This window comes from Triticum aestivum, chromosome 3A (genome assembly GCF_018294505.1).
Source record: "Triticum aestivum cultivar Chinese Spring chromosome 3A, IWGSC CS RefSeq v2.1, whole genome shotgun sequence".
NCBI lineage: Eukaryota > Viridiplantae > Streptophyta > Magnoliopsida > Poales > Poaceae > Triticum > Triticum aestivum.
Window position 1 is genome coordinate 717,215,326 of NC_057800.1, and position 71,789 is coordinate 717,287,114.

The 71,789-nt window shown below is 47.7% G+C and overlaps 3 protein-coding genes, 1 long non-coding RNA gene and 1 pseudogene across 5 annotated transcripts in view; 3 read left to right on the plus strand and 2 right to left on the minus strand.

Annotated features, from left to right (window-relative positions):
* The window catches only part of LOC123063457 (probable calcium-binding protein CML35), a 1,132-nt gene extending 91 nt beyond the window's left edge, over positions 1–1,041 (minus strand). The window contains exon 1 of the mRNA XM_044487249.1: positions 1–1,041. This exon is cut by the window's left edge and continues 91 nt beyond it. Coding sequence (XP_044343184.1) covers positions 318–896 — 579 coding nt within the window. The 5' untranslated portion in view covers positions 897–1,041 and the 3' untranslated portion in view covers positions 1–317.
* Positions 1,042–35,481: 34,440 nt separating this feature from the next.
* LOC123063459 (protein OSB2, chloroplastic) lies at positions 35,482–39,812 on the plus strand. Of its 2 annotated transcripts, none has more exons than XM_044487251.1 (8): positions 35,482–35,954; positions 36,516–36,654; positions 37,198–37,351; positions 38,021–38,121; positions 38,223–38,355; positions 38,457–38,525; positions 39,277–39,338; positions 39,426–39,812. In XM_044487251.1, exons 1-8 carry the CDS (start codon positions 35,557–35,559, stop codon positions 39,576–39,578), a joined length of 1,209 nt encoding a protein of 402 aa, XP_044343186.1. In that variant the 5' UTR covers positions 35,482–35,556; the 3' UTR covers positions 39,579–39,812. The 2 variants fall into 2 exon arrangements, with proteins under 2 accessions (XP_044343186.1, XP_044343185.1); XM_044487250.1 differs by having other exon boundaries at positions 35,483–35,954; positions 38,223–38,385.
* A 613-nt stretch (positions 39,813–40,425) lies between these two features.
* Positions 40,426–44,506, plus strand: LOC123063458 (L-type lectin-domain containing receptor kinase IX.1-like; annotated as a pseudogene).
* Positions 43,039–47,021, minus strand: LOC123063460 (uncharacterized). The gene is made up of 2 exons (XR_006430339.1): positions 46,025–47,021; positions 43,039–43,239 (listed from the first exon to the last, which is right to left on the minus strand). It is a non-coding gene; the product is annotated as an uncharacterized lncRNA (long non-coding RNA).
* A 16,624-nt stretch (positions 47,022–63,645) lies between these two features.
* LOC123057244 (L-type lectin-domain containing receptor kinase IX.1-like) lies at positions 63,646–65,699 on the plus strand. The gene is made up of 2 exons (XM_044480324.1): positions 63,646–65,009; positions 65,108–65,699. Exons 1-2 carry the CDS (start codon positions 63,646–63,648, stop codon positions 65,697–65,699), a joined length of 1,956 nt encoding a protein of 651 aa, XP_044336259.1.
* The last annotated feature ends 6,090 nt before the right edge of the window (positions 65,700–71,789 follow it).

Sequence of the window (71,789 nt, forward strand, 5' to 3'; positions counted from 1 at the left end):
CATTGCCAACACAACACACGCACACACTCTCGATCGATCCAGCTCTCGGACAAATTTTACAGGTCGATATTTAATAACTAGCACGTAGTAGACTACTGGTCGTAGCATAGTGATCCTGATTATACTTGAGCTAGCTGCCGCATGGCATTCCTCATCACGGTGCGCGCCAAAAAGAAGAAGAAGCTGAAACGAAACGAGCATCGCACATCTGAGCGCATGCATCGCGGCCGATCGAGATTTCGCGGGAACGTGGGCGTGGGGGCGAGCAGAACAGAGCGTGAACAGAGGAGTCTGGCGTCGCGGGTCGACGGGTTGGTTCACAGGAACCTCGGGCCGGCCGAGGTGGTGGCCGCCGCCGTGGACACCATCATCATGCGCGCGAAGTCCTGGAAGCCGACGAAGCCGTCGCCGTCGGCGTCGACGCCGCCGATCATGCGGCGGCAGTCGTCGAGGCTGCACCCGTCGGCCTCGCCGCCGAGGATGGCGAGCAGCACGCCGCGGAGCTCCTCGGCAGTGATGCGGCCGTCGCCGTCGGCGTCGAACACGTTGAACGCCTCCATCAGCTCGTCCTCGGGGCCGGCCTCCCCGGCGGCCGCGATGGCCGCCACGGCGTCCAGCTCGTCGTCCGACGGCTCCTCGTGGCCCAGCCGCCGGAGCACGGCCTCCAGCTCCCGCCGCGAGATCTCCACGGGGAGCACCGACCGCGGCGTGGACGCCCGCGGCAGCGCGTCCTCGGAGGACGACGAGGTGGACGAGGACGAGGCGGACGCGAACGACGGCGCCTCGCTCCGGGAGATGCCGCGCTTGCCGCTGCCGTCCTGCTGCTGCTGCTTCTTGCCCCGCTTGGGCGACGGGATGGAGAGCTTCCGGGCCAGCGACTGCATGGAGAGCTTCATCTTCGAGCAGAGGAAACAATCGGGAGGAGAGAAGCTACTCAAAGGAGATGAATGCGGATGGGATTGTAGCAGGAAAGATGGATGGATTGATGGGGATGTGTGGGGTGGGTGGAGGCGGAGGGGGGAGGCGGCGATAAATAGGGGAGGCGGAGGGGGGAGGCGGCGATAAATAGGGGAGGCGGAGGGCGGGGGAGCGGGGAGGGGAGTGAGCTTCGCGGAAGCTTCCTCCTTGCCGGGGTTGCCGATTTTTCAGTCGTCGAGCTCGCGTCCGGTACGCTTGGTTGGTTGCTTCTGCATGGGTATTTTAGCCCCGCCCGCCCGGCCTTTTCTTTTCCGAGGATTGCTACACACACGATGGATTGTGGCCGATCTGTGGACGACAAGCTATAGCAGCCATCGATCAGTTGAGGTCACGTGGGGCGCAGCCATCGATCACCAGGTCGTCTGAGAATCGTCCACCACATTGTCGTCTGCATAGTAATTTCGCGATCTTTTCCTGGGGTGTGCTGCGCTGCGGATTTATCGAACGTTGCTATACACACGATGGATCCTAGCCGATTTACGCACGACGTTGTTAATCAAACCGTCGCTGGGAAGAAGCAAAGTACAGGACACCATCCGATGTCACATCGTGCAAGAATCGTCCACGCCGTGTCGTGCGCAAAGTAGTTTCGGGATTTATCCTGCCTTGCGACGGATGGAGGGGGCCGTTTCAGGCAGGGGCCTCCCCTCCGGGATTTGCTGCGGCAGCTGGCTCGAGCTGGTTCCTTGTGCCTTCTCTTCTCTGTTCTGGGGTGCCTATCCAGCCGTCCAATTTGGATGGAAATGGAAATGTCTTTCTTCAAGATATACAAAGGGCCTGACAGTAGGCTAGATCACTGTAGCTTGGTATCTTTCATTTTTCTTTTTCTCGAATTTCTTTCAATCTATTCATTTTTAATTATGACAATACAGCGAACGCTATAAATAATAAAAATTACATTCAGATTCGTATACCACCTAGCGAGGAATACAAGCACTGAAGCGAGCCGAAGGACCACCGCCCTCATCGCCCCTCCCTCGCCGGAGCGAGACAAAAACTTATTGTCACAGATTGATTTTGTTTGCTTATAATGAGAACCGGTTCCAAAACAGAATTGATTTTTTTTTTGAAACACACGTCTACGTTACCAACAACTTAAAATTGTCGGAACACACCTCAACACATCGGGCTGCCTCCGCACCGGAACATGGTGGCGCCAAATGCGACACGCACCAATTGATTTTGTGGAGCCTATATGGGAATGTTTTGGTTGTCTGCATACTCCTCGCCCAGGCCCCGAGAATGCGATTGTGTCCTGTTTAGTTACCTGCTCGTGTGTGTGGGCCTGCATAGCACGAAACTCAAAGCAATCCAGAGTTTATCTCTGGAGGAACGACCGAATCGGCAGTTTTCAGCGATCCAGGCCAGGGCTAGGTTGTTTCAAGCGAACCAGGCCTGCGCGAGCACAAGGAGCCACGTGTCTGCAACGGCTACACGCGCGAGGACGATAAGGGGAGGTACGTTGTTTCCTAAACCAATGGCGCAAATCCCCTCACTCCTCTTTAACCGCTCACACTCACCTCTCTCCACTGACACACTCTCTCGCCGATGGGGGCAAGCATTGGCGACGACAAGATCTGGACGACGAGCACTGGCTTCATCAATGCTTCATCACCCCTTCGTCCATGGCAAATAAGCCCCTGTCTCCTCAATTTAGGGATCAATGTAGGCATTGATTTATACTTCAAGCATTTGATTTAGGGATTGATTTACGGTTTGATACAGCTAGATTTAGGGTTTGGTTTAGGGTCTGATTTAGTTTTTGGTTTACGGTCCGTTTAGGGATTCATACGGCTCAAATTGGGTGTGGACTAAGGTTCGATTAAGGGTTTAACACGGCTCGATTTGGGTGTCTAAGTATAGTCATATTAGGGGGGTTAGATTTGGGTGTAGATATAGGGGTTAGATTTGCGGTTAAGGGTTTGATGGGCATTGAATTGGGCATGAAAACTCCTGATCTTGTTGTACGGTTTACTAATGGCAAGATCAAGATTTTGCTTCTATGGCAGTATGATAGTTTCAATGTTTTCCATGTCCATGCAACTTGGCTACATGTGTGTGTGTGTTGATCTTCATGGTGAGGCCATGCTACATGTACATCCATTGATCATGTTCAGTTCATCACTATAGTGCTCTATCGGGAAGCTTGCGCTAGAAATGCTGCTAAGGGCAATTGGTCAAAGGGCATGGAGGTGGCAGAGGGGAGCACATCGAAGAGGTGTCAGGTCAAGGCGTTGAATTTTGGCCATTTTCATGAGGATGCAAGTTTAGCGCACTTCAACAAGGTGATCTTAGCACTTGCATCGGAGTTACTGTCGATCCCAATGGTTTCTATAAACACATGACCAACATACCACCAGAAGTCGTTTCCAAGGAGGAACACCGGCTGCAACTGGAGGGGCACGCTCCGAGAGGTCAACCGTATGCTAGCCCTGATAAAGGGTGGTCTGGCTTCACCGTAGCTCACCAGCTGAAGATTGGTTACCTTCTCACCTGCAGTGTGGTGATTGCGGACACTTTCAAGATGCATATCTTCGACCTTTTCTGCGCATAGGTGGTGGCCAAGTGCAAGAAGCACAATAAAGCACTCGCCTTGACCTAGAAAATTTAATATATTTTCTCTAGTGCGTTTGTCTGTGTGGTTAATATGACTGTCTGCTTAAGACTATTATTATTATGACCATGGTTGTTATTGTAGTACCTAATCTAGTGTGAATGATTGTTCAAATTGCTCTATTTACACTATGAGTGTGTGTGTGTGCGCGCGCGCACTTGTAACCTCATCACTGAAACAATAGGTTACCACATCGCATGTCTTGCATGTAGCCAAACAACAACACGTTGCATGTGAATAGAACATACTTGCAACCAAACGACGTGCTAGTGGCTCGTTTCTAATGCATGTTGGGGCTTTGTGAACAACCAAATTAGGTGCAGAACATGGTTTTCAGTCCGTGTTAGTCATAGCTGAATCGGGCCACAGATGCAAGGACGCCTAAAATGATGCATGCAACCTAGCAGGCCCCATGCGAATATATGTACGGTGCCACAGAATTAAGAAATTTCTTTGCCCGAGACTCTTTGCTTCACAATGTTGTAAGCCTAGCACATTCCTACTAGCTATACGTCACAAATACGTAACGTTTTGGGCATTAACACAATCTTCAAGAAGCAGTTTTGGCCACTGGTTTCTGTTACAATATCTCTCTAAGTAAAACTTATAAGATAGCACTAATATATTTTTGAGGCAAATTTAGACATGTAAAATTTAAATTCCAATATAAATAACCGAGATAAGTTTTGAAACTTTGGTCGAATCGATGGACCCAAAACTCCATTTATTTTGTGATATGGACGGTGTAGTACACGGTACCCACAAGGATATCATGCCACAGAGGATCTGCCGAATTTATTCTGGAATGAACAGAGCCTGGTCTTCGTAGGAGCATGTTGGCCTGGCTGATCTCCGTATTTTTATTAGCTAGTTGCATGTTTGTTTATTTCTGCCACGAAAAAGTCTCTCGCTTTATGTTAGCCTGTTCCTGGGTTGGCTGGCTATTCGTTCGGTTTTAGCTGCCGCCGAGATGCTTGATCAAAAATTCCCCTTAGTCTATGACCTCAACCCTGTCAAACAAACAGAGCAAACACCACAGCCCAAGACAAAAACAATACTTATGTAAATCAAATATAAGCACTTTGGTCATGTCTTCTTCCCATGGCACACTGTTTTTGCCCTTGTATAGTTTTCCTTTTGTGTAAACACTAGACAGTACAACTACTCGAGCAGGGTTACCGTTTAGTACGATGCATGCATCTTCTTTGGCTGCAGAAATGAAGGACACCAACCATTGCTGAACTGAAAATGACTCTTAACCGCATCCGTTGCACCCTACACATACTCCCACCGGTTTGTTTGCAGGGTGGTAGTAGGTTAGTAGGTTAGTATGTCTGAAGATCTGTGTGTGTTTCTTGCTTTGGTTGTTGGCCCAACGAGAAGCCTGTGATTAGGGTGTTTTATTATAGCATGTTGATTCTTTTTTTGGTTGGGAGGGCAAATTCATTCGCCCCTCGGTGATTAGGCATGGTCGGATTCGCGGCCACCGCCGACCAGCCTTCGCCGCGAAAACGACGGCGGGTACGAGCTTTGCTACGTTGAGCAAAAAGGAAATCGCCAGTCGCCGATCGACGTCGTTTCACTTTCAGTCGTGCTGTTCATGTGCACAGCACCGGCGAGCGCACGTTGGGGAAGCTCACACCAACGTGCAGCAACAGTGCGCCGGGCGCCACTGTACGTCGATCGGCACGCCACCCCCGATAATTTATGTGTGTTTCTCTGCGTAGCAAGCGTGTAGGGAACGCGTACGCCTACGTAACGTACGTACGTACGTGTATGAGCGGGGAAACCCAGATCGGCGGAGCATGTAGTACATATTGGTTCTTGGTGTCTGGTCAGAGTATAAAGAATTTTGCAACTTGTGGCGCCAAGGCGAATGAGTGGCCCAACCAACGGTCAAATCTTTGATTGGACGCTAATTTTCGTGCAAACAACATCTTGATCATGATTAGGGTACGGGCCGCTGTCCCTGATTGGGTAGATCGTGGGGTGATTGCGTTGGAAGTAGCTGTCTCAGGTAGGTGGAGCGATGAGCATGACGTGCTAGTTGGGTCGACAGCGCTCATCATAGCACAAGCCGTCTATGATTAGCTCTTCCGGTCCGAATGCCAGACGTCTGTGGTTTGGGCGTAATATTATGGTAGAAATATTCCTAAAATCAACTGTGTTTCTCTTCTTCTTCTTCTTCTTCTTCTTCTTCTTCTTCTTCTTCTTCTTCTTCTTCTTCTTCTTCTTCTTCTTCTTCTTCTTCTTCTTCTTCTTCTTCTTCTTCTTGCTGGGTTTGCAAGTTAGCGCCATTTCGAATCTCACCCGCGCGAATCCTGCCATGATCGTTTTCGGATGCTGCCCTCTTGTGTCATGTACAGCTCTCTTCAGTTCAGTTCAGTTGACTTCTCCTCACGCGACGAAGCTTCCCGGCTAGCCGTCATCTCGCCTGTCTCCACCGGCCGAGTCGACGTAAGGGCGCCGCTCGTGATCGACTTGTGTACCACCACCACCGGCACTGCCCACCCAACTGCGTACAGCACGGCACGAAAGCGTATCAAAATATTTTGCAGCTTGACTTTCGAGTCGACACGACACGCACCGGCCCAAAACCGCGTTGAAACTCGAGAACACGTACAGCCATACACAAGCGGTGCTACCTGTACAGGCTGCACTGTGTACATCCATTAGCTTAGCTAGTCATGAGTTAACTTGCCGGCTGCCTACCAATGGCAATGGTTGGTGGTGTATTTGTTTGGCTCGTTCGCACTGCCATGCATGCATCTCATCCTCACGTCTGATAAGGAAGAAAGAAGCAATGCGTGCTTCTTTCTTCCTTTTTTTTCACTCGCAAAAAAAAAGGGAAGAAAAAAGCACGCATTGGTGGAACGTACGTAATCCACGGCCCATCCACGTGATGTGTTTTCGGTCGATGATGCGCTGACCGTCGCTGTTGGTCAGTAATAATCAATCCATCCCTCTCAGCCACTGAAACAAGTTACTACGAAATTTGTACGTGTCGACCGAGGTGTAGCGATCCAAATCGATCTCGACTTGTTTCACAAGAAACCGATCTCGACTTGTTCCCTCTGAAATCTGAATTCAGTGGGCAGCTACAGCACGCACATGTTACAAGTCCATGAGTAGGATCAAGATCGCCGTTGGTTTTGCCAAGTCGGCATCACGGCGCCTTTTGCGAGGAACTTTCAGCGCGATTTACACGTGCTGGCGACCCGTGGACCAGGCCTCGTCTCGTCACTAGACTCGCCGGACGATCTCACCTCATGACGACGTGGCCGGCCTCTCCGCCGGCCGCCGGTCTCGACGACCGGGTCCGCCCAAGAACTTACTTGGACAGTGAAGGCCTGCTCGTTTGTTTCCATGATCGATCCAAACGACAAAACTGTCGTTGACATACAGTATTTGTTTGCTGTGGCACGCGTACAGTTACCATCAACATTCCGAGCTGATCCATCCGTTCCGGTGGCACTGGCAGTGGCAGAACCGGTATGCCGTTGCGCAAGTTGGCAGGAGATAAGGCCTCGCAGCTAGCTACGCCAGAGTACGTACCTTTTCAACCCTTTGGATTTGGATTGAAGCACGTACGAGCGTCCAAAAACTTTGGACGGAGACGAGTTCTACGAATCTATGGTCTGAACAGATTACGGCAAAATCCGGCGGTGACGGGCCTGTACTTCAAACTCCCATCCCATGCATGCATCTCATCCTCACGTCTGATAAAGAAGAAACAAGCACGTATTGGTGGGGGCATGTGACGTGTTTTCGGTCGATGATGCGCTGACCGTCGCCTGTTGGTCAGTAATAATCAATCGATCCCTCTCAGCCATTGAAACAAGTTACTACGAAAATTGTACGTGTCGAGCGAGGTGTAGCGAGTACAGGAGCGATCCAAATCCATCTCGACTTGTTTCAGAAGAAACCGATTCTTTTTTGTTTCCTCTGAAATCTGAATTAAGTGGGATTGCAGCTTCGCTGCTGTCCTTGATCGACTTCAGTTTGCTCGTGTATGAATGCGGTGCATCAATGCACATAAATAGACCGATGGATGCACGGATGCTATCAAAGCATCTACAACCGGACTTGGTAAATCCGGTCCATCAAAGGTCCGTGGTCGTGCTCACTCACAGGGCATGTCTTAAATTAGCCATTTTGCATCTATCTCTCTTATATTTCATCCCCTAAACTCATACAATGCATGCAAAAAAAAAATCCTACATACTACCCTAGTTAATCTTCATCGTCGGAGATGTTCATGACGACGGTGCCAGGCGCCGGTTGGACGGGTGGGTAGGAGGGCTCCGGCTCATCCTCCTTCTGCTCGACCTCATCCATGTAGGCGAATATCTCCGCCTCCTCCGCGGCCTCTGGCGCCTCCATCTCCTGCCGGCGATGACGTCTTGCCTTCACAACCGACTCCGATCAGAGGGAATCGAGGATGACCTGCTGCTCCGCCTGCAGATCCCCGTGGCCAGCATCCCCCACCCTCCTCCTCATCGTCGTCGTCGTCCTCCGGATCCACTGCATTCGAAGGTAGCCCTGCGACGATCCGAGCTTCGGCTTAGCTCGGATCTACTCAAGGAGCTCTAGCCGACGCTCCGCCGTCAGAAAGGGCTCACTCCTCACCCGACGACGGGAGGGGGGGGCATGGCTACTAGCCGGACGGGTGAAGTGGAAAGTTGCAGCGGCGACGGACAGGAGAAGGAAAATATGGATGGACGGCAGGGTTTCGGCGCCGCCGGTCGACTTGAATAGCCGGGCAATGCACTATGCGGCCCCTTCATATCCGCATCATATTTGAACTAGATATATAAGGGGTGCCGGTCAGTCCGGACGTTTGAGGCCCGTTTGAGGTATCCGTCTGGGTCCAAAAGACAGCGATCAGTGACCGGACAGCCCACCCAGACGTATGAGTCGGATTTGAAAGGTCCGGCCGTATATGCTCTTATATAGCCCTAACAAATGTGCGTGGACTGGACTGTGGCATGGATGGATGCATGTACCGATCAATATCATGGACAAAAGACAGCAAAGGACTGCTTAATAAAGAGCGGCCGCAAATTATGCAGCAGCGGTAGTACATGTACATACACAGACACGGGGAGGGAACATGGCCTGCTGCGTAGCCTAGTCAGATAGCCTGAAATTGAATGGTAATCTGACACTACCTTCCTCTAAGCCTGTTTTTCACGGCCGCAACCATTATTAACTAGTGTACTACAACTACAAGCCCATCACCGCCGGATTTGCCGTAATCTGTTCAGACCAAAGAAGTCGTCGTCTCCGTCCAACTTTTTGGAAGCTCGTACCACGTACCAGTACGTGCTCCAATCCAAAGAATCATTCTGGCGTACTAGCTGCGAAGCCTTATCTGCAGCCAACTTGCGGAACGGCATACGGGTTCTGCCACTGCCACTGCCACCGCCACCGGAACGGATCAGCACGGAATGTTGATAACTGTGTGCCGGGCAAACAAACACATATCTCATCGACAGTTTCGTCGTTTGGATCGAGCATGAAACCAAGCAAGCAGGCCTTCACTGTCTGCGACGACTTGCTTTCAAGTAAGTTTCTTGGGCGGACCCGGTCGTCGAGCGAGCAAGCACGGGACCGGCGGCCGGCCACGTCGTCTCTAGATCGATACGGCGGGTCTAGTGACGGGGCCTGGCCCACGGTTCGCGACCACGTGTAAATCGCGCTGAAAGTTCCTCGCAAAAGGCTCGTCAGTGATGCCGACTTGGCAAAACCAGCAATGCTTTCAGGCACCGTGTCCGTCGTATGGACATGTAACATGTGCGAGCTGTAGCTCGCTGGCGACCCGCACGCGCTAGCTGCTTGCCGGCCGATGCACGGCGGCTGAGCCGAATTCCTCCGGTCGCGCTGCCGCTCTACATAGGTGCAGTCGTCACCGTCGCCGTCAACGGGCGGCGGCGCTCTCCCGGCTTCTTGGAACTGCGTTTGCGTCCACTACAACACTGGAAGCTGATTTTATTTTACTAGTTCAAAATCCCAACTCTTTGTGTGCACAGTGTTAGGTTGATCTGGCTCAACGTCTTATTGGGCCCTTGACCCACGCCCTGATCAGGGGCGTCCAGCCCAAGCAAGGCTGGTGGGCCCCTATCGCACAGTGCTATAAAGAGGAGGTGGGGACCAGGGGCACAGGGTACGAGGTTCGTCACCGTCACTGTTCCCTACTCCTAACCCTATCCGATCCAGAGGGAGGCACTAAAGCGATGGGAAGCTCCGCCGCCGCCACTGCCCATACATCTCAGCCGCATCCACCCCACTACTCTCTGCCATCACCGGCACCATGGTCGGCACCAGGAGCTCGAGAAGGTAGAGCTACTGCTAATCCTTAAGCCTATACAATCCACAGTTCTATCAATGGTATCAGACAAGGTTTGGTTTAGGATTTTCAATAGAAAAGAACACAAAAGAAAATCTTTCCCCCTCCCAAAGAACCCTAGACAGGGCAAAGAAGATCACCGGAGCAGGGCCTTGGGCCCGCCGGCAAAGAGTGCCGCCGTCTTGGCCGCGCCGTTCCTCTCGATCTCGATGCGCATCGGCAAGCCGAGGCATCGAAAAGAAGAACACCACCCCCTTTTGGGGGCAAAGAGATCACACGGTCGCCGAAACATGGCGCCGCCGCTGAACCGCTTGACGGCGGTGCGCCCATCTACGGGTGCACGCACACGCCGGCAAGGGGGCCAGAGGGGCGCCGTTCTTCCCTGAATCTCCACTGCTCGAAGCCTTATATGGTGGTGGAGGGAGAAATAACAGAAAAGAAAGGGAAATCGGAAGGGGATCGCGCGCCACGGTGGTTTGCTGTCCACGCCGGCGGCCGGCGCAGCCGTGCCCAACCGCTACTCCAACAAAGATGGAGGCGCCGTCGAGGCGCAAGTGCAGTAGAGGAGGGCGCAAGCCCGACCCTCTCTCTCTGCCACAGGAAAGGAAGGGAGGCGCGGTGGCGCTCGTCGCCGTTGCCGGTGACCGGAGCAGCGCGATGCCCCGGCGTGCGGGACAGAGCAACAAATCAGAGGAGGGGCTCGCGCCTAGTCCTCTCTGCGAAAGAGAAACGGGAAGGGAAAGGAGGCGCGCGCGGCACGATGGCTTCCTCCGCCGCCGCCGGCGGCCGGGGCGCAACCCCGTGGTTCCGCCGTCACGAGAGAGAGATCGAGAGGGGCGAGGGAAACAGAATGGGCTAGGGTTGCGGTCGGGGCTTCCTATCCTCATAGTTTGTTCAAGCGAAAATCGCTCTGGATCGTCCGATCAAGATCAATGGCCAGAAAGAAACCCCTAGCTCTGCCCTGGGCTTTTGGGCCAAAATCTTATTTGGGCCAGTGGACTGCGGACCAGGCCAGAGTGGCTGGCGCCCGCGTGGGACTTTTGGGCCGAAAGGAGAGCAGGCGCAGCCGCGGTTGCCCAGCGCGCGCAGCTGACATTTTTTCTTTTTTCTTTTCCTATTTTTTGTCCAGTTTTGGGCTAATTACAGTACAATTTTTCTATTCAAAGTAATTCAAAAAAAATTGTTTAGAAAATAGAAAAGTAAAAGAAAATGTTCTGAAAAGTAAACAGAAAAAGTCTTTGAAAATGAAAATAGAAAATTTTCAGAAAAAAAATGTTCATGAATTTTATAAAGAAAGTAATAAAGTTCATGAATTTTTCTTTGGTAAAAGAAAAGTTTCTGTAAAGAATAAAAAGTTCATGAATTTTTATTCATGTTTTTCCGCTGCGTAAATAATTAATAGTACTCTTTCACAAAGAAAGAAAAAGTATTATCCTCAAATTAAATTGGAACCTACGGAAAAATTTAATTGGATGAACAGTTTTTTGAGAGAAGTTTTTTCACTTGTGGGTGAAATCAGATTCAGATAACTTCGGCTATGACAGTAGAAAGATATTTGATTAAAGTTTAATTATGCTATTGTTATTTTCTGACCAACGTCGATGATGACAATATTATAATTCAATGAGTCTTGTAGTTAAAAGTTCAAATCTCTGATAATTTTTGTATCAAAGTGACCAATTTCCAGAGCATTTGATAAAGATTGAGAAATGTATATTAAAAGTTTTCCGCTGCAATAAGTTGATAATGATGATTATTTCTGAGCAAAGTTGTTTAATAGAAATACTATCATCACATTATTTATGAGTTATATGCATTATTTCCATTTCCGCCCAATGGTGATATGGAATTAATGTAGAAGAATGTGTTTTATTCTAATTCTACCACAACGATGATTTAGAGTATAAAAAGGAAGTTTTGCAAAAGTTTAATGTGCATATTTTTTTTAACCAGACCAACGTAGGGTTATTTTTATGCTCATTATTGTTGATTATTGGCTAAGTTTTCTCAGACTAAAAGTTTTCCATGCTTTCATTCATGAAAGCGAATGGTTGGGTACTTGTGACCCGAAAGATGACCAAGAAAGGTCATAACGTGAGATAGCATGTTCTCTCTAAAGAATGATTTCAAAAGAAAAGAGATAGATCATTGAGAGTCTTGGTTGACGAATGTCTTTCATGTACTCTCTATTATTTGAGATAAAACAAGCAACATGCGTGTTTAATTTGACCAACGTCGGATCAAGCATGTGTGTCAAAGAGCATTCAGATTTATTTATAAATTTGATGATTGAATATGCAGTCAAAAGAGCCAATTCTGGCATTTATGTCCCTTACAGGGAATTACCCGCATGGCGGGAAAAGATGATTATGATAAAACCCGCATGGCAGGATAAGTCTGGGAAAATCCCTGCGTAACCCGTATGGCGGCAGAAATTTTCTCAAACTTATGCTGTATGACAGGAGAAAGACATGATGACTCATGTACTTTTAATGTGTCCCACTCTGGGAGAAAAGTATGGAGTAGCTATTATGCTTTCCTAGTATCAATCGTACATCTTATGTGTAACGGTCATTAAGCACTCAATAAATTCAAAGAGAATAAATGTTACAGACGAACCTAAAGATAAGAATGATATGCAAGTGTGACTTGCAAAAGTACTAATGATAAAGAACTCTGTTGAGTTTCTGAAATGAAATGAGGAAAAAGTACTCCAGATAAATGAAGTAGATAATCGAAGTTTCCTCATTCAGAAGAGTTATGGATGGTTTTTCGAAATTATGGCAGAAAAGTTCTTGCCACATTTTGAGGGGGAGAAAGATATATGAGATAAATTAAGAATGATGGAACTTCCCTATACTTTAGATAATGTGATGAAGAATGTGATCATCTGGGAGAGTATGACGGTCATATTAATATCCCTAAAGAAAAAAAATAGTTGTATTTCTGGATCTTTTACAGTTCCGAAAGCAGAGTAAGGAATACTAAGACGGTGCTTAAAGTGCCATAAAGAAGAAAGTTTTAACAGAATAAACCCAAATTATAAAATTTAAAGATACGCCATTTTTAGTAAAGATGGAGTAATCTGGGAGAGCATGTTGTATGACCTATACAACACCTGATGTTAGCTCTATAAAGGATGAATGAGTACACATGGATCTTGTGACACAGGTCCCTGTAAAACTTGTTGCCTCTTGGAAATGAAAGACTATATTTGCCTCTTGGCAATGACAGAGCAACAACAGCCCCATATGAAAGAAGTGCCAGTACCTGAGACACTGATGGTCTCAAGGAATGAGAAAATCAGATACTTCTGATTACTATAAAGTCTATGTTAGTGAAATTCAAATGGAGGTTGATCCCACCTCATTTAAAGTGCTCATTCGAGTTTTGAGAAGTGTCTGCTTATCTAAATGATAATAGACTATGTGAGATGAAATGAAATTAGTGAATCCCGACGATGTTTGGGACTGATGAGTAATTTCTAATGGAGCCAAAACAGTAGGCTGTAAAGAGTCTACAAGCTCAATCTGACTCCAAAGGAAATACGTAAAGGTGTAAAACACGACTTAAATTGAAACGTTTTTGCGCGTTTTGCACTGAATAGATTACAATGAGTGTTGGTAGCACATCATGATCTGAGTTACATCAGATGAAAGATATTATGATCTGAGTTACATCAGATGAAAGTAAAGAACACAGGGGATACTATCTGAAGAAGTCTTTTATGGACTAAAGCAATCAAATGTTGTTTTGGGTTAAAGAAATGCGAGGACAATTGTGTTTGTATAAAGTTATAGAATGGGAAATTCATTTCATAATCCTGTACATGTGGATGATGTCCTACTTGCTAGTGGTCATGTCAATCTACTGCAGGAGAAGAAAAGAAGTTTTTGTTCTCAAAGTTCAAAAGAATGTTCTCAGTAGAGTGTCTCTCATTATAATTATCGAGTTTCACCAAGAAAAGAATAAAAGGGGTATTAGTAATGTCGCATGGACATGCTTAGAAAGGTCTCTAAAGTATGCATGCGAGAAAACCTACGCCTGTTCTTATCGTCAAGGGTAATAGAACTGGAAACTATGGTGTTCCAAAAGTTGATGAGAAAAGATTGAAAATGGATATGGTGCCGAATGCTTTAGCTGTTGGAAGCTCAATACATTACCCTGATACAGTCCACGTATCCGGGTTGTTTTGGCAATGTCTAGTCCATATATAGATCACTGGAATGGAGTCAAAGATATCAGCCTCATGCTGAAAGAAATAAGTGCTCTCAAAAGATTGTTAGTACAAATACATGACTTGTGAAATGTATAGCGAAATCCACAATTGTCGCTAACTTTCATACTTGGAGGTTTTTGTGTGGAAAAGCTCCAAAGAATGAAACAATTATCATCAATGTGATGCAAAGATATTTTATAGCTTGATATGAGGCTGAGGGACAGGCAAAATGGTTAAGGAGACCTGTACCCGGAGTTGATAATGGTTGACAACAACGATAACTATTTTAAGTCTTTCGCTCCTATGACAACGAGTCAAGTGTTGATGCCAAACACATTGACACAAAGTTATACGTTGTTAAGGAGAACGTCCGGAATTATGTTGAAATGCTTGGAGCATGAAAGCAACAGACAAGTATTTGCAGATCTGCTTATTAAAGGCTTACCGCCTAGTGTGTTCGGAGAACACACAGTCGACATGGGTTTTATGGTATAGTCTAACATTTCTGGACAATAAAAGGGCCCAAGGTTAAAGAATCCGTTTCAAAACAGAGGAGTGTGTTGTAGGTGTTGATTCTATCAGAAATGAACTGTGATGATGAGACATGCTCTACATGCAAATCTGTGATGGAACGAGTACTTTGAAAAGAGTTATTTCAAAGTATAAAAGTTAAAAGTATATGATGAGATCAAGGGGGAGAATGTTAGGTCGATCTCTCCACCAATGGGCCCAACGGCTCATTGGGCCCTTGACCCACGCCCTGATCGGGGGCGTCCAGCCCAAGCAAGGCTGGTGGGCCCCTATCGCACAGTGCTATAAAGAGAAGGAGGGGACCAGGGGCATAGGGTACGAGGTTCGTCACCGCCACTGTTCCCTACTCCTAACCCTATCCGATCTAGAGGGAGGCACTGAAGCGATGGGAAGCTCCGCCGCCGCCACTGCCCATACATCTCAGCCGCATCCACCCCACTACTCTCTGCCATCACCGGCACCATGGTCGGCACCAGGAGCTCGAGAAGGTAGAGCTACTGCTAATCCTTAAGCCTATACGATCCACAGTTCTATCACACAGGTCCTAGCTACAAAATACTTCCTGGATGGCAACATCTTCAAAGCAAAACTAAAACCAGGGATATATCATATACATGGAGGAGTGTGCTGAACTGAAAGTAGTAAAATTACTAAAGGATGGAATGATTTGGTGTGTCGGAGAAACGGTGAAAAGATTAATATATGGGAGGATCCCTGGATTCCATCAAATATGTCTAGAAAACCGATCAAGCCAAGAGGGGGAAATCTGCTCTGTAAAGTGTTAGAACTCATTGATCCTTGCACAGGAGATTGGGGATACAACGTTGATCAATCAAACCTTTTGCAGAGAGGACACATCCAGTATTTTAAAAATCCACTTATCAGAGGATATGGAGGATCAGGTTGCATGGCACTTTGATAAGAAGAGACGATTTTCAACATTTTCTATGTCGTCCCACTCATCATAGTTTTCCCTTTAGACCAAAACAGGCAAGAAGAGGATTTGATATCAGTACTATGTGCCCTGTTTGCTTGAAAACAGAAGAAGATGGAGGCCATTGCTTCTTTAAGTGCACACAAGTCAAATAGTTATGGAGGATGACAATGTTGGAAGAGGTCAAGCTTGATCTGATGAAATGTGTAGACCCTATGGAAATTGTGTCTGCTTTATTACGAATGGCGAATGAAAACTGCATAAAAGTCTGCACCTTGTTATGGCTATGGTGGCATGAAAAGAACAAAGCAAATGCTGGAGATCAAAGAAGAAATATTGCAGCAATAGCACATTCAGTGGAAGTGCAAAGCCAGGAATTCCAAAATCATTATAAAAAGGAGAAAGCTCAATACTTGGTGCAAGCTAAACTTTTGCAATTGTGCCCACCTCAACCTTCGACTCTCAAAATTAATATTGGTGGTGCCTTCAAGGAAGGCGCCACAAAAGGAGGGTGGGGCTTCATCATAAGAAATGAGGATGTAGGAGTAGAAGCAGCTGGAGCCTGGCAATCTGAACATGGTCACAGATGCACTTTAATCTGAAACTTGGGCACTAATGAAGGCAATTGAAGAGCCATCAAGCTTGGCATGGGGCGCATTATCATTGAAACATATTGTTTGGTTCTAAAACAGGCTATAACGAGCAATGCTTATGATCTAGTGGGTCACGGGGTTTTATTTCAAGAACTTAAGTAGATGCTCAGGTTAAATTTTAGCTCGTGGAACATTGTGTGGTGTCCAAGGACATGTAACAATGTGGCTCATGTATTAGCATCCCATGGTTCTTATATGGGTGATGGAGAATCAGTGCAATGATTTTCTCAAGTGTCAGACTTTGTATCTAAACTTGTCACCAGCGATAATGCTGGGCAGGTTGTATAATGGAATGAACTAGTGGTCATTCCGTCTCAAAAAAACCGGGTTTGGCAAAGCAAACCGTCTCAGAACGAAATCTACCTCGTAGTAAGAGTTGAGGGAGGCAGATTGCACCCAAAAAAAGTTCAAGGGAAAAAACCATGCTATACAGTAAGTAGAGGGACTAAAAATGTACTTTACACAACGAACTATACCAATATACAACAATCAGAAGAAATTGTTGTACAAAACTGTTGCTGGCCTCGTTTGCCTGAAAGCCATGCAACTTGTTTACATCATTGACGACCACTTTCAGGCAGCCTCCAAGGCTTTTGCTAATCAATTCAAGTCAAGCTTTGTAACGTCTCAAAAAAAGTAAGATACATAAAAAAAGTTGATGTGTGCTAGCACTTCAGAACATGTATTGAATGCATAGGCTTCACAACTAAAAATTATGTAACCTGAAGAAATTGAGACACAGAAATAAAGGTTTTGCAGACTGCCTTAAAACAGTACGTGTCCAGCTCTCATTCAATGGCTTAGTGAATTGTTTTGAAAAAAAATCAACTGCTAATTTATTTTCATTTTTGAGGGGGGGTCAACTAGTGATTGCTCCATGTGCCAATTGCATTACATTTCACACGAGCGTGTTTAGTTGCATCTTCTCAGTAAACAAAAATTCATCTGCACACCTGGAGCATACATAATGTTTCTTGCTACTTAAATATTGAATATCCTTTCACCCGAGATATGCCCTCTTTAACAAGTTTAATACAACTCCTTATTCGTCGAAAATTATCCGTGGTGAGAATATGCCACCTCGAATTCGTCTAACTACCATTTCTTGCTCATCCTTCTTAGGAAATTTCAGAGCACGAGGTGTATCAAGAGCATCGCAGTACTCACATCGCTCATCTCCTTTCAGAATTACCATCTGCAAATTCGGAGCTCGCTCCAGCATGGATCTTATAAATGTAAATTGTTGTTCTAGTGACCTAAAGCCAGAAAATTCTAGTTCTTTCAAAAACCTGTTCTTAGGGCCGTCAAATTGTATTTCCCACTGAGGGCTCCTTCTTTCGGTATGCAGCTATCTGGACTTATCATCAACATCACATATATGTTCCCAAACCTGTGTTTGTGTGACCAATTCATTACATATGTAAGTTTTAAACATCTTTCTCCCAAAATATATAAAGAACTACAATAAGCTCTAATTGTTTGAGTACGAAAGAAAGGCATCACAACTATTAAGGAGAACAATATTGACAAAGACATCACCTCAATATGCAATATTTCAATGCATGGTGCCGCCAAAAGAAATGCTGTCGTCCATAAAAGGTCGAATTCAACCAATATACCACGCACGGATAGCTTCCTTAGCTTACAGAAAGCGGGGTGGAGTTGCCTCATTTCAGGTTGCATCCAAAGCTGATCACAGGATAAATAAATTCCAAAAAAAGAATGTATAGTTCGCAATCACATTGATGAGAATATCAAATAAATATATGTGGATTCTTTATCATGCATAAACATATGTACAATGTATTTCAGAAAGTTGTCACAACATAGTGAATACAAAAAGGGAACAAAAAAGGGAAAAAGAATGTGAATACTTGGCGGAAATGAAGCACAATTTACGTTTTCTCCTTTGAAACCCAATGTGAGAGTATGTATACAAGTCATTCCTTGTAGAAGCTCACTTAGTTTAAATTCACTTCGACTATGTATTGCATCGCATGAGAGTTCTAGTTCCCCAAGAGACAGGACCAAAATAAAGGCCAAAGGAGCATGGCGAGATACCCAAGTGTTACATCCGAGCTTCTCCAATTTTGGAAGGCAGACCAACTCAAGTATCTCAAAACAACAATAGGTGAGTTCTAGAACAAGGAGTTTTGAATTGGGTGCATCAATCTTAAATAGAGAGTGAGCGCCAACATCACAATGAAAAAGGGCTAGATGCTTCAGTTGCTTGCAGCAGTCAAACAAGACATGGTGCATGTCCAATTTCTCAAAGCGTACAGTGTATAGAGAAAGCCTTGTGAGGCAATGGAGCACAACAGGATAGTCATTGAAAAAACCATCTATTGGTTGGCCTCGCTGTAGCATACCCTCCTCACTACAAGCCCAGATATCTCTCTTGTAAAGAATGGCAGGGTCCAAATCTTTCAGCAAACCACTCTCCACCGCATCACCTATTAGTGGGCCAGCTTCGCACAAGGAATCGTTGACCAGGTACTCCCTCCGTCCGAAAATACTTGTCATCAAAATGAACAAAAAAGGATGTATCTAGAACTAAAATACATCTAGATACATCCCCTTTTATTCATTTTGATGACAAGTATTTCCGGACGGAGGGAATAGATCTTAAGGTGCAGAGTTGAGATGCTGGATTCGCCATGTCGGTTAACCAAGAAACTCCTAGTTGCCTTGGTTAGAGAAGATGCCATTGCTTTGTCCATATCCATCGCCTCAATAGGGTTGGGGCGTAGAATTGGTAAGAAATCTTTGACATCAATATTGAGCTCGGGCAGCAACCAAGGAAGGCGCCTCTACCATGTAGACAAAACGCTCATCCTTGCAGCTGTTCTTAGATCGAGTCTCCCAAGATGGAGAGTAAAATGTCATCCATCAGCATGCTGAATCTACCTTCCTCTTCTGGCTGCTGCGAAATTGTGGATATATTTAGTTACTGAATGTCTATATTCATCAATTCGGAAGTAGTTCAAAACACCAATTGCGAAAACAAAGAACAGGTTGTCCACGTGACAAGAATTCTTTGTATCTTTGTGCGTTCCTAAGAAATTCTACAGAGGATAAATCTAGTACGGGAGTTGGACAACAAATTTTGAACAAAGAGGCTCGGCAAATAGCCGGAAAGAAGAAGGGGCCATGATTATATTCTTACCTTGGAGAATCCAGTGCGCCCGTTGCACCTCATAATCTTAGGAATGACTCCCCCAGAAACCATCTTCCAGAACCAAGTTGAACAGTAGAACGATCCAAGCACGATGGATCAGGGGAAGCAGAGAAATCTCATCCAAAGCAGTCGTGATGGTGTGGAGAAGGTTGAGCGCGCTCTAAGGTTTAGGGTTTGGGCGAGGAGGGGAGTAATCGCTGGACGAGGGGCGGTGCGTGGGTGGAGGAGGACGCCTTGAGCGCTGAAGCAGAGTGGAGAAGAGGAGGGGAACGAGAAGCGAGGTGGGCCCAAATTGTTCAACTATCTTCCCTTTTTTTATCTTGCGAGGAGTGTAATAAATATGAAAAGCTTGTTTTTTTAACATCAGTACAGACACAAGGCTGAGCCAGTATATCATCTTGAAATTTACGAAGTCACCGTAAGCACCTCGTCGTCGACGGGAACGTCTCCTCCTACTGAATACGCATCGCCGGAAATTCTGAAATAAATCTAGGAATAAATGCGAGCACCAGTATTTGAAGCCTGGTGGGTTGGGGATACCACAGTCCCTCTAACCTTCCAACCACAGGTTGGTTCGCTAGAAAAGCTTGTTTGTGCTTGTAGTTCCATATATACATGATTGATTTGGATATCCGACCTTGTATGGTTATGTAATTCAAAAGAAAACGTTTTTTCTGAATATAGATTTCAATTCAAATAGCCTAGGTACTTTTCAACTGCATAACGTACATAACCTAGATTTTGGCATCATCTGCGTCCATCCGGGGATGTGTCCTGTCTGGATCGCGGCGGAGGTGGGCCCTTGGCTGACGGGCAGTGCTTTTTCCAGTGAGATTGCTGTCGGTGATGTACTTCGTCATCGGTAATTGACCACTCCAGCCTGCAACGGCGACCTTGTTGCGGATTGTAGTGCCACCGAAAGGTCTTCCTTGAGGGTTCATCTCTCTAGATACGGTAGTTGTCTCGGTGGTGTGATACAATCTATGAGCGACGGCTTGACGTAGAGGATATGGTTGTGCAACAACGGCGGTTGGTTTTCTAACCCATTGCATGCAACTGCTAGGATCGCGAAAAAGTGGTGGCCACAACACATGATTGACTTTGATGACGGTGCTTCTCCAATACCCTATCTTGAACTCTGGTAAAAAGCTTTGGTCTAACCTGAGTTGGTTATACCTGGCAATGACGATGTTTTTGCGTCGTTACCTTGAAGGCATTGCTCGGATTAGTTTTTCAGGATGAAAAACTTAGAGTCTGCCCTTTGATGTTGGATGTGGTGATGGCGACGCTTGAGCATCACTCTCTTCCTGAAAGCGTTGTTGTTGAAGGATCTCGTTGTCTTTCTGGTGTCATGAGATGGTTGATACGGTCACTGATGTAGTTTGTCGATCACAAGTTTGAACGCTTCGGGGGTTTTCTTTTCCTCACTTAGGCATAGCTTTGGTCTATATGGCTTTTCTATTTGCCGGTGTTTTTGTGTGTGTCTGTCGGCGTTCGCTGTGTGCATTTTAACTATGCAAAGAGCGGGTGTGTGCTCATTTGTGTTTGTCTTCAGTTGATGCTTCACTTTGAGTTAATAAAATCCACCCCTTGTCGAAAACACAACCTAGATTTCGGTATTGTTTGGGAAATATGCGAAGACCATGTAATAGTATATACTAGTAGAACATCCGTGCGTTGCCATGGGCCTTTGATTTATTTTTTCTGATTACATGTATGAATACAATGCATATCAGATTTCATATGAATAGTTTTTTTCCTGGCTTTGCATAATGTATATCATATTTCACATGTATGAAAAAGATAGCTCGCAACAATTAGAAAAATAATTGACTTCGCCTGCAATGTAACTCCATGATGTATACATAGAGAGCAACGATCCAAATAATTATATGCTACAAATTGACAGATACCTTGGGATCCTCATGCACATCACATGGGTTTGTCATGGTCATCCTCTCCCATGGTGGTAATCATATTTTCTCCTCCCATGGTGGTGTCCTTCTCATCCTTGTTAAATAGCTCGGTCAGCAGCACATTCTTCTTTAGAGCGAACCCTCGCCCCGGTGCTCCATCAGATGCCTTGCGAGAGGGTCCATGTTGTTAATCAACATTTCTCATCTTCCTCCCAAGCACATTGTAAATAAATTAATCTCAATCTGGTATCTGATTTCTTACTAATTTAGTTTCCCTTCACTGACATATACTCTACAATTTGCTTCAATAGGGTACATCATGTGTGGCGTTAAGCCTTCCCCAATGTAAAGATACTTGCATAGATGCTTATACCGTAAAAATAAAGCGCTTCCCAAAGAAACCTAGATTCTAGCACAAACTATCAATAAACTTGCATGTGCAACACAATTCACAACTAATGCATGTGGAATTCGTGTGAGTATAAATGAATTTGTATTCTGAATTTTTTGAAAATAAAAGAACATATTTTCTAATGATCCATCTCCCCCACCCCACCCCCTAGGAAAGGAGAAAAGGTCGCAATGAATTATCTTTTGCGGGACAAAATATACAAGGGGTCCCATCGTCTCGTTTAACACGAGACATAGGGGCGCCCGTAGGTTGGTGTTGGCGAGCGAATAGAAGGCCAGACTAAGGGGATGTTCCAGCGAATGTTTTTGTTCGCTGACTTTCCCCCTCCCTGGGAACGTTTCGATTGCCAGGACCACCCTCCCGGGTGTTCGGTCGCAAGTTATTGGCATACACAACTAAACTCATGGCCTATCCAAACAACCACTTAATACTCTAGCCATCTGAGTACCTTTGCATGATCAGTACACATAAAACAACCTTTCATATAATTAATATAAAACACAACATACTTGCAGGGGAAAAAAGAGCATTGCACTGGATGCGAACTCGGAGCACTCGGCGGCGCACACCTCCGAAATCTCGGCTGCCCCATTGCTTTATTGGGATCCATGCCACTTTGGTGTAAATGATTGTTGGGTTTGCATACGTGGCCAGTGGCGTATGAGGCAACAATTGGTACCTGTTTTGAGTCATTTATTATATCTTCGCGTGAACTAAACTATGTCCACGAGCACCCATCAAGGAGACATCTCTGAGGGAGTCCTGGATTAGGGGATCTCCGGACAGCCGGACTATATCCTTTGGCCGGACTGTTGGACTATGAAGATACAAGATTCAAGACTTCGTCCCATGTCCGGATGGGACTCTACTTGGCGTGGAAGGCAAGCTAGGCAATACGAATATGGATATCTCCCCCTTTGTAACCGACCTTGTGTAAACCCTAGCCCCCCTCCGATGTCTATATAAACCGGAGGGTTTTAGTCCGTAGGACAACATATAATCATACCATAGGCTAGCTTCTAGGGTTTAGCCTCTCTGATCTCGTGGTAGATCAACTCTTGTAATACTCATATCATCAAGAATAATCAAGCAGGACGTAGGGTATTACCTCCATCGAGAGGGCCCAAACCTGGGTAAGACATCGTGTCTCCTGCCTCCTGTTACCATCCGCCTTAGACGCACAGTTCGGGACCCCCTACCCGAGATCCGCTGGTTTTGACACCGACATTGGTGCTTTCATTGAGAGTTCCACTGTGTCGTCACCATAAGGCTCGATGGCTCCTCCGATCATTGCTAGCGATGCGGTCCAGGGTGAGGCTTTCCTCCCCGGATAGATCTTCATATTCGGCGGCTTTGCACTGCGGGCCAATTCGCTTGGCCATCTGGAGCAGATTGAGAGCTACGCCCGTGGTCATCAGGTCAGATTTGGAAACTTGAACTACACGGCCGATATCCGCGGAGACTTGATCTTCGACGGATTCGAGCCCATGCCGGACGCGCCGCACAGTCACGACGAGCAAGACGTAACTCCACCGTCGGACAGTGTTCGAGAGATCGCACCCGCAGCTACTCTGGCCTTTAATCTGGAGCAAGTCGCACCATTCGAGAGCGGAGGGATGGACCCCGCCATGGAGGTCGCACTCTCAGCGGTGATAGAGCCGGATACTGACTTCACCCCTTACGAGAGCCGTGTTGCCAAACCACTGGATTCATCCTCGGCCACGGACTCCGAGCCGCTCGTATCCGTGCCCGTCGAGTCCGACTGGGCGCCGATCATGGAGTTCACCTCCGCGGATATCTTTCAGCACTCACCTTTTGGAGATGTGCTAAATTTATTAAGGTCTCTCTCCCTGTCAGGAGAACCCTGGCCGAACTATGTCCGGCCAGAATGGATGCGGACGACGAAGAAATTCGCCGCCCACCCACCACCCACTTAGTAGCCACTGTCGACGACTTAACCGACATGCTCGACTTCGGCTCCGAGGACTTCGACGGTATGGACGACGAAGCCGGAGATGAACCGGAACAACCGCCCATAGGGGCTGGACCGCTACTTCATCACATGACATGTACATGGTGGACACCCCCAACGAAGCCAATGGCGACGAGAAAGCAGAGGATGACCCCTCCAAGAAGCAACCCAAGCGCCAATGTCAGCGGCGCCGCCCTAAGTCCCGCCATAGCAAAAATAGTGATAACAATAGTCCACGCGATTCTGGAAAAGACGACAACTGCACCACCCCGGTGGCAGAAAACGATCAAGATGCAAACAACAAACATAGTACGGATCCGACATCCGAACACGATGACGCCAAAGATAAGCATCATCAATTCCCATCTAGGGAAAAAAACAGTCCGGATGATGATGCACCCATCATCCCGGCAACACACTTGGAGCAAGAGAACCTCTGCAGAAGGCTTACTGCCACAACGAGAAGCCTGAAGAAACAGAAGCAAAGGCTCAAGGTCGCACAAGATACACTCAACAGCAAGTGGAACAAAGTAACAAAGTAAGGTAGAAGCTACCACCCAAATAGCTATCCAAAGCGCAAGCTATTACCAGAATTCGACGACGAGGCCTTAGAGCCCATGCAGCCGATAAGTGATATGGCCAATCGACCAGATCCACCACCCTGTGAACACGATAGAGCGGCTAACAAAGTCACGCATCAGTCAACACACGTTCTACGTGAGAACTTGCGTCAAAAATCCGGCGCGACCAGATCTATCTATGGATCTAGGAAGCGCGCTAAGGTACACAACCAGCACCGGATACTACAACCGTCCGAACACTATGGCGCATCCCAATATAGGGGTGCCGCACACCCACTATGTTTCACTGATGAGGTGCTGGATCACGAATTCCCAGAAGGATTCAAATCAGTGAACATAGAGGCGTACGACGGAACCACAGACCCTGGAGTCTGGATAGAGGACTTCATCCTCCATATTCATATGGCTCGTGGAGACGATCTCCATGCCATTAAATACTTGCCCCTTAAGCTTAAAGGGCCAGCTAGGCACTGGCTGAAAAGCCTCCCCGAAAACTCAATAGGAAGTTGGGAGGAGCTCGAGGACGCTTTCCGGGCCAATTTTCAAGGAACTTATGTCCGACCTCCGGATGCAGACGATTTAAGTCACATAATCCAACAATCCGGAGAGTCCGCCCGAAAGCTTTGGAACAGGTTCCTCACAAAGAAGAACCAAATAGTCGACTGTCCGGACGCTGAAGCCTTAGCAGCTTTTAAACACAGTGTCCGAGACGAATGGCTCGCCAGACACCTCGGTCAAGAAAAACCAAGAACAATGGCAGCCCTAACAAGCCTCATGACCCGCTTTTGTGCGGGCGAGGACAGCTGGTTGGCCCGTAGCAGCACCAGCGACCCAAGCACATCCGAAGTAAGGGATGGCAATGGTAAACCACGACGCAACAAAAACAAGCGTCGAAATAAAGAAGGTAGCCCAGATAATACGGCGGTAAACGCCGGATTCAGGGGCTCCCGACTAGGTCAGCGGAAAAAGGCTTTTAAAGGCAGCAGAGATGGACAATCTGGCCTAAACAAAATTCTTGACAAGCTCTGTCAGATTCACGGCACCCTGATACGTCTCCAACGTATCTATAATTTTTTATTGCTCCATGCTATATTATCTACTGTTTTGGGCAATATTGGGCTTTATTATCCACTTTTTTATTATTTTTGGGACTAACCTATTAACCGGAGGCCCAACCCAGATTTGCTGTTTTTTGCCTATTTCAGTGTTTCAAAGAAAAGGAATATCAAACGGAGTCGAAACGGAACGAAATCAACTGGAGAAGTTACTTTTGAAAGGAAAGCTACCAGAAAAGCTTGGAGTGCACGTCAGGAAAGAAGGAAGGTGCCCACGAGGGTGGGGCGCACCCACCCTCCTGGGGCACGCCCCCTGCCTCGTGCCCCCCCACTTCGGTCTCCCGACGTATCTCTTTCACCCATATATACCTATGTATCCTAAAACTTCCAGAACAGATGATAGATCGGGAGTTCCGCCGCCAGAAGCCTCCGTAGCCACGGAAAACCAATCTAGACCCGTTCCGGCACGCTGTCGGAGGGGGCAATCCTTCTCCGGTGTCCATCTTCATCATCCCGATGCTCTCCATGACGAGGAGGGAGTAGTTCTCCCTCGGGGCTGAGGGTATGTACCAGTAGCTATGTGTTTGATCTCTCTCTCTTTCTCTATCTCTCTCTCTCTCTTGTTCTTGAGGTGATACGATCTTGATGTATCGCGAGCTTTCCTATTATAGTTGGATCCTATGATGTTTCTTCCCCCCTCTACTCTCTTGTAATGAATTGAGTTTCCCCTTTGAAGTTATCTTATCAGATTGACTCTTTAAAGATTTGAGAACACTTGATGTATGTCTTGCCGTGCGTATCTGTGGTGACAATGGGATACCACGTGATTCACTTGATGTATGTTTTTGTGATCAACTTGCGGGTTCCGCCCATGAACCTATGCATAGGGGTTGGCACACGTTTTCGTCGTGATTCTCCGGCAGAACTTTGGGGCACTCTTTGAGGTCCTTTGTGTTGGTTGAATAGATAAATCTGAGATTGTGTGATGCATATCGTATAATCATACCCACAGATACTTGAGGTGACATTGGAGTATCTAGGTGACATTAGGGTTTTGGTGATTTGTCTCTTAAGGTGTTATTCTAGTACGAACTCTAGGGCTGTTTGTGACACTTATAGGAATAGCCCAACGGATTGATTGGAAAGAATAACTTTGAGGTGGTTTCGTACCCTATCATAATCTCTTCGTTGGTTCTCTGCTATTAGTGACTTTGGAGTGACTCTTTGTTGCATGTTGAGGGATAGTTATGTGATCCAATTATGTTAGTATTGTTGAGGGAACTTACACTAGCGAAAGTATGAACCCTAGGCCTTGTTTCCTATCATTGCAATACCGTTTACGCTCACTTTTATCACTTGCTACCTTGCTGTTTTTATTATTTCAGATTACAAATACCTTTATCTACTATCCATATACCACTTGTATCACCATCTCTTCGCGGAACTAGCGCACCTATACAATTTACCATTGTATTGGGTGTGTTGGGGACACAAGAGACTCTTTGTTATTTGGTTGCAGGGTTGCTTGAGAGAGACCATCTTCATCCTACGCCTTCCACGGATTGATAAACCTTAGGTCATCCACTTGAGGGAAATTTGCTACTGTCCTACAAACCTCTGCACTTGGAGGCCCAACAACGTCTGCAAGAAGAAGGTTGTGTAGTAGACATCACACCCCAGACAAACCTGCAAATCATACCCACAGAGAATGTTGGGTCTTCAAGTAGGCCGGTAAGCTAAACGTCGAACACAAAGGGGAGGAGACACCAAGCGAAGACGAGGATGAACCTTGCCAGCAAAGCGCCGGAGGACAGAAAAAATTCCCACCGGAGGTTAAAACAGTAAACGTGATCAAGGTGACAAGGAGGAGAAGCAATCACGCACTCCGATGCACACGCGCCATCGAGCCCGTCACCCCTAGGTCCAACCCTTGGTTGGCCTGTCCGATCACTTTTGATTGTAGGGATCACAATACACATATCCGGCGCGAAGGACTGACGACCTTGGTGTTAGACCCAATAATAAATGGGTACCATTTCACAAGGGTCCTCATGGACGGCGGCAGTGATCTCAATCTGATATATCAAGACACGGTCCGCAAAATGGGGATAGACCCGACACAAATAAGCCACAGTAATACTGCCTTTAAGGGAGTAATACCAGGCCAAGAGGCCCACTGTATGGGCTCTCTACTACTGGTGGTGGCATTCGGTTCTCCTGATAACTTCCGAAGTGAAACGTTAACTTTTCACATTGCTCCATTCCGAAGTAATTTTCAATCACTACTCGGAAGGGCGGCTTTCGCTCGTTTTAATGCAATACCGCATTATTCTTTTCTCAAGCTCAAGATGCCCGGTCCACGAGGCATCATTACAGTTAGCGGAAATACCAACCGTTCTTCACGTACGGAAGAGGACGCGGCGGCTCTAACAGCCGCACACTAGACGGCCTCACCAACCAAAAAAAGGCAGGTCGTCAAGACCACGGACACGGTTAGACGAGTCCGGCGTTCCATCATACATGTATAAGATTGGTTTTCAAACCCTCATAAAGTGATACCAGGGGCTTCCCGCGTGTAATCAGGGCCAGCTCGGCTCAACTAGGCTTCTCTGGAATTCTGATAACTCATTCTTCTTTTCGGCACGACAACCTTCATATAAGTTCTTTCCTTTTTGCAGGTTACAATCGTGCTACACCCGTCCAGGACACGGCACAACGGAGACACAGGCGCAGACGTGCAGCAGGGACCCGCCAAAAGGTTTCTTTTTAGATTAAGGCCCCGCGTAAACCTTTTTTACTGTCTCTTGTTGCTCACATCCTCCGGATACTCCACACAACCGAGAAGGATGCCGGCGTTATTGGCATGTGGCCACGCCGGGATTTTGCACGTACCTGGACACATGGGGTTTCTTATAAAGGGCATTGTTTAGCCCGGTATATGTTATAAAGACCAAACACCTTAGGGAGTGTTCGGCGTCGCGAGTTTGGCCCTATATGCATCAGCTCCGAATCATGTCTTTGGTCGAATGTTGGGTTTGCCCAGCTCCCACGTTTTGGTACCTTACGTTCCGTTATATCGGCTAAGGTAGCACTGGGAGAATTACTGCGATTGTGCCCTGATTCGTCCGGATGAGCACATCAGTAGAGAAAGCCAAAAACTGACTGTCATGATATAGCGAGAGACTGGTCAACCATTCGATCCACTTGATGACTAATCGGAATCTTCGGGATTCCTCCGCATTAACGAAGGGCCGTTTCCCGGTCATGTACGTACGCGCACCGTATTCGGACGAGCACAGAAGTACTAGGGGCTATATAGTAGCCCCACTGTCAAACTCCTATGGCTAAGTGAAAGTGTTAAAGCAATATAGTTCGATTGCCTTGTTCGCTACGCTATCACCTCCTTAACGGACCAAGACGTTGGATCAAGTGTGGATATGCATTTTATGCGAACACCCCTGCATTATATGCGTGGGGGCGGAAGCCGACGACTGCAAACTTTCAGGTTATATACATATATACATAAACGTCCGCACAGGAGGCATCATAGTACTTTCAGGCAAAAGTATAAATACAACCTTGATTAATTCAGAAAAACATTGTTTGTACAAGAGGACTACATGTCACTGGAAAATAATATTCTTCGAGCACTAAGCCTCTATCAAGCGAGCGCCTTCAAGGACTTCTTCAAAGTAGTGCTCGGCAGCCACTCGGCCTATGGTCGGACCCTGTGCCACAATAGTGGTGGCCTCCATCTCTGCCCAGTATGTTTTGACACGGGCTAGGGCCATCCGCACACCTTCTATGCACGCTGATCTCTTTACAGCATCGATGCGTGGCATAGCTTCAAGGAATTGTTGCACTAAGCTAAAGTAGCCACTCGGCCTTGGCCCTCCCGGCCATAGGTGATCCACAACGGACCTCATGGCAAGTCCGGACAACCTATGGAGCTCGGCCCAACCAGACAATCGCTCATTCAACAACAACGGACAGACTGAAGCGTGAAACTGTGACCAGAACAGCTTCTCCATTTCGGGACCTTTCTGATCCTTGAAGTACTCGGCTGCATCAGCAGCACTTGTAGCCAAATCCATGTACTCGTCCGCAGAACTCCATAGCCGGTCCAGAGGAGCATACTTCTGATCTCCGAACTTAGTCCGCAACAAGAAGGCCTTCCCAGACACGATATCTGCAGCTTGATTCAGCTCCTCCTTCGTCGCTCTAATTTTGGAGCGGGCTTTCTTGGTAGCCACCCGGGCCTTCTCCAGGTCCGTCGCTTTCGCCCGGTCTTCTTCTTCAAGAAGCCGGTAACGGTCAGTAGCATCTTTTAATTCTAGAGCCATCTTGGCTATTTTTTCCTTGCTCTCGCAATGCACGGCTTGTTCGGCCCTTAACTCTTTGACCACCTTTAAAGTGGCCACATTGCTACTCCTCGCTTGCTCCTTGGCTCGGGCAAGTTCCGCCCGAAGCGTCTCCACGGTGGCAGCTCCATCTGCAGTCACAACATATTAAAAATACTGGCATCATGCTACTCTTACTATGTGACGATCACCAGAAAAATCACTCACCTTGTGACTCGTCAAGCTGCTTGTTGACAAGCACAATGTCGGCATCTACCACATCCAACTACCGCTTTAGTTCGGCAAACCCATCAGTCCGGCTAGCCACCGAAGCTTCAACCACCTGCACATAAAGGCGGTCTGGTTATTACCTGGGACTATGATCCTCTGTTTGCCGCCGTTCTCGACGACAACCAGAGTCTCAGGGGCTACTATATGCATGGGCATACCTAACGTATGCGGTACTGTTAAAGGCATACATTATTTCACGTACCTCAAAGCCTTTCAACAGACTCATAAAAGCTTCATGCAAACCGCTTTCGGCGGATGAATCCTTTCAATTACCGTACCCATTAGCGTACGATGTGCTTCCGAGACGGCAGCTTGCCCCAGAAGATCCTTCAGCGCGTCCGACCGCACACTGTACGAACCCTTGCTGTCGCTCCCCTCGGGAGCCGGATATTGGGGATGCCGGCAGTCAAAGGGTTATTCTCTGGCCCTAGTGGATCTGGAGATACCCTCTGCGATGACACTTCAAGGTCGTCCGCTTCTTGAGTTGGGGAATCCAGGGAAGGCGTTTCGCTCTCCATCATCTCTGGAAGAAGATCCCCCGAAGATGAACTCTGTCGAGAAGGGCTGCGATCCGGACTACAATTTATAAGCATCGATTATTGTCTTCGGAAGTAAGATAGGATATCTTCACTATTAAGTACTTTTTGATTACTTACAGCTCGGTAGAGGGCTGATCCCCGCGCGGACATTGTGCGGCCAGAATACCCTCCGAGGCAGGACCCTTTAGCGGAGACTTCTTCTCCCGTTTGGAAACCTTAGCTTCTGGATCTTCAGAGGTAGTCCTCTTCCTTCCCCGGGGAGAGAGAATGTTAGATTCTTCCCCTTGGTTATCCTCCCTCGCAGAGGCGCTCATTCCCTCTATTGGAATAGATAGCGATGGAGGCCCACTTTCGCCCTCTTTATTCCCCCCTTCGTCTTCCTTTGAGGGCACTAGACAAGGCGCTGGCTCGAGCATCTTTTCCAGCACCGGATTGTCCAACCCCTCAGGAAGGGGAGCCGAACACCGGATCAGCTTCGCCTTTGTTATCTAGTCCTGGTCAAAGAGCGATTTCTTCAAAATGATGTCATGATAGATAAAAGGACAGTGTGTTCGGCCATGGGATTACTTACTTGGGCAGCGGGGCGGTTGCAGCTTAGGCCCACGTCCTTGGTGGTGTCCGGACACTCTATTTGGGGTCCGAAGAACGATTTGTACATCTCCTCGTGCGTCATGCCGAGGAAATGTTGAATAGCACGCGGTCCTTCCGGGTTGAATTCCCACATATGGAGGGGTCGGCGTTTGCAAGGCTGGACTCGACGAACCAGCATAACTTGCATTACCATAACCAGATTGAAATCTCCCTCGAAGAGATCTCGGATACGGCTCTGCAGTATGGGCACGTCCTTGGCTGGACCCCAGCTCATCCCCCTGCTGATCCATGACATCAGTTGTGGTGGGGGCCCGAGCGAAAGGCAGGGGCAGCTACCCATTTGGCACTTCGGGAAGCTGTGATGTAGAACCACTCCCGCTGCCACAATCCGGACACCTCTGGAAAGGAACCCTTTGGCCATGGAGCGTCAACAATTTTTCTTACTAAAGCACCTCCGCACGCTGTGTACTGCCCCTCGACCATCTTCAGCTTCACATCGAAGGTCTTGAGCCACATGCCGAAGTGAGGGGTAATGCCGAGGAAGGCCTCACACACGACAATAAATGATGAGATGTGAAGAAGGGAATCTGGGCCCAGATCGTGAAAATCCAGCCCGTAATAGAACATAAGACCCCTAACAAATAGATCCAGAGCGAGGCCTAGTCCTCGGAGGAAATGGGAGACGAATACAACGCTCTCGTTGGGTACGGGAGTAGGGACGACCTGCCCTCGGGCGGGCAGCCTATGCGAAATTTCAGCGGTCAGATATCTGGCCTCCCTCAACTTCTTGATGTCCTCCTCCGTGACGAAGGAAGGCACCCACCGGCCTTGAAGGCTGGATCCGGACATGATTGAAGGTCCGAAGCACCTGACCTGAGTTTTGGGTGTTAGAACTCGAGGCGGGGGAAGGATTCGATTGAGCACAGGAGGGAAAAAGAAAAAGGCCTGTCCCTTTATAAAGGGGATGAATATCAGGCGTCGTCCTCGTGGCCGTTCGAGACTTACCTGAGATCTAGGAGTCATACCAACAGGCACGGTTGGGTTACCCACGTTTGTATTGATGAGAATCCCGTGATAAGGGGAACACGATCTCTGCTTTGACAAGACGTGTCAAGAAACCGCCTCGCGTTATGTGCGGGGCTGGTTAAAGAAAAAACAGTTCTAATAATTATCGGGCCGTGGCGTGATGTCATGCTGCCAAAATGCGTCAGCATATTAGATTTGTGGAAATATTATTCTCCCTACGGTGGTATGTGGAACTTATTTTGCAGGGTCGGACACTATCCTTGTATTCAAACTCTTCCGTGGTGTGTTGGGAGGAGGAACCCGCCTTGCAATGCCGAAGACAACACTGCGCGCCAGACTCATCGTCATTGAAGCCTGGTTCAGGGGCTACTAAGGAGTCCTGGATTAGGGGGTCTCCGGATAGCCGGACTATATCCTTTGGCCGGACTGTTGGACTATGAAGATACAAGATTGAAGACTTCGTCCCGTGTCCGGATGGGACTCTACTTGGCGTGGAAGGCAAGCTAGGCGATACAAATATGGATATCTCCCCCTTTGTAGGCGACCTTGTGTAAACCCTAGCCCCCCTCCGATGTCTATATAAACCGGAGGGTTTTAGTCCGTAGGACAACATACAATCATACCATAGGCTAGCTTCTAGGGTTTAGCCTCTCTGATCTCGTGGTAGATCAACTCTTGTAATACTCATATCATCAAGAATAATCAAGCAGGACGTAGGGTATTACCTCCATCGAGAGGGTCCGAACCTGGGTAAAACATCGTGTCCGCTGCCTCCTGTTACCATCCACCTTAGACGCACAGTTCGGGACCCCTACCCGAGATCCGTCGGTTTTGACACCGACAATCTCCTAGTCCCCATCCACCCCCGAGATGTTTGCTACTGCCACCGTCCTGGTTTATTGGCCCTCATTGTATTTTGTGACAAATTTTGACAATAAATTTAACTAACAAAATGACATGCATGAGCATTTTGTTAGTCAAATATTTGATCAAATCTTGACACAAATTACAAAGAAGACCAATAAATCAGGATGGAAGTACTAGAGTATAACAACTCGCCATTGTTGTGCTATCAGAACAAAAAAAAAACAAATCAATGCATAAAAGCGAAAGCAAACTAAACAGTCGAACCAAACATTAACAACTGCCAAATAGTTTGGATTAAATTATTCCGGCTAACCTTCTTGCCCGTTGTTGGAATGTTTGTACTGGATCTGATCTTCTCAAGCATATGAGCTCAACCTCTCGAGCAAAGAGTTACAACCCCGGAAACACCTCTTCTCTACATAGGTAGCTTTACTAGCAGGCCGGTGTCCATTGAAGTGAAGGAAACTTTTTGCGAATTTCAATTTACAATGAATTAAAAAAATCGAATGCACCGTTTGAACCTACCTTGCCAGTCTATTAAAAGCTGCATTTACTACTGTCTAACTATGTATTAATCAACTTCACTATTCACCTACGCTTTTTTACGTTGCCTCGTTCATGCATCGTGTTATTGTTTTTAATTTATATGTTTTAAAAACGAGCTGACAAAAAAACCATAGGCTGGCACAATTACTACTAGTCATTGTTTCTTTGTACGACAACAGACTTTTGTGGCACCATGCATCCGGCTGCTGTCACACGCCTACTTTGTAAGCGCATCTCTAACAGACCTCGTATAATGCTGACCAGGCATTTATAGTTCGACGAAGATATGTTTTGCGGATCGAAATCATGCGCGGCAGAGCAGACCCCGTATATGAAATTGCATTATTTAAAAAAAGAACTTTCACGGGAGAAATTGCAACCACACTAGTTCATCACATACTACATGATCTACATACTACATTCTACTACTACTACTAGAGGGGGGGTGGGGGATCTCATGGCGGCGAGCTCGCAGCCGAGGACAACGCGGTGGAGGAGCTCAGTCCTCCTCGTCGGAGTTGACGAGATCGGTGCTCCTTGCGGATGCGCCGCCACTCGTCGTCCTTGTAGCGACAAGGTTCGCCGCGATCGCCTGCTTGAGCATGAGGTCTTCGAGTTGCTCATCATGGCGCTGGCGCTCCGCCTCCTCGCGCAAGCTCCGTTTGGCATGCTATATACTTGTGGAACCATTCTTCATCAAATTGCCATGCTATATACTTGTCTCTTCCTATTTCTTTGAAGTTCCCGCTATTGGGCCGGGCCTTTTTCTCTTCCTATTTCTTTGAAGTGCCTGCTATCTGGGCCGGGGCCTTTATTGTAGCGTTTGACGCGATGAATCCTTTTGTCTTGCTTAATGCGAAATATAGCATCAAACTACCACCAGGCTGAAAAACACAGCATCAACCCAAAAAGACACCTCACATCAAAACAAGACCAGGCCATACAATAAAAATGCCATGGTGAATACAATGAATTTGCCATGGAACCAGTCTTCATCAAATAGCCATGTTCTATATGAAATATTTTTAGTAAACACAAAATTTTGCAAATTGCCAAGTCATTTTGATCACCCGGTCGATCCAGCGCGGGGCGTTTGCCGCCTCTAGCATTTGACGTGTGTCCCTTGTGGACACCCCACACCGCTCCATCCTTCTCATCCGTATCTCCAGCAGCAGAGACAACAAACGACATGCTATATCTTTTCCAATTTATTCTGGCCCTTCTTCCCCAACTCCCCATGACCTCCTATTGCAATTCGTGGCGTCGTTTCCAGTTACTCCCTACCTCCTGCCCCTTCTCTTCTAGCACAATGGTTGTAACTCTGGCAAACCAGTGATGCGACCGAAACATGAGATACACAGCTGGTTGCTGCCATCTGACGCCAATGTCAACCTCGCCCGTGGCATGGCCGCCGCCACCACCTCAACCTCCTGCAGCTACCTACACCATCTCCTTCGCACCACATGTAGGTGGCTCTATTGCAGAAAAGAAAAACTTACCAACAGAGCCTCCGTTGCAAAAGTTTCCGCAAGACGGCCTTTGTTTCAAAAGGGTTCTGCAACACGACCTCTGATGGAAAAGAAAACGGTTTGAATTGCGTTGCAGAGATCGAAAAAAGAAGGAAAGATTGAACAAGGCTGCCGTTGCAGAGAGTCGAGCGCAACACTGAATTTGTTGCAAGATCTGACGGTTATCACTACCTCCATCCGGTTGAGTTTCCTTCCCCTGTACAAGCGAGAATGAGCCGGCCCTACGAACCTCTGGACCACACCGGCCGGCCCGACGGGTCCGGTCCACTTCACTCCACCCACCGGCCCACTTCTACAAGCGACGCCCCCTCCGCAAGACTCGGAGGTTTGACCTTCCCCTTGCTTCCTCCGCCTCCGGTCCAACTCCAAACCCCCGCCCCCTCTCCCCTCCCCATCTCATTCTAGGGTTTAGGGTTTAACCGCCGACGCGCCACCATGCGCCACCTCGCCCGCCTCCTGAACCACCGCCTCCTCCTCCCCTCCACCGCCACCGCCTCCTCCTCCGCCGCCGCGGCCTTCTCCACCTCCAAGCGCGCCTACCCCAGCCGAGCCAAGCCGCGCCCGCCGCCGCCCAGCGAGAGCCCCGCGGAGGACGCGGCCGGAGACGACGGGGACGCGCCCCCGCCGGCCGACCCCGCGGCGTGGCAGAGGGAGAAGGTCCCCAGCGAGCTGCCCCGCCCGCCCACCATCCCCTTCCAGCCAAGTGTCGCCAACGCCGTCCGCCTCGTCGGCACCGTCGGCGCGCCCGTGCAGCTCCAGCGCCTCCCCGACGGCCGCTTCTCCGCCGTCTCCGTGCTCGTGCAGGACCGCCGCACCGACTTCCCCAAGTTCTGGTGCGTGCGATCACCGATTTCCGCTCCTCCTCTGTACTGTACTCGCTGATCGCTTGCTAGTGTTTGGGTTCCAAGAGGGTGGATTAGCACTGCCACGTTTAATTGCGCTGAAATGAAATGAAATGAATTACGGGTAGAACGGAGAAGCGACGTTAGAACCAGTATGGGCAGGCTTATATAGATACGAAAGGAACACATGACTTAAGTGAGATATCCCTGCTCTGTTTCAGATATCTCTGTTCTGTTTCAAGTTGAAGTTAGCCCTGCTATCGGATCAAATTAAGTGTCTAGTGGAAGGATTTGTGATTTGACACTGTAAACTCTGACCACTAAATTGAATCCAAAATTGGTAGGGATCACTACATGTTCCAAAATTGCTAGGGATCACTACATTAGTAGCGTTTTATAGTTCCAGTAATTAAAGTCTTTGATAGACAATTTTATTTTGTCTGGTTTTATGTTGTCGTGTCCTAGAGAACTTATGTGCCTGAGTATCCATCCGTATTTCGAGTGCATCGCTCCATTTTCTCATTGTGGAGTTTGCCACTTTTTTACCTGCAGGATCCCTGTAATATTTCAAGACGACTTGGCACAAATAGCTGCTTCTCACTTGCAAGAAAAGGACCTTGTCTATGTGTCTGGGCAATTAACTGGAGATGTTCCGCCATTCAAACATACTGATGGCCAAGCAAATATTCAGGTATACATCTATTCTATTTACTTTACTGCTGTGTTCTGCTTTCCCCTATTATATGTAGAAGGTTAAGCATAAAGAAAGGGTAATCTTATTATCCTGCACACCGAGTGTGTGTGGAGCCCAGCAGCCCCCTACCTTTTACATACCTTATTTATTGCTGATAAAATGACAAAATCCTGGGTAATTGTACTACAATCACTTGTGAGAATGAATCACATGATGCTATCAAACGCACCTGACTGAATATGCAATCTGAGCTATGTAAGATTCGGCATTTGGTGAACTGATGCTTATGTTTACTTCATGACATGACTTAGCAGGCCTTTGTTGATCTGATATTCTGTTCCTTGTGACTTTTGAAGACTTCCGCTAATCGAACGAAGTAAAAAAAGTGCTGCTCATTCTGCTGTACTAGTGAAACTTTCTTACTTTTGATTCAAAATTTGGTTCTTCTTTCCTAAAGAAAATTGGCTGCTTGTTTCTCTTGCATCACATTATAGTTTAGTTTCTGAAACTAACTAACTGAATTTGCTATTTATATTCCAGGTTGTAGCACATTTGCTGTCATTTGTTGATAGTAAAGCTGTGGAAACGGATCTCATGGTGGATGAAGAGGAAGGGTTTATGGAGATTGCTGAGGCTGAAAAGAAAGTTGAACAAACCAAACCTGTCTCTAAATATCCAGCACGCACATTTTCAGGTGCTGGTTTGCTGCTCAGCTGTATCCAACCAAGCCCCAGTCTTATAGGCGATAATATTACATTGTTTGTGCTATGCCTGTGAGAAATTTACATTCCATTAGAAAAGAAAAGAAAGTTGCACCCAATGTTTTTTTCCTTAGCTTATCTTTTTTAATTTAAGATATAGTTTAGTTGCAGTAAAATAGTAATCTTTCATGGAGTTCCATGCCTATCAGCAATGGACATACACTATCTAACAAGGACACCTTTCTGACAGCTTTATTGGCATGTCCATCATTTCGTAACTGTCTGATAGTTCGGATGTTTTCCTGATGATGAAACCTTACAATTTTTCTGCATTAAGTTACAACTTCACTTAATACATGCTGTCTACCGAATTAATAAGTTCAATTAAACTGGAAACCTCTTTATCTATACGCCTATACCTTGGTGTCAAAGTACTGCAGTAAGATATTTCTATGCAGAAGTATTAAAAGCTGATATACCAGAATGAACTATTAAAATGTGCCTTTTTGGGCAGTCATATATGCTGCTTTCAATGGACAACACGGGAGGTTTAGTGCTTACTTAACTACAGTAAACCCTTTTTTTTATTCAGTAGTCCAATCCCAGTTATGTATGAAAATATCCTTGTATTTTTTCTTGATGGTGTTATGTTTTATTCTCAGATTATAAAGCCAAACAGGACAAGTACAGAACGCTCTGGAATGATGTTCTTGCCAATCCACTTAATTGGACTGATAACCGAGCTGAGAAGGCGAATGGATCTGTGAGCATGTTGTTTATACATATGTGTTTACTGCCTTAAAAGTAAGAAGCAAAGCTTGTGAGGCACTAACACTTGCAGCCGTTTTTATTCGAATTGGGCAGAAAAATCCAAAGTATCCTGATTTTAAGAACAAGACAGCAGATGAGGCACTCTGGCTTGACTCAGCACCACATTATGTGATAGAGAAGTTGGATGGTTTGACCTTTAATAGTGGCTACAATGCAGCTAAAACATATAAGCCTTTTAATTCTAGCATTGGGAAAGGTAAAACTTTAAACATAATATTCTCCCTTTTCGTGTTAATTTTTGATACTAATATTCAGTATAAACAACAGGTACGAATACAGGTTGGAGTAAATTCAAGACAAGCCAAGCTGCCTCTCCTGAGAAACAGAAAAAGGAAGGTAGGTATAAATTTGTTTTTATTTCCTGTGTGTTCATTTTACTTTACCATCAATAGTCAAGTGGCTTGTGGAATACACCTTCCTTATCTCTACTCGTAATCTAAGCTTGTGTACCTGGTAGTTGCACAAGTGGCTTAAATACCATCTTTGTCTGGCTTGTGGATTACATCCCATTATCTCTACTTGCTTCAATATCATCTTTGTCTGTTTGCCTTCCTCTTTTTGCAATGGGATCATTTGTGCCTGAGGATCTACTATCTTTTCTTCTATAAATCATGTTTTTGTGATCTGTCATCTTTAAGTTGTAAATACCCTCATGTATCTCTTGGTTCTTTAACCACACATAGGTTTTCCAAAGTTTTTTTGGAGGATTCTAATCTGTACAAACTTTTCCTACAAGGCCTGTTTGATTAATAGAATTGCAAGTAATAGGGATATTCCTTGGCATTTATTTGCACTGAATTTCATAGGAAATCTTCATCCAATCCAATCTGTTGGAAATAATCCTAAGTTTTTCCTATGCACAATCAAACATCTTTCGACCATGTAGTATTCAAGATGACATGACACTCTAATCATGGGTTTTGGAATTCATGTGAATCAAGGAGGTTATATGGCTTACAATGTCCATGTTTCTTGATGTGTCTTGGTCAAACTTTCTACCGAAACCTACATATTCTTCTTTTCGGTAGTTTGGCTTTACAACCCGTGATCATCTCTTTGCTGATGACTCCCATATTATTGCTTTCAGCGGAATTGTGGCAGAGTCTGGTGGACAGTCCTCAAAGCTGGTGGGACAACCGAGCAGACAAGGTAAGTCTCGGGACATTTCGTCATGATTTATCCATCTTTCCCCCCTTGGCTGGTCCTAATGATTGTTCTGTCTCGTCTGAAATTCAGAGGTCACCTAAAGCCCCCGACTTCAAGCGCAAGGACACCGGCGAGGCTCTGTGGTTAAGCCCCAAGACACCAAGTTGGGTTACAGATGCGCTGCCACCGGTGAGAGGAGGTAGCAGAGGCGGAGCTAGAAGACCGGAGACCCTGCTCTCTTGACCTATCTGAGGTGGCCTTGGCTGTGCGTCGGGCGTTGCCTCAGCTATATTCTTTTGCTAAATACTCAGGCTGTCTTCGGTCTGCTAACTTATGCGAGTAAGGTAGAGACCACTTTCAAGATTAAAAAAAATATCTCTGCCTTAACCTCCAGCGCTGTCACTGATGGCCATGTGGCCTTCGTAATGCTATGCCAGGATGTAAATAGCATTTCCACAAAATCGATGATATTTATGCTGCCATGTGGGTTGGGTTGGGTTGGGCCTTTGTAGTGCTTTCAGTTTCAAGGCCGTGCTTGCAGCAACTTTACCTATAGCGGTGAAGTGGGCCTTGGTCGTTTTCCATGAAACTGAAGTGGGCGGTGAGTGGTTCGGCCTTGGAGTTTTGAAGTAGAAGTTTGAACCTGTTTCTCCAGTTATTAAAAAAAAACCGTTTCTCTGGTTTACAGCGGGATAGCCGAAAGGAGCAGCAAAAGCCCAAACAAAAACAGCGGAATAGTGGAAAGGAGCTAGTGGAATATTAGACTACCCGGCGAATTGACCTGGTCAGATAGATGTCACATAATTTTTCTCACCTATATACAGGAGATTGAGCAGAAAGGTTATCATTTGGCTTATTAAGGTCCTGTTCGGAATCCCACCTGCTCCACAAAATAGCAGGAGCTGTGGAGCCACGAAACAGCCGCTCCGCATTTTTTCACCGTGACTCCACCCGTGCCAGGAGTGGAGCTATGGAGCGAAGGTAAGCTGAACAGGGGCTGTTGACATTGCTAGGGGCCATTTCATCATCGAGATTTGAAGTTGTATATGGTGAGCTTGTTGACGAGCTTCGAAACAACACGCTGCAGCAAATGGCTGCTGCCATGAGCTTTTCCCACCGAATACACATCGTCATGCTCCTCTGTTACTCGATATGGTCTCAGCACCCGCCTCGTGCTACCGTGTTTTCTTTTAGCTCCAACTTCTCTGATCCAGACTATGACGCCCAAGACTTCAGTTTCCAGGGTGACGCATACTATGACAACCAGTCTCACATGATCCAACTCACAAGAAATGGCCATGGTATAAGCATCAAGAACAGCATGGGACGAGCTTTCCTTGCGACGCCCATGCCGCTGTGGGATGTCACTGGCGAGCTCGCCCGCTTCACAACCTCCTTCACCTTCCAAATCAAGGTAAACAATGCAAACACTGGCGATGGCTTGACATTCTTCCTCGGGCATTATCCTCCGGTGAGCATTCCCAATGTCAAACGCGAGATGGGCAATGGGAACCTCAGCCTCTTCAACACAACCCCCGGCACGGTCGCGGCCGCGATGATGGAGCCGTGGCGGTTGAGTTCGACACATACTTGAACGATGGCTTCGACACGAGTAGCAGTCACATGGGCATTGATGTCAACTCCATCGTCTCACGGGCGTACACCAACGCGACCGTGCCTCGTAGGAACCTAACGTCTGGCCTCCCAATGACTTGCCACATCAGCTACGGCAACGACACAAAAATGCTAGCGACTTTTCTCCAGATCGCCGACACGACATATCGTGTCAACACAAGTGTTGACCTGAGGCAGTTCTTGCATAGTGTGGTGGCCATTGGCTTCTCGGGTGCCACCGGTGTGGCTGTCGAGCTACACCAAATAATGTCCTGGTCATTTGACTCAACCTTGGACCCGCGGCCTGCACCGAAGAGGCCCCCTTCTACACCAAAGATCCTGCTAGTAGAGGTAATAACTGGACCAGTTATTGGAGTTATAACAATTGTGTGCATCTTTGTTGGCGTCCGTCGATGGCAGCTATGCATGAGAAAGAAGCATTATAGAGCTCTCGCCGAGGGCCTTGGACATATTGGTTAGAGTAGAATGCATCATAAGTCCTAAAACTATCGGAGGTGTGTCAGTTTAGTCCTATAACTTTGAAACTGCACTTTTGGGTCCTAAAACTATCAGAGGTGTGTCCGTTTAGTCCTATAACTTTGAAACTGCACTTTTGAGTCCTAAAACTATCAAAGGTGTGTCAGTTTAGTCCTATAACTTTGAAACAGTAGTTGTGGGTCCCAAAACTATGTAAGTTTCTTCCTCTTAGGTCCTAAGCTTGCATGGTTAGCATTTACCCACCAACGAGTCACTTGAAAATGCTTGGATTGTAGCCACGTTGACCCGACCCAATGGGTCCACCAGGTAAATATGCAAAAAAAAAACTAGAGCATTGTCTCGCCTCATTCTCACGCGTTCGTCTTCTCCCACGCACAGAATGCTCAGAGGCGACGGTACAGAGGCCATCAGTGGAATGATGGTTTGAGCTCCAGCGAGGAGAGTAGACCGGTCATCTCAGCCTCCCCCAACAGCAGCAGAACGACATGTCGCACAACGTCCAATTGCTACCCACCTATGGCTACTGCTAGGGTTGTGTCACTCTCGACGACCTCTACACCAGCTTTGCAGTTTTCGCGCACTCCTCTGTGTCACCCGACAGCTCACCACCTATATGACCATGCTCGTGCCCAAACAACAGGCTGCACGGCCAACTCTACAGCAAGGGTGTCGGGGCAACGACGATATCATCAAACACACACACACACACACACACACACAGAGAGAGAGAGAGAGAGAGAGAGAGAGAGAGAGAGAGAGAGGTGGGATGGCGTACTCCATCCCAATTGGCTCGGGATCTCCCCGGCGGCCTCGCCGAGGGAGAGGGATGTCGTCCTTCATGCCGACTAGCTCGGGGTCTCCCCGACGGTCACGCCAAACCTCTCCGGGAGGCTACCATGCAGCTCATGGCCATGCAGGTGGTGGGCATGCAGGTTGCAGGACACACTGCAACGTGGAAGCGTATGTACCACTTTGGGGGATATAAACACATACAAAGGGCTCATTTGAAAAAATGCACCATGGATGGTGGCCATGCAAGATTAGGACCTCAGATGAACAAACATACATAGTTTTGAGACCCAAAACTGCAATTTTGAAGTTATGGGACTAAAAATGACATACCTCCAATAGTTTTAGGACCCAAAAGTGCAATTTCGAAGTTATAGGACTAAACTGACATACTTTCGATAGTTTTAGAACCCAAAAGTGCAGTTTGAAAGTTATAGGACTAAACTGACACACCTATGATAATTTTAGGACTTGTGATGCATTTTACTCTTTATTGGTTATCATAAGTTGGCGCGTGCGTCCAACAAATTTGCAGAGGAAAACAAGCTTGGGGAAAAAGGCTCAGCCTCTGTTTATCGGGGCCAACTGGCAAGTCCAAGTAGACCGGTGGCGATAAAGAGATTCAAGCTGGCAGAATCGGGCGAGGAGAGGAAGGCGTTCGAGGACGAACTCAGGATTGCCAATCGGTTGAGGTACCGGAACCTTGTCGAATTGATAGGCTGGTGCTACGACCAGTGGCGGAGCTACACCTCAGGCCTGGGGGGCCTGGGCCCTAGTCGTGGCACAGAAAGTCTTTGTTCAGTGTAGCATTTTCTGCATTGTTTCGCACTGTAGATTACTGTAGCTCCAAAGCAGGCCCGGGGCCTAGGGCTAGCCTGACTCCGCCCCTGGCTATGACGGCCAGAGGAACCTGATTGAATTTATATGTTGATGGCGGGACGAGAGGTACACACGCCTCCTCCTTGTGTATGAGCTTTTGCCACAAGGTAGCCTTGATCAACACCTACACAGGGGAAACAGTTGGTTAGCATGGTCCAAGAGGTACACATTATAGGATCCGGCTTGCCTGCTCCCTCCCCGTGCTCCCATCCGTGCTACCACTTAATTCTACGATTGTTTTTTTTTCTTTTTTTCTCACCCCCCTGATTTTAAAGGGGTGATGCCGGGCCTTATTTTGTTCCAATCAAATCAAGCCACGTAGACGGGAGCACGGATGGGCACACGACGGGGGAGCAGACAAGTCTCGTCCCACATTATAATTGCATCTTGAGAGCATTTACATCGTTGTGCGCAACTTTGTTTTTTCTTGATACATAATGGATGTATATGCTTTGACAAACAGGTATGAGGTCATCCTCGACCTATAGGCTCTGCGTTGCAATACCTCCATGTAGATTGCGAGCAAGGCCAACAATGTATCGTACACGGTGATATCAAGTCCAGCAACGTGCTTCTTGGGTCTTCACACAATGCCAAGTTAGGTGACTTCGGATTGGCAAGATTTGTTCACCACGAAACTGGGTAAGGGATCACTGATGTCGTGCAAGGCACTTACGGATATATTGACCCTGTGTTCGTGGACACGAGCCAACGGAACAGGAGTCAGACATCTACAACTTCGGCATTGTCCTACTAGAGATGGTCTCTGGAAAGGACCCAACAACGCGCCTCCATGATACGCCTCCATTGTCGTCATGGGTAAGAAGTTTGTACTACAACAACACGATCCTTGAGGCCGCAGACGACAGGCTGATAGGCGGCGAGTCTAGTACCGGGCGACAACAGATGGAGCGTGTGCTACTTGTCAGGCTCTTGTGCGTGCACCAGGACCCGAGCAGCCGGCCATCCATCACCCACACCATGGATGCCGTACGACCGGAGGAGCTGACATTGGACATCACTCCCTTGGTGCCGGTGACGATCTCAAAAGTAGCTAGCATGCTGACGATACTTGATCGTCAGAATAACATATGCTTCAGACTTGGCCAGACAGCACGTAGTACCTTATTTTCCCACCTAGGAGATAGCGCAGAAAGGGGTTGCGGCGTTGTCGTTTGGCTTATATCTTTCTGCTTAACGGACACTACCAGAGGTCGTCATTGCCACATGTACACAGGATTTGCGCACGGCATGACGCTGAGGTCCGAGTCCGATGCCCCGGGCAGCTGGCTGTTGGTTTGCATCGCCAAATATTCGTCGAGATGACGAGTCAATATATAGGTATGCTTGTTCACGAGCTTCCTTCCAAAGCAAATGGCTGCTGTGAGCTTCTCCCACCGAACACAGACCCTCGTGCTCCTCCTCTGCTGCTCGACATGGTCATCTCTGCACCTGCCTCGTGCTACATCGCTTTCTTTTAGCACCAACTTCTCCCAGCCCGGCCACGACGCCCAAGACTTCAGTTTCCAGGGCGACGCATACTACGACTCCCCGTCTCAGATGATCCAGCTGACAAGAAGCGGCGTGGATCCAAGCATCCAGAACAGCGTAGGCCGAGCGTTCCTCGCGACGCCCATGCCGCTGTGGGACACCGTCACCGGCGAGCTCGCCCGCTTCACCACATCCTTCACCTTCCAAATCAAGGTAATCAGTGCAAGCAATGGCGATGGCATGGCATTCTTCCTCGGGCATTATCCTCCGACGAGCATTTCCAATAACAACAACTTCGGCGGCGGGAATCTCGGCCTCTTCAACAAAACCGATGGCACGGTCGTCCGTCACCAGTGGCAGCCACATGGGCATCGATGTCAATTCCATCGTCTCGCAGGCGTACACCAACGCGACCGTGCCTGGCAGGAACCTAACGTCTGGCTTCCCGATGAGTTGCCATATCAGCTACGGCAACGACACGAAAATACTAGCGGCCGTTCTTGAGATTGGCGACGTGACCTACCAGGTCAGCACCAGTGTTGACCTGAGTCAGCTCTTGCCCAGTGTGGTGGCCATCGGCTTCTCGGGTGCCACTGGCTTGGCCGTCGAGTCACACCAAATAATGTTATTGGAGTTATTGCAGTTGTGTGCATCTTTGTTGGCGTCCATCGATGGCAGCTATGCATGAGGAAGAAGCGATGCAGAGCTCTCGCCAGGGGGCTTGAACATATTGATTATCATAGGCTGGCGCGTGCGGCCAACAATTTCGCTGAGGAAACCAGGCTCGGGCAAGGAGGTTCCGCCTTTGTTTATAGGGGCCTGCTAGGAAGTAATGCTATGCTCAGATTCCCTCTTTAAGTACTGCCAGAGCAGTCTAGTCGATAGGTGTAAGTTTTCTTCAGAAAGTTCAGTAGTTTCAGAGTTCTTCAGTTTCAGTTTTCTGTTAGAGCACAAGGGCACGATCGTTGTGTGTTCCGTGCGAATATGTAGGAAGCCAGCTGCACGACTTCGCCTGTGGGATGGCGCCGGCACGATGGGGTTGTTGCGAGCATCACAACATCACTTTAGATCGCCGAATAAAAGGATAAGCAGAAAAACAGCAGAACTTGGGCTGCACAAAAACCACTTGTCTATGTTCTTTTTCGTCTGTGTCCAGAGTGAGAGAACAAGAGCGAGAGAGAGGTAGGAGGTGCTCCGGCGAGCATCTCCGGCAACATAATAGTCAGTTGACCTTAGTACTATGTATCTCGATGTGTAACATGAACTTTCATATCTTCTTTTTGTGATGTTGTAAAACTAACCGAGATCAGATGCCTGACTAATTACTGCCTCCATGGAGGATTGAGGATGCCTGATTAAGCTGAACTTCCATGGTAGCCTGATTGTTCCAGAGAAACAGGGGTCAAGGGGATACATACCTCTGATGTAGAAGACGCAGGCGACATCGCAGTGCTGGACGAATGTTCTTGTACCTCCGGCAAACTCGGCGGCGACATTAGATGTTCCTCCAAAATTGATCCGATGGAGATTACGGCTGAGTACCCTTCCTTCTCATACCAAAAAACAGCAATCCGGGTTCAGCACTCCATTGACTTGTGTTCGACAAGGACACGGTCCAAAATCAATCCAAATTGGACACGGGACTTGCGCTCGAGCACGACCTGCATTCCTCTGCTCCGACCGCGCCCGATGCCCGCTCCGGCAACTCCTCGGGCCCTCGCCACGCCGGCGACCACCAAGAACCCCGCCACCTCCTCGCCTCCGCTTGCTGCTCGTCGCCAGGAGCGCCGCCACCCTTCTTTCTCCTGACACTGGCGGCCATAGGAGCCCCGTCGTCCCTGGTGGTTGGCCCGCTTGAGCAGGGGAGGCCAACGAGATGGTCATGCGCGAGCAGAGGAGGTCGCGGACAGCGACGGAAGGAGGAGGCGCGGGCGAAGCGGGAAGGATGGAGCTCGGGGCGCGGCGCGCTCGCGCGGAGGCATGAGGCGCACGGGACTGGGCGAGGGGAAGCAGCAACACGCGGTGCGAGGGGAGGTCCCGCGACGACGGGGCACCGGAAAACAGAGGCGGACGGCGGAGGTGCTGCAGGAGCGGCACTCGGGCGCGAGCTAAGGAGGCGGAGCAGAGGAAGGGGAGGCCGGAGGTGGTCCTCGCCGACGATGGAGGGACGCAGGCGCGAGGGGGAGGATGAGAGGAAAAAGAATAGTGGCCTGCTGGTGTCTGCCGGCGACGGCGGGTGCGAGGGGTCGTCGGAGCGGCGTCGTGGACGCCGGCACCAAGCGGCGGCGAGTGGCCGGCGGTGGACTCTGGGAATGGATAAGGAATATAAGGACTGAATGCGGGCTGAATTCCAACTAATGTAGGGGCTCTTTTGCAAAAACGAAACGTTTTCTTAGGAACTCACTTAATATAGGACTGCGGGTTGAATTCAATAAACAACAGGGGCTTTTTTGCAGTAACCGGTTTATTAGTAGGTTTTTTTTTTTTTTGTAAAGATTCCATCGTCCGAAATGAGATCGCTAATTCCTGCTAAAAAGGTTCACTCCCTGGCCCACTAACCGGCCCACCACTACTTTAATTCGCATTGATGCCTAAAAAAGGCCCAGCCCAGTCAGCTAAAGGAAAAACACATCGTTTTCTTCCTCGTTGAGATACAAAACATGAAGTTCTAATGGCTCCTATAATGGTGGCTGGGCTCTGTGGTACTCGTACATAGCTAGGCGGACGCCCCTTGGATCGGGGTCCCGGGGCGGCCGGCCCCTCCGCCCCCGCTCCCCCTTTCCCCAAGGCCGGCCCTGGGTGCAGGCGTGCAGTTGCTGTATGAGTCGAGGTCCGAGCTCTTGCGGCTGGTCACGACAAACACCATGAGCGCCGCCGGACAGAGCCCTGCGGCTACGGCCCAGGCCACCAGTACCGTCGTGTGGCGTTTCCTGGGCGCCTGCACTATCGATGGCACAACCTACGCAGGAGACACATGCCGCGGCGAGTACTCAACATGCGGCACCTAGCCATGGGCTCGTCTCCGGCGGAACGCCCTGCTGTGGCTGCGGGCACTTTTGCCGATGAGGCTGCAACGGTTGGTACTACCTCCGAGGCTCACGCTTAGCTCGCGCCGATTAATTTCCACAGCTCCTTGATCGATTCCATTCATCCAGAATGTGTATATACGTAGAGCTGGTTGATTTCACGACCGTGGGTTTCTTGTTGCGTTGTTTTGAGGTTCGGCCAAAGAGACGAGAGATTGAGAATTAAAAAAAACCTCCGTTCTTAGACCAAACTTTGGGTAGGTCAACTTTTAAATCCCAGCCGTCAATCTTTATGGTTAATATAAAATCGACGGATATTTTTTTTTGAAAGTCACCGGGGGAGCTTTTTCCTTTTTTAAATCACACCCCCGGGGGGAGCAAGGTTTTTACAGAAAGAGGAAGAGAAGGGACGGCACCCCTAGACGCACAGCCCGTGTCATAGAGGGTGGGGGGAGTTCGAGCCCTCCCCCGCGGCATACAAGTCGACTAGCCGGAGGGCGCGAACACCAGCAACCACCTGTCGATGCACGGCCGGTCAGCCACCTTCAGGCGCCCCCTCCACAGGGCCGCATCCTCCCTGCAGCAGCCGAGGAGACGAGTGAGGGAGCGCGGCTCGGCCCGGAAGACCACCACATTTCTATGCTTCCAGAGCTGCAAGCAGCACAACAGGACGAAGGACGCGGTAGCAGCTTCGCCGGCCACGGCACGGACGTCCAGGTCCTGCAGAGGCCCCACATTGTAGCCTCGACCGGCCACCTCGAGCCCAATGAATCGCCAGAACGAATGCGCGAAAGGACAAGCAAAAATCATGTGATCAGCCGTCTCAAGCACATCGCCGCAGATGGGGCACGCCGCCTCCTCCGCAGCGACGATGGTTTTCCGAAGAAGGACGTCCCGCCTGTGCACCCTTCACTGGACAAGGAGCCAACCGAAGAAACGGACGCGAGAGGGAGCAGCGCACCCCCAAATGAACTCGGCGAAAGCAGCATGCACCCCACCGAACTTCTCCAGAGCGTAGACAGCAGCCGCCGCAATGCCTCCCCGGGGTCCCGGGCACAACACCGAGCTCCGCACGTCGTTTCCTGGGGTCGAAACGACCCCATCCATGAGCGTCAGGAGGGTGGCCTGTTCCGCCGCACCAGCTGTGGTGAGCCTGGGCACGAGCGCACTGTCCAGTCCGTGGGAGCGCACCCACCACACCGTGACCTCCGGTTCAGTCGCGTGCGAGAGGAGGGCGGGGAAGGCCGCCGCGACAGCTCCACACGGGAGCCAGTTATCGAACCAGAAAGATGTTCGTTTCCCGTCACAGACCTCCACCGTTGTCAGGCCGCGGTAGAGCGGGAGGAGACCGCTGAGAGCCTTGCCGTGCTCCCCGGTCGCCCGGGCGGCTGACCCGGAGAGGAGGGATCGCCCCGCGAGCTTGGCCCAGACCCACGTCGCCCACCGCGACGATGCGGAGCAGGCATGAAGCCGATGTAGCATCTTGATCAGCAAGCAACGGTTCTGCGTCGCGAGGTCGCGAACCCCTAACCCGCCCTCCGCCTTGGATCGGCAGACTCTCTCCCATGCCACCAGGCATTGGGCGCCAGAGGCGCGTTCAGCTGCGTTCCAAATGAAGGCGTGGCGCAGTGAGTCCAGGGCCTTGATCACCGCCGGAGGGAGCAACATAGCCGCCATAGCGTACGTGGGTAGAGCATCCAGGACGACATTGATGAGGACGAGCCGCCCGGCAGGGGAGTGAAGGCGCGCCCGCCAACCCGACAAGTACTTGTCGACTTTGGCGATCATGGGGAGGAAATCCGCAAAGCAGAGTTTCTCCATGAGAGAGGGAGCCCGAGGTAAGCCTGCGGGAATCCTTGGACATCACAACCAAGGGCGCCGACGGTTATGTCCAGCACGTCCGCCGGCACATGCATGTGGACGAGCGTGCTTTTGGAGAAGTTGATGGCGAGCCCCGTAGCGGCCGCGAAGTCGTCAAGGATCCATCGGAGACGGGCAGCCGCTCCGGTGTCCACCTTGAGAATAACCAGCGTATCGTCTGCATATTGCAGCACGAGGGGCGTCTCTCCGTCCACAAGAGGGTGAAAAAGCCTGCCATCTTGCCGGATCATCTGCTGCAGCACGTCGGCGACGATGAGGAAGAGGTAGGGCGAGCTCGGGTCCCCCTGACGCAGCGCCCGCCGCACCGTGTACCATTTCCCAGGCACACCGTTCAGGAGCACCGCCGATCGAGAGGACCGGAAGATCGAGTCCAGCCAGGAGCACCATTGGGCAGGGAACCCTCGCACCTCGAGGATGCGGCGCAGCGCACCCCAGTCCACAGAGTCAAATGCCTTGGCGAAGTCGAGCTTGAAGACGAGCGTGGGGGCACGGCGCTTGTGGCAGCACTTGATGATCTCGGCGGCGCAGACAAAGTTCTCGGAGATGCTCCGACCAACCAGGAACCCGGACTGATCGCAGTCGATGATGCCGCCGATCTGCTGCTGCAGCTGCGAGGTGAGGCCGCGGCAAAGAATTTTTACATCCGCATTCTGAAGAGAGACCGGGCGAAAGGCAGCCGGCGTTGGCACCCCCGCACCTTTGGGCACGAGGGCGATGTTCGCCGTCCAGTCGTGGACAACAGCGAACAGCCGCTGCAGGTCCTTGAAGACGACGCCCCATGCCGCCTGGTAGAACGCCGGGCCGAGGCCGTCCGGCCTAGGCGCGCTTGATCGGTCCAGCATAGCCGCCACCTCCTTGATCTCGTCGGCCGAAAACGGCCGAGTCAGGGCAGCCCCATCCACGCGAGCAGCATCGCGGTACAGGGCCGGCAGGTCGAAGCGCCAAACGGATGGACACGCCTTGCCCAGGAGCTCGGAGTAGAAGAGGAGGAGGGCCGCCGCCTTCCCCGCATGGTCGAGGATGGAAGCCCCGTCCACATCCAAGGCCAGGATGGCGTTGGAGCGTCGTCGCTGGGAGGCGCTTGCGTGGAAGAAGCCCGTGTTCTCATCACCCTCGCAGACGGCTCGGCATTTCCCGCGCTATTTCCAATACGCGCTCTGACGCTTGATCGAGGCCACCAGCGCCAGCCGCGAGTCATGACGGAGCTGGATTTCATCCACAGACAAAGGACGGCATTCCTCCCAAAAATCAACCAAGTCAATCAAGAATTTGCAGTCATTATCAAAAGTGGGAATGAACTTGTGTTGCCTTTTCCAAACCTTGGCCGCAGCTCTGTACCTCTTCTTGCGTGCTGCCAAGCAGCCCACCGCGCACCGCCCATGACCAGCGCTCGACCAGGAAGGAAGGGTGGACGGGAGGAACTGAGGGTCACGGAGCCAGGCGTTCTCAAAGAAAAAACACGGAGATGAAGGGATTTTGGTTAGTGCGTCCATGACCAGGGGGACGTGGTCCGAGGTGGGGCGCGGGCGGGAGGAGAGGGACGAGTCCGGAAAGGCTACGTCCCAGGCCGAGTCGAAGAAGACATGGTCCAAGCGAGCAAGCGTGGGTGGGTCTCGCTTATTAGTCCAGGTGAAGAGACGGTCAGACAGAGCGAGCTCATGCAGCGCAAGGCTGTTGATGAGAGAGTTAAAAACCGCAGCGCGGGAGTGAAGGAAATATGCCCTAGAGGCAATAATAAAGTTATTATTTATTTCCTTATAATCATGATAAATGTTTATTATTCATGCTAGAATTGTATTAACCGGAAACATAATACATGTGTGAATACATAGACAAACAAAGTGTCACTAGTATGCCTCTACTTGACTAGCTCGTTAATCAAAGATGGTTATGTTTCCTAACCATGAACAATGAGTTGTTATTTGATTAACGGGATCACATCATTAAGAAAATGATCTGATTGACATGACCCATTCCATTAGCTTAGCACCCGATCATTTAGTATGTTGCTATTGCTTTCTTCATGACTTATACATGTTCCTATAACTATGAGATTATGCAACTCCCGTTTACCAGAGGAACACTTTGGGTACTACCAAATGTCACAACGTAACTGGGTAATTATAAAGGAGTACTACAGGTGTCTCTAAAGGTACATGTTGGGTTGGCGTATTTCGAGATTAGGTTTTGTCACTCCGATTGTCGGAGAGGTATCTCTGGGCCCTCTCGGTAATGCACATCACTTAAGCCTTGCAAGCATTGCAACTAAATGAGTTAGTTGCGGGATGATGTATTACAGAACGAGTAAAGAGACTTGCCGGTAACGAGATTGAACTAGGTATAGGAATACCGACGATCGAATCTCGGGCAAGTAACATACCGATGACAAAGGGAAAAACGTATGTTGTTATGCGGTCTGACCGATAAAGATCTTCGTAGAATATGTAGGAGCCAATATGGGCATCCAGGTCCCGCTATTGGTTATTGACCGGAGACGTGTCTCGGTCATGTCTACATTGTTCTCGAACCCGTATACATGTTTAAGGTTACGATGACAGTTATATTATGATGTACCGAAGGAGTTCGGAGTCCCGGATGAGATCGGGGACATGACGAGGAGTCTCGAAATGGTCGAGACGTAAAGATTCATATATTGGATGTTATGGTTAGGCCAAGGGGTCAAGCCCATGAGGCTTTAGGTCGGCGCAAAAGGAGTTTTGCGGAGGCCAGGGGGCCAAACGCCGGAGACCCTGGCGTCTGGCCCTGAGCCTGACGCCGAGGCCCATGGCGTCTGGGCCAGACGCCAAGGATTGTGGCGTTTGGTCCTGGAGTCCGAGTGGGACTCTTGCCTTTCGGGCAAAACCGACTTTGAGGAGGCTTTTGCTCCAAGTTTCAACCCCGGGGCTCAACATATAAATAGAGGGGCAGGGCTAGCACCAAAGGGACAACAAGTTGATCCACGTGATCTATTCCTTAGCCGTGTGCGGTGCTCCCAGCCACCATATTCCTCGATAATACTGTAGCGGAGTTTAGGCGAAGCCCTGCTGCTGTAGTGCATCAAGATGGTCACCACGCCGTCGTGCTGACGGAACTCTTCCCCGACACTTTGCTGGATCAGAGTCCGGGGATCGTCATCGAGATGAACGTGTGCTCGAACTCGGAGGTGCCGTAGTTTCGGTACTTGATCGGTTGGATCGTGAAGACGTACGACTACTTCCTCTATGTTGCGTCAACGCTTCCGCAGTCGGTCTGCGTGGGTACGTAGACAACACTCTCCCCTCTCGTTGCTATGCATCACATGATCTTGCGTGAGCGTAGGAAAATTTTGAAATTACTACGAAACCCAACAGTGGCATCCGAGCCTAGGTTATTTATGTTGATGTTATATGCACGAGTAGAACACAAGTGAGTTGTGGGCGATATAAGTCATACTGCCTACCAGCATGTCATACTTTGGTTCGGCGGCATTGTTGGACGAGATGACCCGGACCAACATTACGCATACGCTTACGCGAGACCGGTTCCCCCGACGTGCTTTGCACACAGGTGGCTTGCGGGCGACTGTCTCTCCAACTTTAGTTGAACCAAGTATGGCTACGCCCGGTCCTTGCGAAGGTTAAAACGGAGTCTATTTGACAAACTATCATTGTGGTTTTGATGCGTAGGTGAGATTGGTTCTTGCTTAAGCCCGTAGCAGCCCTGTAAAACTTGCAACAACAAAGTAGAGGACGTCTAACTTGTTTTTGCAGGGCATGTTGTGATGTAATATGGTCAAGACATGATGCTGAATTTTATTGTATGAGATGATCATGTTTTGTAACCGAGTTATCGGCAACTGGCAGGAGCCTTATGGTTGTCGCTTTATTGTATGCAATGAAATCGCGATGTAATGCTTTACTTTATCACTAAGCGGTAGCGATAGTCGTAGAAGCACAAACTTGGCGAGACGACAACGATGCTACGATGGAGATCAAGGTGTCACGCCGGTGACGATGGTGATCACAACGGTGCTTCGGAGATGGAGATCACAAGCACAAGATGATGATGGCCATATCATATCACTTATATTGATTGCATGTGATGTTTATCCTTTTATGCATCTTATCTTGCTTTGATTGACGGTAGCATTATAAGATGATCTCTCACTAAATTATCAAGAAGTGTTCTCCCTGAGTATGCACCGTTGCGAAAGTTCTTCGTGCTGAGACACCACGTGATGATCGGGTGTGATAGGTTCTACATTCAAATACAACGGGTGCAAAACAGTTGCACACGCAGAATACTCAGGTTATACTTGACGAGCCAAGCATATACAGATATGGCCTCGGAACACGGAGACCGAAAGGTCGAGCGTGAATCATATAGTAGATATGATCAACATAACGATGTTCACCATTGAAAACTACTCCATCTCACGTGATGATCGGACATGGTTTAGTTGATTTGGATCACGTGATCACTTAGAAGATTAGAGGGATGTCTATCTAAGTGGGAGTTCTTAAGTAATATGATTAATTGAACTTAAATTTATCATGAACTTAGTCCTGGTAGTATTAGCATATCTATGTTGTAGATCAATAACTCGCGTTGTTGCTTTCATATGTTTATTTTGATATGTTCCTAGAGAAAATTGTGTTGAAAGATGTTAGTAGCAATGATGCGGATTGGATCCGTGATCTGAGGTTTATCCTCATTGTTGCACAGAAGAATTATGTCCTTGATGCACCGCTAGGTGACGGACCTATTGCAGGAGCAGATGCAGACGTTATGAACGTTTGGCTAGCTCAATATGATGACTACTTGATAGTTTAGTGCACCATGCTTAATGGCTTAGAATCGGGACTTCAAAGACGTTTTGAATGTCATGGAGCATATGAGATATTCCAGGAGTTCAAGTTAATATTTCAAGCAAATACCCAAGTTGAGAGATATGAAGTCTCTAACAAGTTCTATAGCTAAAAGATGGAGGAGAATCGCTCAACTAGTGAGCATGTGCCCAGATTGTCTGGGTACTACAATCGCTTGAATCAAGTGGGAGTTAATCTTCCAGATAAGATAGTGATTGACAGAATTCTCTAGTCACCATCACCAAGTTAGTAGAACTTCGTGATGAACTATAATATGCAAGGGATAACGGAAACAACTCCCAAGCTCTTCGTGATGCTGAAATCAACGAAGGTAGAAATCAAGGAAAACATCAAGTGTTGATGGTTGACAAGATCACTAGTTTCAAGAAAAGGGCATAGGGAAGAAGGGGAACTTCAAGAAGAACGGCAAGCAAGTTGCTGCTCAAGTGAAGAAGCCCAAGTCTGGTCCTAAGCCTGAGACTAAGTGCTTCTACTGCAAAGGGACTGGTCACTGGAAGCGGAACTACCCCAAGTGATTGGCGGATAAGAAGGATGACAAAGTGAACATAAGTATATTTTATATACATGTTATTGATGTGTACTTTACTAGTGTTTATAGCAAACCCTCAGTATTTGATACTAATTCAGTTGCTAAGATTAGTAACTCGAAACGGGGGTTGCAGAATAAACAGAGACTAGTTAAGGGTGAAGTGACGATGTGTGTTGGAAGTGGTTCCAAGATTGATATGATCATCATCGCACACTCCCTATAATTTCGAGATTAGTGTTGAACCTAAATAAGTGTTATTTGGTGTTTGCATTGAGCATGAATATGATTTGATCATGTTTATTGTAATACAGTTATTCATTTAAAGAGAATAAATTGTTGTTCTATTTATATGAATAAAACCTTATATGGTTACACACCCAATGAAAATAGTTCGTTGGATCTCGATCGTAGTGATACACATAATCATAATATTGAAACCAAAAGATGCAAAGTTAATAATGATAGTGTAACTTATTTGTAGCACTGCCGTTTAGGTCATATTGGTGTAAAGCGCATGAAGAAACTCCATGCTGATGGGCTTTTGGAATCACTTGATTATGAATCACTTGATGCTTGCGAACCATGCCTCATGGGCAAGATGACTAAGACTCCGTTCTCCGGAGCGAGCAACTGACTTATTGGAAATAATACATACTGATGTATGCGGTCCGATGAGTGTTAAGGCTCACAGCAAGTATCGTTATTTTCTGAACTTCACAGATGATTTGAGCAGATATGGGTATATCTACTTGATAAAACATAAGTCTGAAACATTTGAAGAGTTCAAAGAATTTCAGAGTGAAGTGGGAAATCATCGTGACAAGAAAATAAAAGTTTCTACGATCTGATCACGGAGACAAATATTTGAGTTACGAGTTTGGTCTTCAATTAAAACAATGTGGAATAGTTTCACAAACTCATGCCACATGGAACACCACAGCATAATGGTGTGTCCGAACGTCATAACCGTACTTTATTGGATATAGTGCAATCTATGATGTCTCTTACCGATCTACCACTATCGTTTTGGGGTTATGCATTAGAGACAGTTGCATTCACGTTAAATAGGGCACCATCTAAATCCGTTGAGACGACACCGAATGAACTATGGTTTGGCAAGAAACCTAAGCTGTCGTTTCTTAAAGTTTGGGACTGCGATGCTTATGTGAAAAAGTTTTAACATGATAAGCTCGAACCCAAATCGGAGAAGTAAATCTTCATAGGATATCCAAAGGAAACTATTGGATACACCTTCTATCACAGATCCGAAGGCAAGACTTTTGTTGCTAAATTCGGAAACTTTCTAGAGAAGGAGTTTCTCTCGAAAGAAGTGAGTGGGAGGAAAGTAGAAAACTTGATAAGGTAATTGTACCTTATCCCTTATTGAAAAGTAGTTCATCACAGAAATCTGTTCTTGTGACTACTACACCAATTAGTGAGGAAGCTAATGATGATGATCATGTAACTTCAGATCAAGTTACTACCGAATCTCGTAGGTAAACCAGAGTGAGATCCGCACCAGAGTGGTACGGTAATCCTGTTCTGGAAGTCGTGTTACTAGACCATGACGAACTTGCGAACTATGAGGAAGCGATGATGAGCCCAGATTCCGCGAAATGGTTTGAGGCCATGAAATCTGAGATATGATCCATGTATGAGAACAAAGTATGGACTTTGATGGATTTGCCCGATGATCGGCAAGCCATAGAAAATAAATGGATCTTCAAGAGGAAGACGGACGCTGATAGTAGTGTTACTATCTACAAAGCTAGAATTGTCGCAAAAGGTTTTCGACAAAGTTCAAGGTGTTGACTACGATGAGAGTTTCTCACTCGTATCTATGCTTAAGTCTGTCCGAATCATGTTAGCAATTGCCGCATTTTATGAAATCTGGCAAATGAATAAACAAAACTGCATTCCTTAATAGATTTATTAAAGAAGAGTTGTATATGATACAACCAGAAGGTTTTGTCAATCCTAAAGGTGCTAACAAAATATGCAAGCTCCAGCGATCCATCTATGGACTGGAGCAAGCATCTCGAAGTTGGAATATACGTTTTGATAAGTTGATCAAAGCATATAGTTTTATACAGACTTGCGGTGAAGCCTGTATTTGCAAGAAAGTGAGTGGGAGCACTACAACATTTCTGATAAGTATATGTGTATGACATATTGTTGATCGGAAATAATGTAGAATTATTCTGTAAAGCATAAAGGAGTGTTTGAAATGAGTTTTTCAAAGAAAGACTTCGGTGAAGCTGCTTACATATTGAGCATCAAGATCTATAGAGATAGATCAAGACACTTGATAAGTTTTTTCAATAAGTACATACCTTGACAAGATTTTGAAGTAGTTCAAAATGGAGCAGTCAAAGAAAGAGTTCTTGCCTGTATTACAAGGTGTGAAGTTGAGTAAGACTCAAAGCCCGACCACGACAGAAGATAGAAAGAGAATGAAAGTCATTCCCTATGCCTCAGCCATAGGTTCTATAAAGGATGCCATGCTGTGTACCAGATCTATTGTATACCCTACACTGTGTTAAGCAAGGGAGTACAATAGTGATCTAAGAGTAGATCACTGGACAGCGGTCAAAATTATCCTTAGTGGAATAAGGAAATATTTCTCAATTATGGAGGTGAACAAAAAGGTTCGTCATAAAAAGTTACGTCGATGCAAGTTTTGACACAGATCTGGATGACTCTAAGTCTCGATCTAGATACATATTGAAAGTGGGAGTAATTAGCTAGAGTAGCTCCGTGCAGAGCATTGTTGACATAAATATTTGCAAAATACTTACGGATCTGAATGTGACAGACCCGGGGACTAAAATTATCTCACAAGCAAAACATGATCACACCTTAGTACTCTTTGGGTGTTAATCACATGGCGATGTGAACTAGATTACTGACTCTAGTAAAACCCTTTGGGTGTTGATCACATATCGATGTGAACTATGGGTGTTAATCACATGGTGATGTGAACTATTGCTGTTAAATCACATGGCGATGTGAACTAGATTATTGACTCTAGTGCAAGTGGGAGACTGAAGGAAATATGCCCTAGAGGCAATAATAAAGTTATTATTTATTTCCTTATAATCATGATAAATGTTTATTATTCATGCTAGAATTGTATTAACCGGAAACATAATACATGTGTGAATACATAGACAAACAAAGTGTAAGTAGTATGCCTCTACTTGACTAGCTCGTTAATCAAAGATGGTTATGTTTCCTAACCATGAATAATGAGTTGTTATTTGATTAACGGGATCACATCATTAAGAGAAGGATCTGATTGACATGACCCATTCCATTAGCTTAGCACCCGATCGTTTAGTATGTTGCTATTGCTTTCTTCATGACTTATACATGTTCCTATAACTATGAGATTATGCAACTCCCGTTTACCAGAGGAACACTTTGGGTACTACCAAACGTCACAACGTAACTGGGTGATTATAAAGGAGTACTACAGGTGTCTCCAAAGGTACATGTTGGGTTGGCGTATTTTGAGATTAGGTTTTGTCACTCCGATTGTCGGAGAGGTATCTCTGGGCCCTCTCGGTAATGCACATCACTTAAGCCTTGCAAGCATTGCAACTAAATGAGTTAGTTGCGGGATGATGTATTACAGAACGAGTAAAGAGACTTGCCGGTAACGAGATTGAACTAGGTATAGGAATACCGATGATCGAATCTCGGGCAAGTAACATACCGATGACAAAGGGAACAACATATGTTGTTATGCGGTCTGACCGATAAAGATCTTCGTAGAATATGTAGGAGCCAATATGGGCATCCAGGTCCCGCTATTGGTTATTGACCGGAGACGTGTCTCGGTCATGTCTACATTGTTCTCGAACCCGTAGGGTCCGCACGCTTAAGGTTACGATGACAGTTATATTATGAGTTTACATGTTTTGATGTACCGAAGGAGTTCGGAGTCCCGTATGAGATCGGGGACATGACAAGGAGTCTCGAAATGGTCGAGACGTAAAGATTCATATATTGGATGATATGGTTAGGCCAAGGGGTCAAGCCCATGAGGCTTTAGGTCGGTGCAAAAGGAGTTTTGCGGAGGCCAGGGGGCCAAACGCCGGAGATCCTGGCGTCTGGCCCTGGGCCAGACGCCGAGGCCCATGGCATCTGGGCCAAATGCCTAGGATTGTGGCGTTTGGTCCTGGAGTCCGAGTGGGACTCTTGCCTTTCGGGCAAAACCGACTTTGAGGAGGCTTTTGCTCCAAGTTTCGACCCCAGGGCTCAACATATAAATAGAGGGGCAGGGCTAGCACCAAAGGGACAACAAGTTGATCCACGTGATCTATTCCTTAGCCGTGTGCGGTGCTCCCAGCCACCATATTCCTCGATAATACTGTAGCGGAGTTTAGGCGAAGCCCTGCTGCTGTAGTGCATCAAGATCGTCACCACGCCGTCGTGCTGACGGAACTCTTCCCCGACACTTTGCTGGATCGGAGTCCGGGGATCGTCATCGAGCTGAACGTGTGCTCGAACTCGGAGGTGCCGTAGTTTCGGTACTTGATCGGTTGGATCGTGAAGACGTACGACTACTTCCTCTATGTTGCGTCAACGCTTCCGCAGTCGGTCTGCGTGGGTACGTAGACAACACTCTCCCCTCTCGTTGCTATGCATCACATGATCTTGCGTGAGCGTAGGAAAATTTTGACATTACTACGAAACCCAACAGGGAGGCATCAAACCGATCGTTGTTTTTCTCGTGCGGGAAACGGATCAAGTTGAAGTCCCCAAGCACCATCCAGGGCCCGGAGATGCCCCAGGCGACCGCATGGAGGTCGTTGACGAAATCCGTCGTGAGGGTGTGGTCCGAGGGGGCATAGACGTTGGTGATCGTGAAAGAGAGGGCGGTCATAGTGGAGAGGAGGGAGGCGGTCAGTGTGAAGCGGGAGGACGAAGAGGAGGCCAGAGACAAGACGCGGGGGGTCCCAAGCCGTGACAATTCCGCCTCGGGTCCCATCGGCATGTTTACAGACATAGGACTCGAGGCGAGCAGGCAGGAACGAGCGCGCTTTGAGAGGGTGGAGATCTTCCAACTTGATCTCCTGGATGCAGGCAATCGCAGGGCTGACATCGTTGATAGAGTTTCTAACAACGTCACACTTATCCGTGTCCCCCAACCCCTGCACGTTCCAACACAAGAGCGAGAGCTTGACACACGAGGCACTATCCGTTACAGGCATGGACACCGATGAGAGCAAGGGAGGACCCCGTCCCGAACCCCACGTCCAGGAAAGGAGACAGACACACACAACACTCGCGGGCAGCACAAACGATGTAGGTATCCGCAAACGAAAACCTAGGACACCCTAGGGGGGAAGGAGGAGCGGCGCGACTCGTGCGGTGCTCCCGGGCACACAGAGTGCCCTTACACATCATCACTAGTCATCACCGGAGCTGAGGGAATCATGGCCGCAGAGCGCACGGCCGCCGCCTCCGTGGCGTTCAACGACTTGAGAACCGCGTCTAGCATCTTGCCTTTGGCCACCTTGGACTTGAGGCGCGGCGAGCAGCCAGTGAGAGCATCATGAAGCGCGCGAAGCCGCACCACCTTCTCTTCCATGCCGATCCACTTGGACGGCTCATCCCGAGCGATCCTGGCGCTCCTACGCCGCTCGGGGAGGGGCGCCACCACCGCCGGAGGCGGCTCCTCGATTTCGACCAGCGAGACGCTGGATCGGCCGCCAGGGGATCCCGCGCTGGGAGAGCCCCCCGCACCACAATGGGGCGACGAGACCTCGCCCACCATGAGGGGAGCAGGGAGACGAAGGGGCGAGCTGCGGTTGAGAGGGGGGCACCCAAGAGTCGCAGCATGGAGGCCAGCTGGAACCCGGGCCCCCGCGCGCCCCCATGCACGACAGCGCCCTCGCCAGCACGAGATCCCACCGGCTGACCAAGGAGAACGGCCCGATTGTGGGCGAAAGGGGGTGGCGGCTCAGCGAAAAAAGGGATGTAAGTCCCGTCGGCCGAGTAGGAGTCGTCCCGGCTCCAGGCACGGACGGGACGGATCGCGACAATGCGAGTCCCCCACCGACCCCCCAGGGGCCAAACGTCACAGGGGACGCGCCGGGGTTTTTGCAGTAGGACGACCGCCCGCACCGTGGCGAGCTCACGGCCGGAGAGCACCAGCGGGTCCACCTCGAGCACCTTGCCGAACCCAGAGAACATGGCGGGGATGCAGACGGGGGTGATGAACTCCGCAGGGAATCCGGTGGCGGCCAGCACCGCGCACACGTCGAGGCAAGGAGTGACACGGTCGTAGGCCTCCTCCGCGAAGAGGTCGATGCGCGCGCCCTCGTGCTGGAAAAGCTGATGCCGGAGAGCCTCTTCCCGGTCCTCCCAGGTCGCGAAGCGGAGATACATGGCCCCGACCGACGACAGCACGACCTCCGGGAGGAGATGGCTGATGTTGTCGAGGACGACAGCTTGCACATCAAGCATGCCGTTGTGGAAGGCGTTGGGAGGGTCGATGACCACAACGGCAAGACGTTGGGCCGCCGCGTAGTCGCCCTCCGGCATGAAAACCTCCAAGGCGTTCGGGCGTTCCGAGTCCGCAATGACGGACGGGATGGAGTTTCCCGACGACACGGAGGAACCGGAGCGCAGGGAGACCCGGGACTCAGACGAGGAGGAGCCGTGCTCGCGAAACGCCAGGAGCTCGGGAGGGATGGCCAAGGCAGGCGGCGGCGCGGGCGCGACAGGGGCCCCGCGCTCCTCAGGTCCCACCGGCGGGGACGGCGGCGGCGAGCTGACCACCCCCGTGATGGAGATATCGCGAGGGCGGGGCGGCGATAGGGAAGCCGGCCCGCCGGAACCAGGTGCTGGGACCCCGACTCCCGTCACCGCAGCGGGGGCCGAGCTCGACTCCCCCACCTCCAGCCTCCTGGGCTAGATGGACGCGGCACGGCTAGCAGAAGCCGAAGGGCGGGCCCGTGGGTAGGGAGTGGGCTGGCGACGACAGGGGGGCTGCCGCGCGGCGTGGTTGGGGCAGGGCGCGAGCGGAGGGGGGGGGGGCAGCTTCGCGCTTGGGGGCCATGGCACAACGGGGAGAGGAGGCACGCTGGCCGGACACCCGGCACCGACGGCACCGGACGGGGTCACGGCAATCTCTGACGAAGTGGCGGGTAGAAAGGTAGTGGAAGCAGCCGTTGAGAGAGAGCGGCGGCTGCGGGGGGCGAGGCTGGTTGTGATTGTGGGGAGCAGCTGGCGAGACGAGAGCCTGCATGTAAGGGCTGGCCGCCCCAGGAACAACAGTGAAGGCGGTGGGTGAGGCAGGTTCGGAAGGAATAATGCAAGCACCCGCTCCCGAGCGGGGCGCATCACTACTGCCCGCTCCCGCGGTGCACGCGGTGTCACCCACGTGAGCGACAGGACGTATGCGATCGTCTCTAGACAGGAGCAAGACAGCGGCGTGGGGGTCCGGACCCGACCAATCGCAACTGGGGGGAGAGGTCAGCGGCGTGGGCAGGGGGAGGAGCGGGGGCTCCTGCTGCGCCGCGCGAACAGGGCAACAAATCGACAGCGGTTTAAGCCGACTGTGACAGGGGGCGTTGGCCGCTTTTACACCGGACTGGCGCAAAAGGCGCCGCGCACGGGCCGCGCATTTACTGGACGACGCCGCATCAGCAACAGCATCCTGGAGAGAGGCATGGAGGCAAAGGTTAACGGCGACGAGGAGCCCCGGCGAGACCGTGACCAGGAACTTCGCAACAGCGTTGCTAGCAACGCGGACCGAGAACACACGCGGCCGAACTTGGACCGCCCGCAGTCGCTCGGACGACGAACAGAAGAAGTAGGACAGGAGGGAGGCAACGCCTACGAACGGCACCACGACCCACACGGTGCCTGGCGCCGACAAAGAGGGAAACTCCACGGCGCCGAAAGGGACCCCGGTGAGGAAGGCAGCGACGACGCGGGAGCGAAAGGCGATACCTGGACGGGGAACGAGGTCAACTCTGGCGGGGCGGTGCAGCACGACGGGGCACCCGGCAGCAGCATTGGAGGCAGGGCAGGGGCCAAGGGACGAAGCCGGCGTCGGTGGTTGCGGTGGTGGTGGTGGTGGGAGGATGCTGGAGCTGCAACGGGCGTCCGGCGAGTTGCCCGCCGGGGCGCCCGGCGAGCCGCGGGAGCAACTCATTCCGCTGCCGAATCTCAGTTCTCTAATCTGCGGATATAAAGAGATGATGTATGGAAAACTATGAAAGCCTCCGTTTTTTAATATTAGGTAAAGATAAAGATAAAGATAAAAATGAATAGATTGAAAGTTTTTTGAAAAGAAAAAATCTCTAACAAAGAAACAAACACGTTCAGCTTCCGAGGACTTCAACTCCATGTATCATTTGGCCCAGTGCTTTATTTATATTTATAAAGTAAGGTAAAAACCTGTTTTGAACTGAAAAAAAAGAAACAAACACCACAAACGTGCTTGCTAGCTAGCGAACTGACGGATACTTGGTCGTCGGAATAACATATGCTCCAGACTTGGTCAGACAGCACATAGTGCCTTCTTTTCTGACATAGGAGATAGCGCAGAAAGTTGTTGCGGCGTTGTCGTATGGCTTGTACCTTGTGTTTAACGGACATTACCAGAGGCCATTGCGATCTGTACTCAGCATGTGCGTGCAACGTTTGAAGATTTCGAGGTCGGAAGTTCTATATGATGCGTGTTTGTTCACGAGCTTCCAAACACAACGTAGCAAATGTCTGCTGTGAGCTTTCCCCACGGAATACAGATCTTCATGCTACTCTACTACTCGATATGTTCTCTGCACTTGCCGCATGCAACCTCGCTTTCCTTTAGCTTCAACTTTTCCCAGCCCGGTGGCTACGACGCCCAAAACTTCAGCTTCCAAGGCGACGCATACTACGACTCCCAGTCTCAGACGATCGAGCTGACGAAAGCCGGCGGGAGTCCAAACATCCAGAACAGCGTAGGCCGGGCGTTGTATGCGCAGCCCGTGCCGCTGTGGGATGCCATCACCGGAGAGCTGGCCCGGTTCACCACCTCCTTCACCTTCGAAATCAAGGTAAACAGTGAACTCAGTGGCGATGGCATGACTTTCTTCCTTGGCCATTACCCTCCGACGAGCATTCCCGATCCCCTCGACAATGGCCGGAACCTCGGCCTCTTCAACAAAAGCGTCGGCACGGTGGCGACCGGCGACAACCGAGTCGTGGCGGTTGAGTTCGACACGTTCTTGAACGTTGAGTCCGACAACAGCGACAGCCACATGGGCATCGACGTCAACTCCATCATCTCCCGGGCGTACACCAACGTGGCCGTGCCTGGAAAGAACCTCACATCGAACCTCCCAATGACTTGCCACATCAGCTACAGCAATGACACAAAAATCCTTGCTGCTGTTCTCCAGATCGTCGACGTGACCTACCGTGTCAACACAAGTGTTGACCTGAGGCAGATGCTGCCTAGTGTGGTGGCCATTGGCTTCTCGGGTGCTACTGGCGTGGCTGTCGAGCAACACCAAATAATGTCCTGGTCATTCAACTCCACCTTGGATCCGTCGCCTCCACGGAGGAACCCCAAGATTCCGTGGAAACTACTAGTAGAGGCAACCGGACCAGTTACCATTTTTTTGGCGATTGTGTGCATCTTTGTCGGCGTCCGACGACGGCAACTATGCACGAGAAAGAAGCATTACAGAGCTCTCGCCAGAGGCCTTGAACATTTTGATTATCATAAGCTAGCACATGCAACCAACAAATTCTCACAGGAGAACAAGCTTGGGCAAGGAGGTTCCGCCTCTGTTTATCAGGGCCAACTGACAAATAGACATGTGGCCATAAAGAGATTCAGGCCAGTAGCATCCGGCGAAGGGAGGAAGGCGTTCGAGGACGAACTCAGGATTGCCAGCGGCCTGAGGCACAAGCACCTAGTCGAATTGATAGGCTGGTGCTACGATCGCAAGAGGAACCCGATTGAGTTCATATGCTGGTGGTGGGACGACAAGTACACACGTCTCTTTCTTGTGTATGAGCTTTTGCCACAAGGTAGCCTCGATCAACACCTACACAGGGGCAAAAGTTGGTTACCATGGTCCAAGAGGTACGCATTATAATTCCATCTCAAGAGAATTTACACCATTGCATGCAACTTCATTTTTTCTTGATACATAATGAATGGTTACATGCTTTTACAAGCAGGTATGAGATCATCCTCGACCTAGGCTCTGCACTGCAATACCTCCACGTAGATTGTGAGCAAGGCCAACAATGTATCGTGCACGGTGATATCAAGTCTAGCAATGTGCTCCTTGGGTCTTCATACGGTGCGAAGTTGGGTGACTTCGGCTTGGCAAGGTTTGTTCACCATGAAACTGGTTCACAGACCACAGATGTTCTGCAAGGCACTTATGGATATATAGACCCTGTGTTCCTTGACACCTGCCAACGGAACAGGCAGTCAGACATATACAGTTTTGGCATTGTCCTACTAGAGATGGTCTCTGGAAGGGATCCAACAATGTGTCTCCATGATAGGCCTCCATTGTCATCATGGGTAAGGAGTTCGTACCATAGGAATGACATCCTGGACGCCGCAGATGAGAGGCTGATAAGCGGCGAGTCCAATGTCGCGCGTCAACAGATGGAGCACATGTTACTCATCGGGCTCTTGTGCGTGCATCAGGACCCGAGCATACGGCCGTCCATCACCCACACCATGGAAGCCCTGCGATCGGAGGAGCTGACATTGGACATTGTTCCCCTAGCACCGGTGACACTCTCGCTGCCATAGCCTTTGTAGTTCAGGATTTAGCCCAAAAATCAACAAAGTAATACCAGATACATGTATTCTTTTTTAGTTGATACCATAAATATATTCAATGGATACATATTAAGCCGGGATGTATTGGGAATAAGAATCGTGTGCTACAAAGTCGGATGTATGCATCAACTGATGACCCGCACAATTGAAAAGTGGCTAGATTTCCTTGATGCTAGTACAAATGCGTTTTTTATGTTTTATATGGTTTTTAATAAATATTTTAACCATTTTTTCCCATACTGTATGCTTGTATGAAACTATAAATTACAATATCTAGTAACAAAAATACAAAGGTGAACATATTTTCACGTGCTCCCATGTGGATAGTAAATTCAAAAAATACTAAAAACAAAAATAATATGAAATTTTGGGGTATCAAACTTGTCGATCATTTTACTCACGCACGAAGTTTCGTGAAGGAATGTCACCCGGGGTATGTGGTAGTTCAGAAACTTCATATGTGAGTAGACCAGTCGATTATGTATGTTTCAATGAAAGAATGCCACCTGGGAATCTTAGTATCCCTTCAAATAGTGCTTTGCTTTGATTTTGTCTGAAATTGTATTGATGTCATTTCTTCGTGAAACTTGATACACGATTATACCAGTCGACCATGTATGTTCCAAAAAGTTCAGTTTTTTAATATTAATTTTGTAGTATTTTCTCTTAAGAATTTACTATTCATAAAGGGTTCCCGTGGAGCCATGTTCCACAAATCCATGTCATAGTTTAGTTGACCAACTTAACTATAAACATAAACATACATTGCTTGTATACATAAATTGAGCCTCCTCTCTATCCACCAGCCCCCATATCAAACCATATAGTATAGTCACATTAATCAATCAGCATATTGTTTCTGTAAAATTGAAAAAAAAACTTAGTTACACCTAGAATAAAAATCATTATTCATGAATGAATCCGCTAATAGTTAGACATCAAAGAAGGAGCACCTTGTATTTTTTGGCGGATCTTCACAAAAAATCAAATGATTGATATATAAACCTTATATTCTATTTATGAACATGTTTCATCATTTATTCTATTGTAATTATGTTATTCTATTAGTGGAATGTCATGCATTTAGATGATTCTGTGGCACGAACAACTGATTCATGTCTATTCCTAAATTCTGCTTTGTATGTACTCTACATGGAGTTCTGACTGGTTTATTGACCCGGCTCTTAAATATCATATAGCCAACACAAACGGCTTTTTTGCGAGGCTAGTGTATTATGGAGGGTTTTTTTGTCTGCATGAAACCACCCAAATTATGTAATAAGAAGTTGGATGGAGTTATTTTCAAGTTCGATTTTGAGAAAGCCAATGATAAGGTGTGTTGGTCAGTTCTACAACAAGAATGGTAGATGAAGGATTTCTCTTTGATTTGGAGAGAGCTGGCTTGATAACTTTGTTTAGAAAGTGTTTCCATTGAAGTAAATGACGATGCCGAACAATTTTTCAATCTAGGAAAGGGCTATGTCAAGGGGATCCTTTGTCACATATTATTTGTAATACAACTAATCATCAACCGGCGCATCAGTACAAGCTTGTTATTTTCTATGGCAATTAAATATACTAGTCATCATCCCGTGCATCTGCACGGGCTAGGGATTTTTACATAGTTTCAACATTATGGTGTTGTCCGAATATATAGTGCGGAAACAAACATTTGAAATCAAAATATTACAAAAGGTGTCATATATTTCAATATTTTTCCCTCATCAGTATCACATGATTCTTTGTTTCAAATAGAAAAGACAGTGACGTTTATATCAGCACCGAAGTTTTTTTATCAAACTTGGAATACGAACAATAAATCTCAATAGATTTGAAATAGTGACCATTATCTGAATTTGAATCAAACCATTGATTAATACGCAGAGTTTTAATGCTCCATTGCTTATTTCTTTAGTTTTACATTCCAATTCGTAAATGAAGAATATATACCATCAGGCTAATATATATTTGCAAGGAAGGATCACTTTGTTAACAAAATAGGTATATACAATTATAATAATTCTCATATAAAGGCAAGAAATAGAATAAAGTGTACACCTACTCATTTTTTTACTAAGTTGGCTTTCTTTTTTCTTCTCGGATGCATTTTGATTTGTAATCTATCAGGAAAAACACCAAAACAATTTAGTACAAAATTACTCACCAAAATAACAGTGTGAACTCATTTGCTCATGTAGAAGCATCTAAACTCATGGTTAACATTGCACGTATATGCATGCAATAATGTTGATGGGGTTGATGTAGTGGACGCTAGAGCCTTGCCGCTGGCATAGTGAAAGGAAAAATTCCATGACCAATTGATTCATATAGTCCTACAAATACTAACTTGGCCTGCTCAAAACAAAATGATTTCTTCTTTCAAACGCCGAGATTCTATCAATCAGTTTTATACATGTAACTAAAAAAATATTAGTAAAAAGGAGAACATCTTGCGAACTATCTCAAGAACACATCCTTAAGACGGTGAGGTTAAGCTCATCTTGCTGCTGCTGCTTGGATGAACCATGCATGGAGGTGCTGCACGAACTTGAAGCTTTCAAGATTCAAAGGTTTGAGAGGAAGTGATCTAGGAGAAGCTGGATGGATCTTGTTTTTTTGTGGGGAAAGAGAGAGGGTCATGGATTTTCTTCACATAATCCAGCGTCAATGGAGCTTAGAAGTTTAGGATGGCATGGATGATGCAAATATGCTGAGGAGGAGGAAGAGGAGCGCTAGGGTTCTGTTGCTCGGCGGACGGGATTGACGGAGGAAGAAGTCTGCAATGCAAGGATTTTTTTTACTTTATTTGCTAAAAGAGTTGGACGTGGAACAACAGCCGAGTTTTTTTTGGCTTAAAGAGATAAATGTGGGACAACAGCCTAGGACTCTTAAACTAGCTTATCCAACGGCTGTAGATAAGAAAATATAAATCAGAAACAAAAAATTATCATGAGATTGATACAACTGAAAGTTGAGGATCGTTTGGTTTCAGATGCATCTAATAGATGAAATTATGTGTGACATTAGAAGATAGTTGCAATAACAATCACGCCCATATAAGCAAGTGGGCAGAATGATTTTCTAGTACTGGTCATTCTTGTGCAAATATATTAAAACTGATCAGTTCAAATGTAAAATACCTTATAGCAGTATGCAGCCAATGGCAATATGGGATGAATAGGGGAGAGGTAATGCTAGTCCACCACAAAAATACCATAAGATTAACCCATCTTTTAATATAAATGACAGCCCATATTTTCATCAACTACTTAATAAAGTATTGGGAGTTCAAAAATTAAGCAAACCATGTAACTACGGAATTATTGGAGAATTAGTGTATATAAGTCCCAACTTCAGAGGTATCCTAAAGAATTTGTCAATTGAAAGGTCTATATTAACTTCCATTTTATTGACAGAGTAGTGTTACCTTATCCATGCAAAAAAGGGCACCCGCAAAAAAAAGGGAGACGTTACCTACAACTTTGTGGTCCTAAATGTGAGTATGTAGAACTAATTTTTTTTTTGCCAATCGAATAAGGTTGAACTTGTAACTCAGCATAAGTTTGTTAGTTATTGTGGAGTTCTGCTGCTGGCGTGCATGTCGCACACATAAGCCGAACACTATTTTCAGGTAGACACATTCTTTGAAATTGAAAGAAACAACAATCTGTGTGTTGAAAATACAACACAACAGATGTTTTCGTCGATATTTACTGGTATGTATATATATATATATATATATATATATATATATATATATATATATATTCCTTTTTATTCTATTTTATGGAATAGCAAGAACTCCATAGATCCACAAATATTCTTTATTAGTTAGCAGACCACATGTGAATAATCACCTGCAAGAGGAAATTAGTAAAAGGAAAGCAAATTAAACAACTTGATCCACACCACACTGTATCATCCTTGAGATTACAAATCCGAGTTAGATGCATCATATCAAATGCATTCATAATTTTATTGCGTCTACCGAGAAGCAGAAAATCAAAGTCGAACACAAACTAATTAAACTGGTAGCTGCATGTTGTATATTTGTTTCACGTAGCTACTAAATTAGTGTTTCTGGTTCCAGTACGTATACCTGCTGGGTAGGGCCATGTTGTAGGTAGGTGTTCCCCTCAACGACATTGTCAAGCTTGTCTTGGAACTAAACCTCTCCCTCAGCGATCTCCCTGGCATCTTGATTCCCAATGATGACCATCTTCCTGCACACAAATATAATCCCTCATCATAGTGCACCTCTGCACATGGTCCCTGATCTATCTGTAGCAACCTGGTGCTCACGTTCCCTACTTCTTCACCATCTTGACAACCTCTCTCTCACCAGACTTCAGCAGGATGCATGCGGTACGCCTTGGTTCCACGACGGAAGGGCCGTTGGTACTCTCCCTCCAGCCTCCAGCGCAGCCCCATCTTCTCAGTCTCCATCATGTGAGCCTCATCAGCCTAGGCCAATAGGAAATCACCCACGTAGAGAACTCCCTCGTCCGGGTAGCCGGGGCATGTTCGCTGGAACAAAAAGGCAATCGGAGGCTGGGCATGGGGATTTTGGTTGTCGAGTCACCGAGGGAGTAGTTCGTGGAGATATCTCAGGGGTAAGTTATGGGATTGTATTTGTGAATAATTACGTGAGATTCCAACATCCCCACGTTTCGTGAGATACAGTTTTCCACGTTGATTTATTTCCCTTTTTGTTAGCCTTTTTAATTTTTCTTTCTGGGGACAACAGATCAAAGTTTTTTTTTGTATACAACTACCTTGGACGTGTCAGATGCCTTTTTTTGGACGTACGAAACAATCTATGTTATGTAAGTTTTTCTTTTATCCTGGATGTAAATTTTATAATCCAACGGTGTAATTAATTTTGATGATGTGGATTAATGAGAATACTTGAAAGGTGCCTCCAATTAGTAACTACCTTGGATGTGTCAGATGCTTTTTTTGGACGTACGGAACAATCTATGTTACGTAAGTTTTTCTTTTATCCTGGAGGTAAATTTTATAATCCAACGGTGTAATTAATTTTGATGATGTGGATTAATGAGAATACTTGAAAGGTGCCTCCAATTAGTAAATAGAAGATTTTTTGCATTTATTAATTTTTTTGGATAGATTTGCATTAGAGGGGTTTCATGATTATACATAAGGAATATTGTTTGGAGCATTTATCAGAAAGAGCATTGGAACTTGATGGATATAGTGCTTGCCATTTAACTTTACTAGACCATGACAGTGCTCGTTGCAGCGCCCTCTCTATGTTTACAATTTAATGATAGATTTTCAATATTTGTTCACAATATAATGATGGAAATTTACATAAATACTCCTTCCGTTCCTAAATGTAAGTCTTTTTTAGATATTTCAATATAGATTTCATACGGAGCAAAATGAGCGAATCTACACTCTAAACTACGTCTGTATACATCCGTATGTAGTACATATTGAAATCTCTAAAAGGACTTGTATTTAGGAATGAAGGGAGTATATGAAGTCCTTAGACTAAATTGGAAAGTAGTGCTATTTTACTATCCAAGGGAAGCAGGGAAGCAGAGGTATTGTAGTGATAGAAGCTACCTCTCTCTTTAGTGGAACTTAGATAAGAGAGTAATGGAGACCGCCTTAGCCATGTTCATGGCGAGAACCTTAATCATTGTTGCCTCTATCCAGCTAGGGAGGAATAGTGGTGGAGGGTGTGATACGGAGTTATGGTAGTGTGTGCGTAGCTGTACTGGCTTCACCCACACATAAAAACATATAAAGTTGATTATATCTGAACCCAGAATTGTACAATGGCATAAATAAGTAGCATACACGCTAGAGGTGATCCCGGACTCTCTGAGAATGCCTTAGCCATACTGTAGGTTTCATTGGTTTCATTACTCTCTTGTTCTTTACTTTCATTCTTACGCACTTTAGTTCCCGTCACAAACACTCACGCAAACACTTACGAATCACTTTTGTTTTGAATTACAATTAACTTATAGGCCCATCCGGATAAACCTCTATAAGGAGCAAAGACCGTTTCCTAGCTCTCTTTGTGAG

Bases quoted from the DNA above. Each gene is read 5' to 3' on its own strand.
- LOC123057244 (XM_044480324.1), top strand. From the start codon at position 63,646: ATGTCTGCTGTGAGCTTTCCCCACGGAATACAGATCTTCATGCTACTC. The intron at 65,010-65,107 runs GTACGCATTATA...TTTTACAAGCAG, and splicing joins TGGTTACCATGGTCCAAGAG to GTATGAGATCATCCTCGACC.
- LOC123063459 (XM_044487250.1), top strand. From the start codon at position 35,557: ATGCGCCACCTCGCCCGCCTCCTGAACCACCGCCTCCTCCTCCCCTCC. The intron at 36,655-37,197 runs GTATACATCTAT...TTTATATTCCAG, and splicing joins ATGGCCAAGCAAATATTCAG to GTTGTAGCACATTTGCTGTC. The intron at 38,386-38,456 runs GTAAAACTTTAA...TATAAACAACAG, and splicing joins TAATTCTAGCATTGGGAAAG to GTACGAATACAGGTTGGAGT.